General features: G+C 42.6%; 2 protein-coding genes across 2 annotated transcripts; both read left to right on the top strand.

Moving 5' to 3' along the window:
* The first annotated feature begins 9623 nt into the window (after positions 1-9623).
* Positions 9624-49095, top strand: pdgfrb (platelet-derived growth factor receptor, beta polypeptide). The gene is made up of 23 exons (XM_015944307.3): positions 9624-9818; positions 25538-25612; positions 26987-27304; positions 27382-27636; positions 27970-28100; positions 28482-28647; positions 30668-30848; positions 31573-31688; positions 31831-31954; positions 32037-32248; positions 32682-32776; positions 32869-33001; positions 34060-34164; positions 34412-34522; positions 36321-36477; positions 36700-36866; positions 37747-37859; positions 37975-38097; positions 38194-38305; positions 38881-38980; positions 39065-39170; positions 47449-47726; positions 48718-49095. Exons 2-23 carry the CDS (start codon positions 25564-25566, stop codon positions 48863-48865), a joined length of 3300 nt encoding a protein of 1099 aa, XP_015799793.3. The 5' UTR covers positions 9624-9818; positions 25538-25563; the 3' UTR covers positions 48866-49095.
* A 1378-nt stretch (positions 49096-50473) lies between these two features.
* csf1ra (colony stimulating factor 1 receptor, a) lies at positions 50474-62561 on the top strand. The gene is made up of 22 exons (XM_015944319.3): positions 50474-50606; positions 50849-50915; positions 52307-52594; positions 52676-52963; positions 53051-53187; positions 53263-53428; positions 53519-53720; positions 54240-54355; positions 54453-54564; positions 54676-54875; positions 54958-55049; positions 55140-55266; positions 55343-55447; positions 56218-56328; positions 56447-56606; positions 56697-56779; positions 56865-56968; positions 57220-57342; positions 57425-57536; positions 57617-57716; positions 61639-61750; positions 62250-62561. The coding sequence occupies exons 2-22, from the start codon at positions 50867-50869 to the stop codon at positions 62373-62375; spliced, it is 2913 nt and encodes a 970-aa protein (XP_015799805.3). The 5' UTR covers positions 50474-50606; positions 50849-50866; the 3' UTR covers positions 62376-62561.
* Positions 62562-70335: the final 7774 nt, after the last annotated feature.

Genomic DNA, 70335 nt, shown 5'->3' with positions numbered 1-70335 from the left:
CCAAATGGTGCTCATTAAACAAGCAATCCATTAGATATTAACTATTCACTAACCCATTTCACAATAATAGGAGTTATCTCTTTAATCCTAGTTTATGACCCTGACAAGCTGTCATAACAGAAAAGTTTAATAAACAGATGTGTGGTTTTGTTCTGTTAGCCAGATGTTTTCATACAACAGAAATAAAACGCTGACAGGATGTGAGTGCAGACAGAGGACATGCTAAAAGCAGCCTTTCAGGCCGTTTTCCTTTGGTAGTTTTTTTCTTTTTAACCAAATGTCAAAGTGGAAGACTGCAGTTACTACTCAACATGTACTTGTTTACTTTAGTTACAAATGAATTTCAAATCAAAGTTTTACACCAAGGATATCCCATTGTTAATGAAGATGTCACTGCTTTTCAACCCGTTGAACTTGGGTCTTCTTTCAGGAAGCAGTGTGTGATCATGTTATACATTTAAAATGTGAATGTAGATTTACAATGTTCATAAGATTTTATTAAATGTTGAGATTTTCTAATGTTTCACAATAAAAATCAAAAGAAGGCTTTTTCTCCCATTTAAACATTCTCCCTCTCCTGATAATAACATTTTACTTTCCTTGACGTTGGATGTGCTACTACTAGTTTACCCATTTAATTATAGATCCACTAGGATAAATACAATAACGTTTATCTCTCACCAAATAGAATATTTACTAATAAATCACAATGTAACCATAGAAACATTTGGTGTGTGTGTGTGTGTGTGTGTGTGTGTGTGTGTGTGTGTGTGTGTGTGTGTGTGTGTGTGTGTGCGTGCGTGTGCGCGTGTGTGTGTGTGTGTGTGTGTGTGTGTGTGTGTCTGATCTGTCTTCTCGATCCCCAGTGAGTCGTGGAGGATGGCTGCTTATACTGAGCCAGGATTCTCTGGAGGTTTCTTCCTGTTAAAAGGGAGTTTTCCTCTCCACTGTCACTGCATGCTTGCTTAGTATGAGGATTGCTGTAAAGACTCTGACACTAGTCAGTGACTCGAATGCAATTAGCTGGGTTCCTTTTGTAGGAAACTGTTTTCTGATTGGCTTAATGAACTGACCTGTATTGGAATGTTTATTATGTAAAGTGCCTTGAGACGACTCTTGTTGTGATTTGCTATATAAATAAACTTGAATTGAATTGAATTGAATTTCATGGCTGTTTGGATACCACCTACCATTGCCACCTTTATTTCTATAGCACATTTCAAAACGGCATGTGAGCTGACCAAGTGCTGCACAAAACAATCATAAATAACATCACAATACAGATTAGAACAATCAGTAAATAAGAAAATATAGAGCAAGATGCCATAATGACAACTGTATACATAAAAAATCATTTCGTTTTCATAAAGCAGGAATTAGCTCAGACACAGTAAACAACTAACTAAATGTTAATACAAACAAGGTCATTCACAAGAAACCAGACGAGAAAACAAAACTGATGCAAAACAGCTGATTCACAACGACATGTAAACAGAAAAAGTAAAGTTGAGAGAAGAAAAAGCAGATAAATTAAAACTTTTAATCTAAAATGTTGTAAAGTTTACTGTCGTTACATTAAAACTATCAAGAAGGAAGAAATAAATCGTTGCTGTTGAGGTTAGTGATGATTGTTAGTTTGCAGATGTGAAACTGAAACTGATCTGAAAAAGGTAGTGATGGTAACATGGAGAAATACTGCAGCAGAAACCAAAATCAGTAACAACCTTTGCATAACCCTAACCCAACATTGTGATATATTCATATACCACATAGGAATACTTCAGGGAGACAACTTCAGTGCATGTGTTTTGCACCTAATTAACTTGCACCCTTTTAGAAGAAGATTTTTATATTAAAAAAATAGAGCTGGGTGTCGATTCAAATTTCAGGAATCGATTTGATTCTGATTCTCAAGAATTAGAATCGATTACCGCGATTTGATTCGATTTGATCCGATATATCAGGTCAGCGCTCTTCTTTTTTTGCTGTTACCTTAATTACATGACTATGCAGTTGTGTTGTGTAGTAACAACATTAACATTCAACAACAAATTATTGAAATATTGGCTATTTTAAATGGCTGTATGGCCTAATCCTCTCAGAATTGTGCTTTTCACAAACATGTCGTCAGACAGAATTAGCAAACAGATCCAGTACAGCCAGCAGAGGAAGTAAGACGTGTCAATAACTGCATCAGTGGACTGCTGTTGGAGCACGAACCTAGGGCGTTATTAAAAATAACACATTGAGAATTCATCCAAAAGCTGTAGCTACACACACACACACACACACACACACACACTTATTTTTTTATATTTATTTTGACCTCACTCAAGACTCAAGCAGTATTGTTTTAGTATTGAAGCAGATTTTTTGAGCTTGAACATCTTCAGGGTTGACCTGCCCTTGAATTTAATGATCATTCGCTCCATGAAAAGGTCCTTGTCTGGACCACAGATGACTGGGTTATGTGGAATATTCAATTGATTATGTGGAAATCTTTCAATCAATCAGTCAATCAATCAATCAATACATGCAACTCAAAGTGCTTAAAAGATTAAAAAGGCCCCGCATACCCACATTCCCTCCCATCCCCAGAATTTTAAAAAAAAGTCTGACAATAAAAAAACCTTCACATCACTCATCCTCCGGCACACACGCACACACACACACACACACCCACACACACACACACACACACACGCACACACACATACATGCCCCCTTCCCCATGGTAAAAAAAACCCCACAATTGATTGAGATCAGATGAGCCAGACTAAGATAAGGATAAAGAAACACCAGCAGGGGAGCCATCCGCCCCAGCAGCAGCAGATCCACAGCAGCAGCCGAGGCACTGACACAGGGCGCCCAGGGCAGGGAGGGCAGAGACCCCCACCTCCACCCAGGCACACCTGGAAAGCACCCAGAACACCACAGCCGACCACCGTCGCCGGGGCAGAGGGCACCCACAGAGGAAGCACTGGAAAAAAGGTTAAATTAGGGTTAAAATATAAAATCAAAAGAGCTAAAATGAGAATTGTAATATAAAAAGTTATATAGATATTAAAATAATGTTGATCATAAATCACGGTAAAAAACTGTTTAAAAAGCAAGTATAAAGAAAGAATACATTAAATAAATAAATAACCTAAGTAATTAAATAATTTGAAAAGTGAGAGTATTCAGTTAAAAGCTAAGCTAAAAAGATGAGTCTTGAGCCTGTTTCTAAAAACATGAATGTTCTCAGCAGCCCTGAGGTCCCCTGGCAGATCGTTCCAGAGGTGAGGACCGTACTGGAAGGACGCCTCGCCGTGAATATGTGTCCTGACTTTAGGGATGACAAGGAGACGGCTGCCAGAGGAGCGCAGAGACCGCGTGGGTTCATACGGTAAAAGCAGTTCTGAAAGATAAGAAGGCCCAAGACCACTAAGACACTTAAAAACCGTTAAAAGTATTTTGAAATCGATCCTGAAACACACGGGGAGCCAATGCAGTGATTCTAAAACTGGAGTGATGTGCTCCCGCCTCCTGGTCTTAGTCAGGACACGTGCTGCTGAGTTTTGTAATAGTTGTAAACCTGAAATCCTCTTTTAAAGAAGACCAGAAAGCAGGGCATTGCAGTAGTCTATTCCACTGCGTCAGCATCTCTGTACTGGCCCGAGAGAATGGGGCGGACTCTGGCGATGTTCTTTAGATGATAAAATCCTATTTTGGTGATATTTTTAGTATGATGGATAAAAGTCAGCTCAGAGTCAAAGATGACACACAGGTTCATCACTTGTGAAGATGGCTTCCATACTTAACGGGTCTGCCATTTTTATGGCTTTTTTTCTACATTTGCATTATGTCTGTCATCATTAGTGATGATAACTATTCTTTCTATGTCCACCAAGTCCCGAACACGGTGAGAAAGCTTCAGAATCGGTGTGTGGAACGTTTATGCTTCATTAGTCTTACTTTCTTAATGTGAAGATCAGACTCTGTTGCTCCGCACAGCGGCATCACTCTTTCTGACTGGATGAGTGAATATCTTCATCAGAGAGACAATATTTTTCTTCTGAATCAGAGCCAGTCATTACCAGACAGAGAGTCAACAATGACCAGACCCGTTAGCATTTGTAAGTGTTTCCATATATTATTTGCCCTTCGCGTGCTTCATTTGTTCCTTCTCTCATCTTCTCCCGTAACCGGGAGCCTTCCAGTGGGAGGCGGTTTTCAAGCTCTAAAAACTTGAGCTCTGTAGCTCGTTAAAGTCAGCAAAGACACTTGTTGCAATTTTGCGACTTTGGTGCGTAAAGGGTTAAAACAATCTTTGGGCGTACGAATCGCTCCTCGTGAATGTTTATGAGAATCGATTCAGAATCAGAGAATCGTTTCTTTCAACAGCCCAATTAAAAAGCATTGCTTGAATGTTTAGGATCACTCTCGTTTTCCACTGAAACGTGACTAGTCTGAATAACACATGAACAGGACACACAAACCCAGTCAGAATAAAGAGTCTAGACTGTATTGAAATGTTGAAGGTGTCCTTCAAACTTTGTATTATTTATGAAGGAGAAGAAGAACAACCCGGCAGACCTTTGGCTTTCTGGTTGCCAATATTTCTCCATGCTTCCTCGACTACCTGCAACTTGATGGAGGCTTCCTTCATACTGATCCCAGAACAGCTCCATAGGATTCAGATCCAGAGACTGCTGGCCATTCCAACAGTCAGGATTCTGACAGACAATCCGCAATAGTTTTCTTGATGTTTATTTGTAAGCATATTCTTTCTTTTTTTTATTATAGAAAACAAAAAACACAACTCTTTTGTTCCTCGGAGTCTGAGGTCTTTAAGGCCTGTCCAATGGGAGGCTAACTCCTTAATTCTGACCTGTGCTCTGCCTCACGAGTCTAGTGTAGCAGCCTGTCTGCGTCATGCCCTGAGATGCTATCCTGCAAGGTTGCAGATGTTGGACTGATGGCGGCTCCATGTAAGATTGTTATCAAAACATGAACCCACAACTTTCAACTTCACACCAAGACTGATTTTTTTTTGTGTGTTCCTAAAAAGGAGATCAGGTTCAGGTGGAGTCATTTTCCTGGATAGACGAACAGAAAGCCCTTTGCCACACCCAGGCCTGATTACTAACAGACCTGCAGAGCTAAGGAATCACCTCTGAATACATGAAGTAGGCTAAAGGAACTCAGCACAACCTATTCCAAAGAAATTCAAAATAACCCAACATCTGAAATCCTGCAGACCTCATGTTCTGAATAAGGCTCCTGAGAGATTTCCGTGGCTAAAAGATTTCCTGACCAAAGCAAACATGAGGGTCTGTGTCACATTCCCCAAAACATCTTGATGGTCCTTCAAGAGTTTTGGGGAAATATTCTGTAGACTGAGACTGAAGGTGTGTGATCCCGTTACACCTGGTGGACAATGCATTTCAGAAGATATACATCATACCAACAGTTAAACATACTTATTTTGACCTTTAACCTTTAATTGGCTGTCCCTGGTTGAAAACGTGGATGAATCAAAACAATTGCATTAAGATTTGGACAAAATTCCTCCACAGAGATGTGAGAATCACTGCTGCCAAATCCAGCTTTTAATGCTGGATTTGGCAGCAGTTTAGCTTTTCTAAAGCCAACAGCAACGCAACATTACCACTGACTGTTCTGCATTATTGATGCTTTATCTCCACATTTAGCACAGCCTACAGGAGTTCTGCCATGTTCTAGAGTTGCTAATGCTAACAACTAGCTGCTACCAGCTGAGAGCTAGCTGAGACCAAGGGACAAATTGCACCTGCCAAAAGTGAAGTCAATTGAAGTAACCAAAAATGCAGTTGCCCTCTCATCCACAAGGGGCTGCCTCCAGAAAGGAGCAAGTTCCCATTGACTCCCATGATAAAAATGGCAACTTCACAGCAGAAACAAACATGTTTACAGTAGGGATGCACAATATATTGCAAATACATCGTTATCGCGATGTCAGCATGCACAATATGCATATCGCAAAGAACAGATAAATATCGTAATGAATGGTCAGCTCAGATGTTTGCTACACAAGATGCATTCTGTCAATCAAACAGAAGCATGATGTTTTTTAACAAATCAAACAGAGCTCTTCACCCATTTGGCCAATTGGGTGGGGTCTCATAGGTTAGATGCCTGTGTGACACTATAATATAAATGCCTTGGTTAAAATAATAGCCCCCCACCCCACCCCCCACCCACCCACACACACACACACACACACACACACACACACACACACACACACACACACACATTTTATTTTCATAGTTAAGTAATGTAATGTTGATAAAAACTATTAGTAGCCTAATAAAAAACTATTAGTAGCCTAATAATACAGAGTTGGCCAGCAGAGGGCGCTCGGTGCCTTCTGCTCCCGCAGAAGACGTCGGAACTAGCGAGGGAGCAGGCTCAACACCGAGTAGCTCCGATTAACTTTGTTGTACTCAGTTTCTGCAGATTCCTGCATAAATAAATGTGTTGCACCGGAGATGAGTTGGCCCATCATTTCAACAGTGTAACACCTGCCCCCGACACTTAATTTTGATGGTTAGCAAACACCTGAGTTAGCTTTGTTCTGCTCTTTCTGCTGAATCTGCGTTTCCCGGGATCCACTGATTGCCTTTTCTTGTTCGTTTTCTTTTTCTCTTTCCTCACATCTTTTGCTTTTCTTGTTTTTATGACTTTTTTATTTCTCTGTTTTTGATGACTTTTGTTCCTGAGTTAAGTTTTTATTTATCGCAAGTAATATCGTCATCGCAATATTAATCATTGTTATCAAATATCGCAGGTTTTCCTAATATTGTGCAGCCCTAGTTTACAGCCTCATTAGAAATACATTTTAGGTTAATTTGGTTACGTTTTCCTTCATGACAACTCGGGGGGGGGGGGGGGGTGACATGTCTTGTAACTCATCCATTTATGTGTAATTAAAGCTTAAAACTAGGAATACTTAGGGGTGTGTCCTTTTGGTTGGCAGGTCTCCCCTCCAGTCTAAAAGTGTTACTGCCTAGGCGGCAGAGGTTTGCTGGGTCGCTTAATCGCGGGTTTTCTGGTGACACCCCCCCCCCCCCAACCTTTGTTAGCTTTGCTTATCTGTCAGCTCGTACGTTGGCTCAGTGAATGATGGGTGTCAGTCATCTGCCTCCTGCTTCACAGCACGTAAAATGTGGTTTCTCAGTAAACATTGCCTAAAGGCATGCTAACAAACGTTTTCATATTTTTAAATCATTTTCTTCAGCCATTATGCACAAAAATGACCGTTTACATGAATGAAAGTTTCTCAGACCCCCCACGCCTCACAACAGACGAGCTACACCTGATTAGCATTTATTGTGACATGTTTATCATGGTGGAGCCTCAGAAGAAACAAAGAAAACATTTATCTGATGAAGTAAAAAAACAAAAAAAAAGTGACCACAATAGTAGTCAAACAAAAGCAAACACTGTGAGTTTTCTGAGCCACGAGAGCTCAGAGACGTGATTCCTGCATGTTTTAGCTTGTGAACACATCAGCTGGTTTGTTATATCTAGTGATGAACTGCTCCTGGAGAAAGTAATAAAGGTTGAGGCGACATTTCAGCTGTTGGAATAAGCAGTTAAAAACATAAATGCACAGCGTGGGAAGAGTTTCACTTTCATTTTTACAACAGTGGATTTAAATAAACATCAGGGGATGCTCAAAGCAAGCCAAAACTGCAAAGATTTGACTTTTTCACACAGGACCAGGTTGGTTTCTTTAGATTATTTTCCGCTAATGAACATTTGAAAACAAGCTTTTGTTTGAGCTCAGGTGGTCATTATCTACTTTTGAAGTCAGTTTATTGATCTGAAACATTCGGGTGTGGTAATTACATTTTCATAGGTCAGTGAAAAGTATTTATGTATTGTTTCTGAAATATGAAAACCAGGTGATGTTATTGTTGTCACTTCTTTTCACCTTTATCTTTGTTCAGTGACTAAATGAAATGATTTTAGGGTTAGGGTTCAACATGACCATCTCATCCATCTCCACCAATCTTCACCCATCAAGACAGAGTCGAGTTCAGCTCCAGGTCCTGGTCTCAGCTCTGCTGCCTTCCTTCTTCCCTTCCTCCCAGACAATGAAACTCTAAAGTTTTATCTGAAACCAAGAAGAAAAAACAAACCTACAGCAAGACATGAGCTGGTTCCTCTGGTGGAATTCTGTTTACAGCATCAAATCAGACCCGCAGTGAGAGGAACACTCCTAACCAGCTCAGATAGACTCTGCATTGTTGTGGCTGAATATTTGGGAGTCCGGTTTGTTAGGAGCTCTCCTCAGCACTGCTGCCAAACATAGAGCAGTAGAAACCCCTCTTTGTGGATTCTCCGTCACACTCCATGGTGACAACATGCTAAAGATGTACATGTTAATCAAATGCAAAAGTCTCCTAAGTGTCCACATCCTGTTTTGGTGTCTCTTTGTCTAACAGCAGGATGTTTCAGCGGATAATAACGTTTATTTCTTCTGCTGCATCTAACTGGTGGATTCAGACCAGATTAATCAGGACGTGTTGATAACGTTGGTAAAATTAGACGGGCATGGGGCGGGCCTATCCTGTGTGGTGTTGCTCCCCTCTTATTTAATAACCAGCACTGCACCAGCTCTCTAATTACTGCTAACGAGGCTTTCAGATTTATCCTCACAATTAGAGGAGAACATGTAACTGTCCAATTTAGGCTCTGTTCCCTCCTCCCCCCTCGCTCTGCCTGCTTGTTAGAGGAAGAAAAGGCCTTGATCAGCAGCGGGTTTGTCCCCTCCTGTCCTGGGAAACGATGGCATTAGGAAGAGAGCCAATATTCAGGAGAAGTTTTCTTCATACACAGCTTTGAACAAGAGAAGGAGACAGAAGAGGGAGGTGAGTTGTTGCATGTGGTGGAGATGAAAGAAGAAGGGAAATATGATAGAAAAGGAGGCTTCATACGGTAACTTTTACACCTCTGTGGGGTTACTCTCCTGAGAAACTGAGACTTCCATGTTTGTTTCCTGGGCACCGTGAGCTCTGCCAAACCTTTCATTTTATTTTTTTTTCTTTGCTGCCTGAACCTCCCACTCTCTTTCTTTTCATTGTGTTTGTTGTTTTTGTGGAAGGAATAGAAGCAGTCCAGATTGCTGTTGCCAGTAGAGACTGTCTCAGCTCACCTCCAGCGGCTCTCCTCTCCATTCATAAACAAATGGCTGCGGCCCGGGACCTCTGAGCTGCAGCCTACAAGAGCAACACGCAGAACCTGATCCGTGTTTTTGAAGTTCTGATCGTCTGCCTCTTCACTCATTTTCATGAGACCTGCTTGTGTTGCTTTTTGCTCCTCTGTTCTCTAACACCCCCTTCTCCTCCTCTCTTCTTCCATCCCTCCCCTCTCTCTCTCTCTCAGATTCAGCTAGGTCAAACCGCTGACTCTTTGCTCTGTGTGAGCCTGCCAGAGAAGGAGTGTGTGTCCGCATGCCTCTTTTAAACTTACACCACTCTTTCTGAGTGCCGGTAGGCTTGTTTTGTGAGTGTGAGAGAGACAGAGAGCTGAGGGAGAGAGAGAGAGAGAGACCCCCACAGCGCTGTGATTTGACTAAACAAACGGCCGGGCTCAGAGCGGTACCTCCTCCCAACGGACTCCTGGGACCAGCACAGATAAACCTCAGACTGAACATCTGAGAGAGTGGTACATATGATGCAGCAGAGCCTGTGGAGGCTGCAGCTGGAGACCTCCACTCAGATTTTTATCTTCTTTACCTTCTTGGAGAGGGAAGACTCGTCTGTGCCTGCAGGATCGTTGTGAAGGTATGGAGGTGTTAATCTTGAACTTGTTTCTGATGGTCACGGCTGTTTTGTCGCTGCTGCCAGAGGTGAGAATTTGTTTCACAATGTTGGAAAAGTTGATCCAGTTTGCACGCTGAGGCCAAACCCACAACCGTTCTGGGTTTAGTTAAAACTGGACCCTGAATTTCGTGAGTTTTATTTAAATTTAAACAAATCAGACAGGTTTTTTTACTCTCCATGTCCCCACGAGTGTGTGTGTGTGTGTGTGTCCGCTGGGTTCTTTGGTACCCGCATGTTTGAATGTGTACACACAAACAGCGAACAACCTGTTCAAACATCAACACAGCAGCGGCTCACATCCCTGACACCACTTCACACCCTACAGCTTCAACCGTGTTTGTCTTCTCGCTCAGAGATGTTTGACAGGTTGTCTCAGACAAACACACACACACATAGCTTGTTTGTATGCATGCCACTTTGCGCTTTGCTGCTAAAGAGCTCGTTTATGCCGACGCTCTTCAGTCACCCTACTTGAACCAAAGATCTTCCCTGTGAAAGGGCCTGTCAGGATCAATCTTCTCCAGAGGAGCATCAGCCCGGAGCCGTCACCTGCATCCTCTTTAGCCACAAATAGATTCCTTTATAGTGATAATAAGGCTAAAACGAGCCCAGCTCTTCTTTAGATCTTCTGGGAACCGGTGACTGGGTCAGTAAACATTGTGTTGAATCATCGTTCTTCCCTTCATGACAGAAACAAGATTTTACAGCCTGGACTGAGTTACGCTGGCGTCATGTGAGCCGTTTCATGGCTAAGATATGTGTTTGGTGAATGTCTTTTCCATCTAATCCGACACATGGTTTGCACCTGAAAGGCGGAGTAATGAGCAGCTGCGGTATCTGGACTGTTGGTCTGGTTTTATTGGGCATCCATCATCCAGATGCTGTTGCAGTTTCAGCAGATGAACGTCTGGAAAACTGCATTCATATCATCCTTCTACCATCAGCTTAGCGTCACGTTTAAAAGCACTGCTCCGCTCTGACACATTTTTAAACAAGGTTTTTCTTAACGTAACAGGGTTATATATCTTTCCTTGGCTGTGGGGGGTTTCCTGGCCGTGCGTCAGGCTGCTGGTATGCTCCTCGGCCCGGCCCTGATGTTGAGCAGCCCGGTCGGCTCCGTTCCCCCTGGCCCGGACCTAATCCTTACTCATCAGCTGTTTCCTGGCTTTTTGGGCTCGCTTGCATGCCAGCCACAGTGAGAAAATGTGCTTCGCATTAAGACCCAATACAGAACACGCCAGCACGTGCTCCACAGAGCCGACATGTCGCAGTTTGAGTTGTGAAACACGCTGATCCCAATCTGTCCTCCTGTGATTTATTCTCTGTCCCACGAGCCGAACGTGCAGCTGCTGAGCAACAAGATCACAACTGGTGTCATGCTGCTCGCTTTCTGGTTAAACACCAACTTTAGTCATCAGTTTACAGCAGATCATCGATGCACAGGTTGAAAAGTGTTTTATTCTCTGACTCATATCCTGCTGGTCAGTTATCATGTGACTCGTTCATCGTTCATGTTTTTCAGCTGAGTAGATAATAAATGTCCTTTAGTCGTTGGTCTTTAGGGTTGATTACACTATTCATGAGTCGATTAGCTGTAATGAAGAGCACTCAGAAGTGCAGGAGTAAAGCATGCCATACTGCACACACACACACACACACACACACACACACACACACACACACACACACACACACACACACTGGAGTAAAGCTGTCAGGCAGCTGCATCTCATCTTTAGGCAGGAAGTTGCAGCCAGTCCTGCTGCACAAATCTTTGAGGAAATGTCTGTTTTAGCGTCCCTTTTTCTCCTATTTAGGCATAAATGTATCTTTAGTGTTGGACTTTGAAAAGACAGATAAACATTTCATTTTTTACTCAGAGAGAAGGTTTAGAAAAGAACCAAGAGAATGTTTTTACTGAGCGTTATTTAAATGTGTTCTGTGTTGTGCTCATTATACTTTTAGACCAGCTCTGTTCTCCTCAGGCCCACAGTGCAGAACATCCACGATGCTTTCACAACACGTTGAAGCAGTTTGACAATAGAATAAGATTGAGTTATAATTTTATTATTTTGATGAGATTAAGCTGCTTTGTAATTCAGCCTACACTTATTAAACCCCACGGCTAATGTCTCACACATTTACCCGTGCTGTTCTTTGTTCTTTTCTAATTCCTTAAATGTAGAAAATGTGAGGTTACGGAATTATTTTCACTCATTTGATTCTAGTGATTGGACCGCCAAAGGCTCCACATTGCACTGGGCCTTTCATGTTCCTCCTGCAGGTGGTGGGTCCATGGGTGGATGTGGACAGCCCATGTGTCTGGGTCAGGCCATGGGCAAAAGGCCGGCGGCTGGGTGCTAGAACGCAGGCCGACCCAAAGGCCTGCTGCCATCAGATGAAGTGTGAGACAGAGTGCCGTAGGAGGTGCCAGGTCCAGGGCTGGACCCCGTGTGCCAGCAGCACCAAGCCCGTTACATCCAACACCCCTCACCTGCAGGAGGAACAGGAAGACCTAACCCATATCCTAGCCTTAACCAATGGCGTTGTATTCCTAACCCTAACCTAAACTAAATCTTTATTCACTCCATACCTCCAAAACCAAGTTTTAGGATGCTTAGCACTGTGTGGACCAGCAAATTGTCCCCACACTGCAGGCTAAAGCTAAAATTGTGTCACATTTAAAGACAAGTACACACACATGCACACATGCACCCAAACACACACACATGCACACACAACTTGTTCCCAGCCTTTTATGGTGAAATGATTAAGGTTTCATTCTAACACACAAAGAGTCATGCATCTCAACAGGAAGTTTTGGTCTCCATCTGATTCTTTTCTCTCTGGAGTTTGGGCTGTCCTCTCCAACAAAAACACGTTGGAACGGGTGATCCAGCGCAGTGGGAGGGAGGACAAAGACAAACAGCACGCTGCTTTAACCAGATAAGAATATTCCTCACGGCTGAAAACAGACCAGGCTGAACTTAGTTTTGTTTTTATCTGTGTTTGAAGTTAACATTCATATAATGTTAAAAGGCTAAACTGAAATGTTGTACCAGAACTGGACTAATAGCACAGATCACCTCTGATTCAGGGATCCTCCTGGAGATTCTTCCTTTTACGAGAACAATGGCATTTAGTCTAATTGTACTCAGCTGTTTGAGTTTTTGTTTCTCTCGTGGGCGTCTGCAGACGCCTCATTTCTCCTGAGTCGGGGCTTCCAGTCAGCCTGCAGAAAAAAGGAGCAACAAACAGGGATGTGGTTCCACTGATGCTAAGTGGGAAATATGTCTTTGTTTCCTCTTAAAACAGCTCCAGAAAAACCTGATGTAACTTTTTTTATCCTTTTTCCCTTCATTAAAGACCCCAGTTGAGCCAAGTTTGGATCATTAAGCTGATATCTAACAGCGGCCACATCAGAAGCTGCCACTCTGCAGTCAGGAGCCCTCTACACCCCCACCACCAGCACCACCACTACAAACAGCATTTACAGCTCTGTTTGAAAGGCAGCTAACCCCAATCTGCAGTTTCCCCAAACATGTGTTCCTTAGAGTCACTTTGGTTTCTGAGACAAGACCTCACATGGTCTGAATCCAAATGCAAAACCAAAAGAAGAGGAAAAAACATGATTTATGAGCAGGAATAACAGTATATCTGTTTTCTTACTGCTGATGATGCAAACTTGAGAAGGCTTCAGTGCAGCGTCAGCCTCTAAAGTTACATCGTACTAGCAGTTTTCTCCTGTGCTGAGCCTTTTAGCAGGCAGTGTCCAGCTGTGTAGCTGGAATCTGACCCAGGGTCAGCGCAACACTATTTCAGTCAGATGTTATGATAATCGATAAAGATCTCTTTACATCCTGAGTCCGGTCTGAATATGTTCCAAATTTGGCATAAAAATGCTCCGCAGTGGCCGTCTGAGCCTGAAACATGTCGGAGGAGCTTAAGCTGGAGTAAAAATGAGCGGTTTGTAATGTTTTCACCTGCATTTCCGCCATGCTGGCTTTCCTTCTGTTTGTTTTTCTTCTGCATCATTACTGTATTGGTTTGTTTTTAACCACAGCAAGCTGGTGTTTTTATTAGAAACACTTTCTAACCTTCAACAGATTTTATCAACTAACAGGTGAACGTGAAGCACGAGAATGAAAAAAGCTGAAACTGCAGAAAGGAGATTTACTATTAGACTCACAGTTGTACTGTGGATGCATTCGTTTAAGGCTCAAGTCATAATATCAGTACTTATATTAGATATGCACTAATCACTTTATCTAAATTTGTATTAAACAAATTTCCGTATTACACTGCCAGGCTAAAAAAAATGAGTTCACACATTTTAATATTTCATTGGACCACCTTTAGCTTTGATTACGACATGCCTTCACTGTGGCGTTGTTTTGATGAGCTTCTGCAACGTCACAAGATTTATTTCCACCCAGTGTTGCATTGATGAGTCACCAAGATCTTGCATTGATGATGGTAGAGTCTGACCGCTGCACAAAGCCTTCTCCAGCACATCCCAAAGATTCTCAGTGGGGTTAAGGTCTGGACTCTGTGGTGACCAATCCATGTGTGAAAATGATGTCTCATGCTCCCTGAACCAGTTTTCACTATTAGAGCCCGATGAGTCCTGGCATTGTCATCTTGGAATATGCCCGTGTCATCAGGGAAAATAAATAACATGGCCATTCAGTGTATTCAGGTAGTCAGCTGACCTCATTCTTGGAGCACAAGTTGTTGAACCTAGACCTGACCGACTGCAGCAACCCCAGATCATAGCACTGCCCCCACAGGCTTGTACAGTAGGCACCAGGCATGACAGATGCATCACTTCATCTGCCTCTCTTCTTACCCTGATGCACCATCACTCTGGAACAGGGTCCATCTGGACTTATCAGACCAGTTTTTAATAATGCGTTGGACAGTTTTTAGTCGTTTCTGCATCTGCTTAGATATTTTCTCCGCTTGATGCATGCCAATGATCTGACCCTTCTGAAACAGACTAACATCTTTTCCACGACCACCAAATGTGTCACTCCACATGCTTGTTTAAGAAATGAGAAGCAGCTCATTGCACCAGTTGGGGTTAAATAACTTGTTGCAGCGGAAAGATAATCGCCCATGCAGTAATTATCCAAAAGTAAGCTCCTACCTACTGGCTTCCAGGTGGCAACTTTATTGGGGCCGGTAGGTTTAATATGTCCCTTTGGATTTGTTAAGTTCCTTTTTTAACCCTCCCATTGTCCTAATGGGTGACCCCGTAAGGAAAGTTGACCATTGAGCAGGATTGATGGTTTATCCCTTGAGGTCCACGTGGCAGGGGTGAGGTGGTGCTCACTCCTCACCCCTGCCACGTGGACCTCAGGGGTCCTTATTTATTTATTTTTATTTTGTAATCCTTTTTAAAGTTCCAGGTTTAAACTGCTTATTACCACTGGAAGTTTACAAGTGAACAGATGAGACTATTTGCATTACAAATGGTTAGAGAATACCAGAAAACAGTGTTTTCAATCAATATGTGGAAAATTTTTGGTGTTGGTCAAACAGACCAGGATTTGTAGAAGTTAAACCAATTTTTATTCCTAACCTGTTATTACAATATCAGCAGCTCACGTCTCCATTACAAACCATTGAGTGGAGGAGACTAACTAATAATGAACCGTTGGTGAAAAGGAAAAAAGCTGCGGGATACAAAAACTGGCAAATGCCATCGAGTCATCAGCTAAGACCTGATGGGAACAAAAACACCAAGTCAACCCAAATAAAATGCAAAAGAGAGATAAATCTCTTCCAATAAACCAGGAACTTATGCAAATGTCTCAAGCATATAGACAACAAGGAGTTCAGGAAAACCAAGAATGGAGTTGACTAGAATAAACTATGGAAATCTAAAATGAAAACAAGGTCAAAAGGAAAACTAAGAAGAAAGAACACACCTTATTGGTCCTAAGTCTCCTCAGCAGCTCTGTAGCGTCTCACCTAGTTAGGGTGAAACTGTGTTCTCTCAGGGATGAATGTGAATGTTTATCAGAAGATCAATAAAACACGTATTTTGATTATATAGCTCATTTTATTATATACACACTTAAGCTTAATTTCATATGCATTTACACACAAAGGTTGGTAAGGACTAATTCATCCTCACAAATGAGAACAGAACAGTAAATACGGACATCATCCACATGTAAAATTTACAGTGAATTAGGATTATTATCCCCAACACACATTTTCTGTGAATGCACCAGGGAACTTTACTTTTGAAGATATTCAGCTCTCAGTGATGTTCTACTACAATTACTTTAGTCAGTGTTTTAAAATCTTTCCGGGTTTCCTGTAGGAAGCGTCCACTAAAGGTTTCCTGTGAAAAACAAGGTGATCTTTAGGGAACGTGTGCTGGTGGAGGAGCCAGACGGAGTTAACGACAAAAACATGGCTGCTAGAAACATTCTGGACTTGAGTTACAATGAATGCTCTAACAAAAACCGAGGTGTGCAAAGTTAGAACTTTAAAACATGTGAAAGGAGTGTAGATAACCTTGGATAAAAAGTTGGAGGGATCTGTTTTAGTCATGATAAGGTTAGAGGACGTTGTCATCTCCTGGGATGGGAACAGTACATCATGGGTCTCCCGCTGGGGGACCGGAGGTTCTCCTTTGGGGGAGGGGGTCAGTCCAAGATGAGCAATAGGAAAAGAAGAGTATTTTAACAAATCCACTCTGGATGGTTTTATCCCCACACAATTCATCAGTCCTGCTGTCCGTAGGTCCGCCCCACAAATCTGGAATCTTAGGAGAGAACACTATTTGTCTTTATGTCCAAATGCTGATAAGACAGATTAGATCCTGTCTTATTGGAGCTCTAGTTGCTTTGCTTGGACAGAAGTGAACTCCACATTGGAGATGTTTGTTTTGCAGCTTCCTGAACACTTCAGCAGAGTAAACGCGCGTCTGCTGTCAGACTGTGTGTGCACGTTTCTGTTCTTCTACTTTGCTCTGATGTGGCTCCCTCACGAAGTTTAATCCATATGTCTGCATGCTCGCTTTGCTGTTTTTGTCTTTGCCACTGTCTGGTGTTGTGAAGCATTTTGGTTTGTTTTTCATCTGATTGTGAGTTTCATTTTGTTTTTCTTCGCCTCAGATCACGAGCTGACATGATTTCTGTGCAGCTTGTTATTTAAAGATGTTATTTTCTTTTTAAAACCGTCCCGGACCGTTTTCCACTCATTGCGGCATCCTTGTTGTTTGTGGGTGTTTGGTTAGTGGACATGATTGTCTGCCGTGTCACGGCTGCATCACTCCCACACAGAGCCTGAAAGTTTCCCAAAGCAGAAAATCTGAGCTCACCAGCTGCATTTTGGAAGGGTTTTTTTGGATCATCTCCTTCATTTTTATTTGTTATTTTTTATAGATTACACTTTTATTCTTTTTTTTTTTTCAAGCTGACCCCCCTTGAGACACACTCATTCAGGCAATTGGCTGCAAATGTGGTTTAGACAGCAGTTCCCAGCTTATCGAGGACTTCTTTATCACTGCCAGATGTTTAAACTAAAACATACAGCTCTGCTATATGTAGCTAATCCCAGGAGTGGACTTAGAGGCTCCTAACTGCATCCTGAGGCTGAGCGTGGGCCGCGTGCCTCCCGCTAAGGCCGGCTTTGGCTCTCCTTCTCGATAGCTGGTGACACTTTGAGTGTAGTACGTTTGTTTATAAGAAGCAGGAAGGGTCAATCAGCCGCCAAATTCCCAGCATCTGTGGGAAAAACTCATACGACGTGATAACAATTCATCCCTCCTGGTGATTGCTGCGGCAACGCCGACTTAAACACTGTTTGTGTTTCTCAGACCTCCGGGATTACTTTGGGAATGCAGAGCTTCGTTTCAAAGACCTAAAGGACAACAATAAACATCTGGGCTGAAGAATTGTTTCTCAGATTCCTTTCAGGGTCTGCTTTTATGACCGTTTGGCTTGACCTCACTTTATTTGTGGACACTGTGAACGTTGTTTACAGTAAATGACTCTGTTGTCACTGTGGCTCAAGCAAAAAGCATCCATGAGGTTAAGAGATCAACAGCTTCTGAGTGGTTTTTATGAAAGTCACTCACATACCACTTGACTTTTTGTCTGATTTACTACCGACCTGACCTCTTTAACTACCCCTAAATGTTTGTTCTCTAAGATCAGAGCAAAGTCATCGTACCTCAGAAAACTACATTTGATGTTTACATTAATAAAATCCATGGACGTTGTTTTGGTGGAGGACAGGGGGGACATGTCCCCCCAACTTTTTCCAAAGGTAATTTTTGTCCCCTGCACTTTTTACCGTCCAAAAACAATATTACGCTTTATTACATGGACACTGGTTAAGCACTAGGACCAAGCAGAAAACAACCACTTGTGTTGAAGCCTGTTTCCCATTAGAACCATCCAGCTCATCTATTGGCTGCGCTGATACTTGCTAACGTGTGATTGGCCATTCCTGCCACCTGTGCACTTGCCAGTTCTGCATTCCTGACATTGCATAAAACAGCCTCTAGGCTCTAGTTTTGTACGTATTCTTTGTATCCTTACCGTAAAGATCCCCCCTCCACCCCCAGTCCTCATGCAGTTGGACTACAGTTACATGCAGTCATGTAAATGTTTGTTCTCTAAGATCAGAGCAAAGTCATCGTACCTCAGAAAAATGCATTTGAGGTTTACATTAATAAAAACCATGGACATAGTTTTGGGGGGGGGGGATACGGGGGGACAAATTCCTATTGACTTCCAATGAACCAGAGCTCGGAACGTTCGCCTTACCACTGGAAGGGTGTTTTAAACTTGTCAAATCTTCTGTTGAAAACATTGTAGACACAGTAAAAGTGGCAAGTGTGTTAACTATTTCTATCAATAATGTTCAACATTTTCTCAAAACAGCCATTAATCAATCAATCAAATTGTACTTGTATGGCACAGCCTTAACGGAAGTCCAAGGTGCTGAATAGTATATAAAAACATAGGAAAACATCATAGCAATTATAAAGGAAGATAAAAATAACATGGGAGCAATAAATAGATAAAAACAAGTAAGAACATTAAAAGCAAAGGAAAATAAAAAGCTGTCATGCAAAAGCCAGTGTCACCGATGTTGGGGGAAGCTAACAAGTAAAAATGGCTTTTCAAGCGAGACATAAGCATGCTTTATTTGGGCCAGCATGCACCGGGCTAGGTGGCGTCAGTCCAGGTCTCAGGTACGGGGAAATCTCCCAGCATGTGGGCGGGGCAAACGAAGTGGGGAAAAGTCTGTAGTGTCTCCCTCAAACAAAGGTGGCTGTGTGTGTGTGTGTGTGTGTGTGTGTGTGTGTGTGTGTGTGTGTGTGTGTGTGTGTGTGTGTGTGTGTGTGTGTGTGTGTGTGTGTGTGTGTGTGTGTGTGTGTGTGTGTATTGCTCCTCACAGCAGTGAGACAAAGAGACAGAGAGCTGTAGCAGCTTCAGTCGGAGTTGATGCTAACTTCTAGTAACCAGAATGATAAAGAATAGCTCATGTGGGAAGCTCCAGCTGGTTGATTATATACGCCAATGGGAGGCTCTCCCTAACGGTAGGTGGGAATTTGAGTCGGCCAATCAGTTGGCATTGCATTTTCCTTAACTTGTCAGTTTCTGCGTCCCCACCTCCTGCTCGCCGTATGGTTAGTTCTCGTTTTCTTAATGAGAGCACAGCTAGCAATTTTTCTGCTGCTTTTGATCCACCCTGTTCTTCTGATAACGACCCAGATTCCTTAACTTCTCAGTTTAACGAGCACTGCCTCTCCATTCTGGACAACATCTGTCCTGTCAGAACCAGATCAGTTCTTGCAGTGAACCCTACTCCCTGGTTTACTGACAGCCTTCGCAGCCTGAAGCACCAATGCAGAAACATTGAGTGCTTGTGGAAGAAAACCCATCTCCACAACCATCTGCTGCACCTAAAGGATCTTCTGACATCCTTTAACTCTGCAGTCAGAGACGCGAGGGTTTCCTATTTCTCCAACCTGGTGTCCCAGAGCAAAGGGAACCCCAAGGTGCTGTTTAACACCATCAGCAGCATCGTCTCTCCTGCCTCTCCTACAGCCTCCATCCACTCTGTTACAGACTGTGAGAACTTTCTGTCTTTCTTTGTGGACAAAGTCAATAAGGTCAGATCCAGCATCTCTCCTTCAGCCTTATCGCTGCCTCTCCGGACTCCAACCAGGCCCATCATCCTAGATAGCTTTGCTCCTGTTTCTTTGCCTGAGTTAACCAAACTAGTTAACTCTATGAAGACCTCTGCATGCCCCCTCGACATCTTGCCCTCATCTTTGTTTAAAAGTGCTTTTCAGTCCATCGGTCCCAGCGTGCTGTCTATAATTAATGCTTCTCTGGTTTCTGGTCAGGTCCCTGCTTACTTTAAGAATGCTGTAATCCACCCGCTTCTTAAAAAAAATGAGTCTCGACCCCTCTCTCCATAGCAGCTTCAGACCCATCTATAAACTTCTGTTCATCTCCAAGATCTTGGAAAAGGTTGTGGCTAAACAACTCACAGCTGCTCTTTTCGTAGAGCTCATTCTACTGAAACAGCTCTTCTTAGGGTCTCTAATTACCTTCTGACTCACAGTTATGCAGGGGACTGTTCTGTTCTGGTCCTGCTGGACCTGACTGCAGCCTTTGACACTGTTGACCATCACCTGCTACTGGAGAGGCTCAGAGACTGGGTAGGCCTATCAGGATCTGCTCTGGAGTGGTTCTCCTCTTATCTCTCTGAGCGCTCCTTTTCTGTGGCCGTCTCCAAGTTTAGGTCCTCCACCACCTCCCTGACCCATGGTGTCCCACAAGGTTCTGTGCTGGGGCCTCTGCTCTTCCTCCTCTATCTGCTTCCTCTTCAGCACATCCTGAGCTCCGTCAAAGGAATCTCCTACCATCTTTATGCAGATGACATCCAACTGTACATCTCCTTCAAGCCCCATGAGATGTCTAAGCAGCAGCTGTTACACACCTGCTTAGACTCTATCAAAACCTGGATGGCTGGGAGCTTTCTTCAGCTGAATTAAGATAAGACTGAGATCCTCATCTGTGCCCCAGACAAGCTGGTTCCCAAAGTCAGAGACTCTCTTGGTCAGCTTGCTTCCCACACCAAACCCTTTGTCAGGAATCTTGGTGTGACCTTTGACCCAGCTCTCACCCTGGATTGTCATTTCAGTTCTCTGCTTCACTCTTCCTTCTTCCATCTCAGGAACATTGCTAAGCTGAGTCCCGTTCTGTCCCGGGCCGACCCGGTACAGATGGGAATGGCCCATAAGACTACTGCAACTCTCTTTTCACGTGTCTGAGCAGAACTTCCCTGAACCGTCTACAGGTGGTTCAGAATGCCTGTGCTCGGCTTCTGACCAAGTCCTCCAAACACACCCACATCACCCCACTTCTCCTCCAGCTTCATTGGCTGCCAGTCAACTTCAGGGTTCATTTCAAGATCCTGGTTCTGGTCTATAGGGCCTTACATGGACAAGCACCATCTTACCTTGGTGATCTTCTTAGACCCTACACCCCCAGCAGGTCCCTGAGGTCCAGTGATCAAATCCTACTGGTTGTGCAACGCACCAGGCTAAAGACCAAAGGTGACAGATCATTTGCTACTGTGGCCTCCAGACTCTGGAACTCTCTCTCCCTGAGCCTGAGATCAGTGGACTCAGTGGTCTCCTGTAAAAAGCAGCTGAAGACACTTGTTCAAGCTGGCTTTTGTATGACCTTCTTCACCATTCTCTCTTTATTCTGCTCTCCACACCTATTCCACCTTCCTCAGGATCCACTGATTTCCATCTTTACCAATTCTCTCTCTCTTTCTTAACATTTTTTTAATCAAAATTGTCTATTTTTGCTCATTTTATATATATTTTTAAACATTTTCTAAATGCTTTTTATATTTTTACATTTTTTTGTTTTTGTGAAGCGCCTAGTGATTTTTATCTTGAGAGGTGCTATATAAATGATATTTTCTTCTTCTTCTTCTTCTTCTTCTTCGTCTTCTTCTTCTTCTTCTTCTTCTTCTTCTTCTTCGTCTTCTTCTTCTTCTTCTTCTTCTTCTTCTTCTTCTTCTTCTTCTTCTTCTTCTTCTTCTTCTTCTTCTTCTTCTTCTTCTTCTTCTTCTTCTTCTTCTTCTTCTTCTTCTTCTTCTTCAGTGGGTGTGTTGGAGCAGTTTAGCCTGAAGCAGACCAACTTGGTTTGAGAAAAAATACAAGGCTACCTAGATGTGAACATTTTATATGCTACTCAGCCTGGGCCGTGCTGGCCCAGATGTGAAACTGCCATTAAACACCTGAGAAGATGGAGCCTGCCAGAGGGAGCTCGTTCCAAAGGACTGGTGCCATCACTGAGAAGGCCTGGTCCACTCTTGATCTCGTCTTAGAGCATTAGCAAAACCATTAGCTTTGATAGTCACTGTTTGTTTAGGACTAACTTTCTTCTCTTTACCGTCTCTGTCCACCTCTAACTTTAAGGCCCTGTCCTAAAAACTACAGATACTCTTTCCTGTTTATGAAAGTATCTTCACCAACAACACTCAAGTATCCCTCCAGCTCTGGCCTTTTGTAAACAGATGATACAAACTGAGTAACTTAAAAAGTCAGTTTTTAATAATATCTGGATTAGTGTTGGGGGGTAGAGAGAGCAGGGCCCATAGGTGTGTGGTTACCATAGTAACCAAAGTGAGCCATTTTCAATGATGTTTCCTTCACACATCATATAGCATTTATACACGTCAAAACCTAATATTTTGTAATTACACCAGTAGTGTCCAATCCACCAGTCTGCGTGTTTTAAGGATTACTTCAGCACACCTAACCTAAATCCTAATCTTAATGGGTGATTAGCAGGCTTCTGCAGAACTTGATGACCACTCCCACCACTCAGTCAGGAAACAACTGAAACATGCAGGACAGTGAACTGGACACCATTGGCTTAGTTCATTAAAAAAATTAAGCTATGATACTTTAGTGATTTAGCCTAAAAGCATTATTGGTAACAATATACAATATGGGTCCATTTTTTAACATCACTTAGTGCATTATTAAGCATTAATAAACAAAAGATCCCTTCATTAACATTCCTAATATTGTTAACTATTTGCGTCCTTGAGGCTAGGACAAAGGGCCAGTGGGAGGGCTGCTCAGTAATACATTACTTCATATTTACATTAATATTAAGCAGTTGTCAGTACTTTAGTTAATAGTTTATTAATGTCTAATAATGTACTAAGTAACATTAATTAATGAAGCCCTATTGTAAAGTGTTACCACGTTGTTTTTCTAGCTGTATTTATCGTATAATTCATGAAAGCTCAAGTTTTAGGTGAAATTTATCTTCAAAGCCTTCTGCGAACCCCCCCCCCCCCACCCCCCACCCCCCCCCCCCACCACCACCACCACCACACACACTGTCCATTGGTCAACATGAACCTTCATGTTGCAGAAGCTAAACATAATTTTTCCGTTCATTTCAGAGTTTCAGAATTTTGTCAGATAAGAATTTATTTTTAACCCTTTAGTCTTAGATGTAATCCTCTTGTCAGAGCACATTCTTCATCCAAAATACAACTTAACTTATGATTGGTTAGCGTTCATGATGCCAAACAACTTTTGCCTTCAGCCCCATCGAATTCTGTTGTCCTCCTCACTGACACTGAGGATACAGTCTTTAGCTGAGCGCTGATGAATGGCTTCCTCGCTGAACGGGCCCGGGTGACTCGCTGCCGGGGCCCCCAGGGATGAGGTGACCCCTCTGCTCTGGCCGTCATCACCAGCAAAGTCCCGAGTGTATCGGCGGTCCTGGGAAAGTTTCAGATTAAAACTGTGGGAACGTGAACTGTACTCTGAGATCAGTGACAGAAAGGGAAGGAGAGGTGTGTGTGTGTGTGTGTGTGTGTGTGTGTGTGTGTGTGTGTGTGTGTGTGTGTGTGTGTGTGTGTGTGTGTGTGTGTGTGTGTGTGTGTGTGTGTGTGTGTGTGTTTGTGTCTGTGTGTGTGTTGAGAAGGGGGTATGTGGGCTGTGATGTGTGTGTGAGCAGAATGGATTATCTCTCAGTGAGAATGTTTAGGTTTGCATCAACATCGACATCGCAGTGAAAATAAAAGTTCCTGCTCAGGATTCATCTGTCTCCGCGTCACCTCTCGTTATTAGAACCAGGAGGCGGGGGAGGAAATGGACCACTCTTGTTTTTGGAGCTGCTCAGAACCTTTGAGCTCTTCGATTTGGGAGCGGAAGTGCCAAAGGCAGTTAATTTAGGGAGGTCTGGTTTGAATAACCGACTTTACTCCCAAGATGTCTTTCACAGTTTCATATCTGACGACAAAGCCATGAAATTATTTAACACCTCCTAAAAAGTGGAGCTTTAGAGACTGTTCAGCAGTCAGATCTGGGTTAAGATGCTGACCACATTTAAAACTGTCTGATTTATTACATAAATGCACTAAAATAGTCCTGAATCCTAAAATAGAAGTATGAGGTAAGAAAAAACGTGAAACGTTAAATTGGGAAATATTTCTCGAGAAACATTTCACAATTTATTTTCCACTGGCTCACGCTCTTCCTCCTCCACCCGCGCTCTTCTCAAGACTCACTCTTCCACCCTCTTTCTTTCCCACCCACTTGTGTACAGGCCTGTGATCCATCCTTAACTGTTTCCAGACGTCTGCATGTTTCAGGCCGAACCCCCCCCCCCCCCCCCCTCCAAATATAACAACAAACCCCTCCTCTTCCATCTCCTCTGGCCTCTGCACCACCATGAAGTTAGTAGTTAAAGTCAGAGATGAGATGGTGACGAACTCCACTGAATCAGGTCCTCTTAGCTTTTGTATTTGCATCAGCGCACATGAGAAGTCTTGCAAAACCCATGGCAACCTTTCAGAATTGCCCTCCTGTCAGAGTGAATGCCTTAGTTTTCACTTTTTGTTTACCCCAAAAGCCAATTAATGGCTCAGCGTGGCCGGAGAATAGCTTGGACGCAGCATTGTTGCCAGTGAGCGTGCTGTAAAGCTGCACACAGTGACCCGTTTGTTAGTGGGCAGAGTGGTGGTGAACCAGCAACACAAAGACGTGGGACATTGTTGCTGTGTCCCGGTGCAGCGAGGCATCAAATACCACCAGAGCTCAGCTGCATCTGCGCTGAGACAGAAAGCGAGCAGCTTTCTTTGGCAAATGATTTGTGATCTTAACAAAATGTCTCTTGAACCACTGGATGGATTTTAGTGAAACTATCAGAAAGTATTTGCTGATCATCCATCTACTGCTGAGAGAGGCCACCAGCGCAGCTGCACAACCATGGCTCATGCAAAAATGGCTACAACTCCATCAGCTTTGTAGTTACAGGTGTGAACTTGGTGTGGAAGTAGCTGAGAGTCATTCATAATAGACACCGACTGTGTGAGATGTAGCATGAGATTACATGTAGGATTGTTTTCAAGCTTTTACCAATTATCAATTATACCTCCTTCAAGAAACACCAGGTCTGTCATTTAGGGTGTTTTGTTTTATTTTCAGTGGGCAAAAATATGTTTCTTCTTTTGTTTTGCTCACTTTGACTGACATCTGTTACCAGTTTTGACTTAATGTCACACGACCTGCGTTTTAGCAATCATTTACAGCGTGAGGGTCAGTAATTTACCAAAATGACTCGTGGGATTTCTCTGATTTCTGTTTGCAGAACAAGGTGGTCATCAGGCAGCCACAATGAGGAGGGTGACAGCATCCGTGCTCCAGCGGACAGTTACATTCACAGGTGAGGGTTACAATCCAATCTAGCAACAAGTGAAAATGAGGGGTTTGTCTTGCAGGAGAGCAAGACCTGTTTTCAGTACTTTTAAGGCAAATTAATGCAGTTAAAGGGGACATATTATTACCTTTTTCATAAATTTTAAATAGTTCTGTGGTCAATAAAAATAAGTTTATTGAGTTTTTTTGCATAAAATCCCTCTCACATAAAGCTAACTCAGCTGTTTATTCTTGACGTTTTCAGAACCTTCCAGAATGAGCCGTTTCAGGGCGCTTTCACTTTATTTCGTAGGGGCAGCAGTAGCTCAGGAGGAAGAGCGGGTTGTCCATTAATTGGAAGGTAGCAGGTTCGATTCCGACTCTCACCAGAGATTGCTGCCGTTGTGTCCTTGGCGAAGAAGCTTAACCCGCCTTGTGTGCTGGTGGTGGTCAGAGAATAGATGGCGCCTGTGTTCGGCAGGCCTCGCCCTTGTCAGTGGTCCTCAGGGCAGCTGTGGCTACATCGTAGCTCATCCCCACCAGCGTGTGAATGGGTGTATAGCTACGTTTACGTGCTCCAAGTTTCCCCAATCCGATTCAAATCTAGGTTGATCGGAAATCTCAAATCTCTGTTCATATGGACACTAACTGAAATTATCCGATCATGCCGTGAGTATACTTACACCAAGCATTCATTCAGATTAAATAGGTTGAGCGTGTGTAGAGTTGTCTTTCCCGGAAAAAAAAACATGTAACCGCACATCTTCTCCCTCATATTTTATTTTCTTATTCTCTTTGAGCGTTGTTCGTTAACTTACGTTCCACTACTTTTGCTATTTCTGATTTCACACACAGAGACTTTTTGAAACAGCTTGATTTAGCACATAGTTGCTAAAACCAAACACTGAGAAAATGGATGAACGGGCTATTTCTACGTTTGGAGTGTTTATAGAGGTGACAGAGACCCACATGGCAGCACAAAAGTTGCATAATATGTCCCCTTTAATGTTTATTCTCAAATTAAACAGACAGTGAAACAATACATACATTTTAATCACATATTTTATAATCACAGATTATTTCCTTTAATTAATGGAAAAGTATTTAAAGTGTAATTTGATGAGCTGAATTTTGACCTCAGCACATAGACTGTAGATCAGCTGTGAGAAAACAAACGCTTTGATGTGAAGGATAAATGACGCATTCTGAATGATTTTTAATCCATCTGTCACTGAATAGCCGTCCTCATCCTCCTACTCATCTGCTCCAGACAGCTTGTATCCATCACCGGGTGGAGATAGACCAGGATCTGACTTACACTGTTGACTTGACCTCTGAACTCGTTGCACCATGTATTTGAGCCCCTCCATGCTGACCTCCTATTTTGTTGCGTAAACTGCAGCTTTGGTGCTTTTCTGCGCTGAAGTTAGCAGCCTGGAGATCAAACCTGATGGCAAAGCGTTCGTCCTGAATCGAGGCTCCACTCTCAGCCTAACCTGCTCCGGATCCAGGGAGGCAACCTGGGCGTTTAAGACAGACGATCTGAGTCAGCGTCTAAGAGAGGGAGATGAATACGGACGACAGATTTACAAAATTGCGCAGAAAAATCTGACGTCCAGTGTTCTGACTCTGCGGAGTGTGAGCTGGAGGCACACTGGTGTGTACCAGTGCACTGATGTGATCACAGGGGAAACCAAAGAGGCGGTTGTGTTTGTCCCTGGTGAGTTCTGCTTGTAATATCTTAATATTCCTAAATGCTTTCTGACAGCTAATGAGCAAACTCACGTCTCGCTGCAGATCCTGAGGTGTGGTTCATCAGTCACCACGGCGCGGTAGCAAAGACCAGTGAGGAAAGCACCATCCCCTGTGTGGTCACCAACCCAAACATCACCGTCACGCTCCACCAACAGGACAGCGGCCGGCCAATCAGAGGCCTGTATGTTCCTGGAGAGGGGTTCAAGGTGGCGCTTGAGGACAGGATGTACGTGTGTCGGGGAGAACTGAACGGGGAACTGAGAGAGTCTCAGAATTTTAACGTCTTCAGCATTACTGGTAAGTTTCCAGGTCAGACAGTTCAGATTTATTCAGTCTGAGCCCAAAAACCCAAAAGAAATAACTCATAAGAGAAGAAACGGCAAGATTTAGTACCAGAGTTATTTCCTTTGTGACAATCGCTATTTATTATGTTGTAGTACTTTTAAAGAGATTGAACCAAAGAGGTCAAAGGTCAAATGTAGCTCTGACTTGTTAGATTCAAATGTTGTTTTTAACGTTTGCTTTTGTGCAATTAGCTGATTAATGATGACTGAGGTCAGCTTGTTGCCCCTGTGATTTGTTAAATCCATGCTCTCCCCTCCTCTCCGTCACCCTCGTCTCTCCTTCCAGTCCCCAAGACCATCGACCCCTACATCAACGCCACAAAGACGGTGCTGAAGCAGGGCGAAGCGCTGACTATAAACTGCACAGTGCACGGAGTGGAGCTGGCAGATTTTTCATGGGATTTTCCCAACAGGGAGGTGAGTGGGAGCGGAGCAGAACAAGAGCTTTTGTTTCAGCTTTCTCCTTGTGTTGTTGTTTTTGTGATCCCTGTGCGGCCTCCTGACCAAACCCAAAGTGCATCAAGATGTGAAGACACACCTCGATCCTGCTGTGTAAATGCTTTCACAACATCAGGAGTGGAGAGTGACCTGTTTCTTCCGATGTCTGTTATAGGGGAACCTTGTGTTTTTTATTCACTGTTGAAATCATCTGTTAAAAGGCAAATTAAACAATTAAACTTTATTGCTAACGCAGGATTCAAACAAAGATTGCACCTAAAACTATTTTACAGATTAAAAATGACCCCACAAAGCTAACTTGTGTAAATTTGATCCTTCTGGTTTCCCTCTCTCCTTTAGCTCATGGAGGTTGAGCCTCAGATGGAGTACCTGCCCATCGCCATCATGCGCTCCTGGCTCCTCTTCCCTCAAGTCACCGTAGCTCATAGCGGCACGTACGAATGCCACGTCATTGAAAGTGTTGTAGGACACACAGCTTCTGCCAGCATCCACATCACCGTGCTCGGTTAGACACACACACACACACACACGCGCGCACACACACACACACACACACACACAAACACACACAGCTAAAACAAACTGATTCTCTGAAGATTATTATTGGGTTTGGCTGACCGACTCTTATGTTAACACTGGGATATTAAAGCAGGAGAAGGGCTGTTTAGAGGAAATGAAAACCCGTTTAATTTGTTTCTGCGGATTATGTCAAATAAACTTCGGCCCCAGCGTGAAACCCCCGAGTGATTACCTTGAAGCTCACACCTGCAAATCAGAGGGAGCAGCAGCTCTATATTTAGACTTTAGGTGAGGATGTGTTTGTGTTTCTGGGAATTTTCTTTAAACAGAAACTCATATAAATTTACAACACAGGACTTGGAGCCAATAAAAACAGGATTCCTCTGACTGAACTTGTTTTTTCTCGTGCTACGTCCACCCCTGCATGCACGTTGGGGGTGTGTTTGCTTACTCCATCTGCAGCGAGGTGTGTTATGTTTTAAAAGACCTTTAAATAACTCAAACCTCCATGTTGGATGGAAACAGGAGACCAGGGTTGTTGTTAGTTTTGTCTAATAGACAGGTCTGCCACCCAACGCGGAGGCCAGATGAGTTTGATTAATGTCAAACTTTGCATATATAAAAGCATTACACACATATTAAATGTTTTTATTAGGCATATCACATCCCGCTCGTTAAGAGAAGATTGTGGGAATAATTTTGGTCAGACTCAACAAAAAATTCTCCACTGTTTTCTTCTCACAACATTTCTGGCCAGAAGAAGTGAACAGAACCTGAGAGGATAAACACTTTCCTGGGGGCTTGGGGAATGCGGCACCTTAGCCCATCTCCTGCACACGCCTGTACACGGTGGCTCTGGATGTTTCTACTCCAGACTCAGTCCACTGCTTCCGCAGGTCCCCTAAGGTCTGGAATCGGTCCTTCTCCACAATCTTCCTCAGGGTCCGGACGGTCACCTCTTCGTGTTGTGCAGCGTTTTCTGCCACACTTTTTCCTTCCCACTGAGGTGCCTTGATACAGCACTCTGGGAACAGCCGATTCATTCAGAAAGTTCTTTCTGTGTCTTACCCTCTTGCTTGAGGGTGTCAATGATGGCCTTCTGGACAGCATTCAGGTCGGCAGTCTTACCCATGATTGCGGTTTTGAGTAATGAACCAGGCTGGGAGTTTTTAAAAGCCTCAGGAATCTTTTGCAGGTGTTTAGAGTTAATTAGTTGATTCAGATGATTAGGTTAATAGCTCGTTTAGAGAACCTTTTCATGATGTGCTAATTTTTTGAGATGGGAATTTTGGGTTTTCATGAGCTGTATGCTAAAATCATCAATATTAGAAACAATAAAAGGCTTGGACTACTTCAGTTGTGTGTAGTGAATCTAATATATATGAAAGTCTAATGTTTATCAGTACATTACAGAAAATAACGAACTTTATCACAATATGCTAATTTTTTTGAGAAGGGCCTGTGCATGCACAAAAAATACCACAACTCTAAAGGAAAGCTTATCCTGCAACTCAATATAAATATTCTGATTATCTGATTGTTGCTGATGTCAGCTAAGATATCACTCAGATAAATAAATCAACATCTTTTTCTAATTTTATTTAAAATACATTAAAATTAACTATTTGTAGGTTGTCGTGTTGTTATGCCAACTTTAAGCTCACTGGCAGGTTTAGAATTACAGTTACTGGATGAAATAAGAAAGAAAACATACTGCAAATAACAAAAGTTTCATAAAACATTTATATAAAACCAGCAAATGTAGATGATTTTGTGACTATGGAACATATTTCAGAGCTGAAACAGAAGAAATGCCCTCACTAAAGCACATTCCCAGTTTGCTAAATGTTTTAATTTAAACACAGATGCACTACACGTGAGCAGTGGTTCATTCCTGCAGACGTGCACTGTTTGCATGTTTCTGACTAGAATAGAAAAACAGACATGCAAGAAATACTTAAAAGATTAAATAGAAAATGCTTTACAAAGGCTTGTTTTCTTCTCAGAACACGGTTTTGTGGACATGAAGCCCATGCAGCATCAGAGGATCTCAGCCAAGCTCCAGGAGAACGTGGAGCTGAGGGTGGACATCGAGGCCTACCCTCCTCCTCAGATTCTCTGGACCAAAGACGGCACCGCCATCAAGGGAGACACAGCCATCCTCTCCAGACAAGAGCATGAAATAAGGTGGAACAGCTCATCTAAATGCCTCCTTATATTTAAAGAATTATCAAAAACTTTGGACAGTCCAGGAGCCTCCAGAGGCGATCTGTCCGTCACCACCAGATGAGACCTCCACAGAGAGAAATCCAATCCTCTCCAGAGGGAAGGAAGCCATCTTTCAGCGCACAGGAACCATAAACACTAAATACCTATCACAACTCCCTAATGACCCTCAAACGCTCAACAAAGCCTGGGCTCTTGCCTTTTCAACCAAAACGATCGAATTAAATGGGATTTTAAAAGTTCATTGTTGAAAAGCCTCGAATCAATCAGTAAATCAGAAAAGTTCCTGTCCAACAGTTCTGCTTTTGGCTGAAATCGTCAGAAGATCATGTTTGATTATTGAGACGTGTTTGTCCTATTAATGGTGTTTTTCTTCTTTCTTTTTTCTTTTATTTTTTCTTTTATTTTTTCTAATTTTTACAAATTATTCATGTAGGTTAATCATTCATGTTAGAAATGATTGGAAAACAACATACCATATTTCAAATTTTTATCTAAACATTCCCATAAGAGACGTTTTTCCGTAGTCCCTGAGAGCCTCTCTGATGGAGGTTCTAACAAAACGTTGAACCTGTGGACATTTAGCTCCAGACAGAAGTTAATCTAATCAAACCCAAGAAACTCCTGAAAGATCGATGATTGTTTTTATTTTCCTGACAGCTTGTTCATTTGGCTTTTGCCTCAGGTATCTCACCATTCTCACCTTGGTGAGGGTGAGGGCGGAGCAGAAAGGCCTCTACGCTGTCCTCGTTACCAACGGAGACGACACGAAGCAGGTTGTCTTTGACTTGGAGGTCCAAGGTGTGAAAAAGTTCTCACAAACTCTAGAATGTTTAAATATTTGACACATTTTTGTTGTTTTTTTTCTCCACAAACATGTTTTTAAAGTAGCGTTTGAAGGCAAACTCAGTCATGATTAAAGCCTCCGCCTCCATGTTTGCAGTTCCAGCTCAGATTAAAGACCTGACAGACCACCACCTCCCAGGGCAGGGACACTTAGTGACCTGTGTAGCAGAGGGGTTTCCAGCTCCCATCATACAGTGGTACAGCTGTGACAGCATGCTGAAGTGAGTCACACACCCCCTGAGAACACAAGAGGGCTCCACTGCTGCTGCAGCTGTTCCCATCTCACCCGGTGTCCCGCTTCAGGTGCAACAACCAGTCTGCTGTGTGGCAGCCGCTGACCCCGCGACCGGAGGAGCTGAGCATCCAGACCAACGCCAGCTACAATGAGACTCATAAAATCATCCAGGTGCGCAGCAAGATGGTCTTCCTCAAGCCTCAGCACTTCACCGTTCGCTGTGAGACCACCAACCGAGCCGGACTGGTCAGCAGGAGGGATGTCAAACTGGTGTCCAGCAGTAAGTGCCACAAGATGTCAGACCTTTTATGTGTCATTTACACTTAGATAAGGAACACCTGAAGATTAGGAAATGCATTTTTATAATACGTTTATACATGTGTTTCTAAGCTGAATATTCAGCCCCTGGTGGCATTTTTAATTGACTCTTTGATGTTGGGCTAAAACTTTCCATCTTCAGATACGTTTTTGTCAGTAAAATCTGTCTATGTACAATATATATAAAGGCTATCATGTTTGTACCACAGATATCAGATCAGCTACGTTTTAAAGAAAATGTGTAATCTTGTGTTTACATTTGGTTAATAGTTTTTGACCCCCTTAATTGGTTAATTCTCCGTAAACCACAGACAGACGGATGCAGAGCTGACTGATGCACAAACATAAAGTTTTTCAAATGTAGTGATCTTTTCTGTCTCTGGTGTCTGTGGCAGCCTTGTTCTCCCAGGTGGCAGTGTTGGCTGCTGTTTTAGCCTTAGTGGTAATCATTATCTTGTCCATCATCATCCTCGTCGCCGTGTGGAGGAAGGTAAGACACTCCTCATCACATAAAAACAAACAGATCAAAATTATTCCTTCTTCCTCATGGCTCCTTGTTGTCCTCTTCACCCGTGCTAACAGAAACCACGCTATGAGATCCGATGGAAGGTGATTGAGTCCGTGAGTGTGGACGGACATGAGTACATCTACGTGGATCCCATCCACCTGCCCTACGACCTGGCCTGGGAGATGCCCAGAGACAACCTGGTCCTGGGTGAGTGTGATGTACCAGGAGTTGGAAAGACCTGTTTGTGTTTATTTTAATGTTAAGAAAACAGAAAATAAACAAATCACAAAGGCACAAAGTTAAAGAAAATGTTTAGTTGTTTTTTTTTTACATTTTAACCAAAAATAATGCTTAAACTTTATTTCCTACATGTGAAAAACTGATTCACGCCATTTTTAATTAAAAATAACTTTGTTTTAAATGATAATAGAAAGATACGATCTTTGAAAATGTTATAAAAACAGGATCTGTTTTTGCAAATGAACTCTTCATTTTTATAAAGTGGAAGGAAAATGACCATCCTCTGAATTCTTGTTGCTTTTACCCAGCTTCCACACTTGTTACAGCTGTGGTTTATTTAAAGAAAAGGCCTATTGATGCTGACTAATCTGATCATAGCTATGGCAGTTACAGGATATTTATGACCCATGATCAGCAGAAATAATCTCTTCTTAGAAGCTGCCTTTTTTATTTTTTTTATTATTCAATACAAAATGACCTTACAATTATTATTATTATTATTATTATTATTATTATTATTATTATTATTATTATTATTATTATTATTATTATTATTATTATTATTATTATACCGCAGTGTGCTCTACCATGTTATTGGGTAAAGGGTCGATGGTTCCTATAATCGATCAGTTGTGGTTTATTTCTGAGTGTCTGACTCTGAGCAGGCTCTTATCCGTCACCCAGATGAGGACAAACTGTTTAAACTGGATCCATCCCCATGAGGCTTTTGTACTGCGAGTGGTTGGTTGTCTGCACACGGAATCCCTAATGAATACTTTTTAAACTGGACTCAGTCCCAGTTTAGCTAAAAGCTCCTTTTCATGCGTTTTGTTATTTTCTCTCATACAAACTGTCTCGAAGCTCTTGACATATTTATTTTCTGAATCTGCCAAAGCAAGTTTTTATATTAGTGTCCTTCAAAATAATAAGTCGAATCCCTCTCACTTATGTTCTAATGGGGAGAAGTGTTTGCTTCTTTCTCAGATTTCACACCGTGTCCCACTGAGGCCCTCTTTGTGTTTCAGGTCGAACTCTTGGATCAGGAGCTTTTGGCAGGGTGGTCGAGGCTACTGCATACGGTCTCACACATTCCCAGTCCAGCACAAAGGTGGCTGTGAAAATGCTGAAATGTAAGAAACACAATGTACAATAAAAGCTTCACATGCAAGATATCAGGCAACAGCAGCCTCCTGCACGCTCTCTGACACTGTCTCCCAGCAGCAGCCTGCTGAGCTTCAGCTGGTCTGACAGCCTGATTCAAGTTTCTTTTGACGTTTTCTGGCAGGAACACCGTTTTTCTCCTGCTCGCTGTACTCGTGTTGCTGTTCTCACATCACGTTCAGGTTAACACGTGTTCTTTCCTCTGCCCTCGTCCAGCTACAGCCAGGAGGAGTGAGACTCAGGCTCTGATGTCAGAGCTGAAGATCATGAGTCACCTCGGTCCTCACCTCAACATCGTCAACCTGCTGGGGGCGTGCACCAAACACGGTGGGCATCACACGAAGCTTTCCCACCAACACACACACACACACACACACACACACACACACACACACACACACACACACACACACACACACACACACACACACACGTGGTTCACGTAAAAATATATATTAAAAATTACAGCAAAGATTACTCTGTAGCAATTATTTCTGCATTTTCCTGTTTGTTCAGTAGGTTGAAATGATAAATATTTCTGTTACATTTGGATGAAAAATCCACTAAATTTGATTGATAACTGGTTAAAGATGACTTTTCCGGCACATTTTCTTCTCATCTGATTAAACCGCATTGATCGTATTTGCACTAAGTGAATAATTGTGTAAACAAGAAAGTTATGATTTCTTGTAAGAAATGGAAACAACCGTGTTACAGAGATGAAATTATAAAAATAATAGAAATGTTGATGTTTTAACACTGGACACCATGTTAACACAGCCAATGTGAACTCACTGATTTATGTTTCATTATACTAACGGTAAGCACAGCACTCCTAAGTGAAATGTTACAGCCAAATCAAATGTTTTGGCTCATTAATTTGTAGCTTAGGAAGAAAGATTGTTGGATCCGATTAGCAGGGCACATCTTGCCCTCCATAAAGTAGCTGATGGAATTACTGAACCCTTTTCATACATTAATGATCAGCTCCTGTTGAGACCCCAACCAGACTTTCCCTAATTCTATAACATCCTCACCTCTGCCAAGAAGGAACAATCATTCCTTCATAACTCATTCCATGAGACCGTTACTTGCTAACCGTTAGCATTAGCAACTCCCCAACACAGCAGAACTCCTTCAGGCTTGTGTTTTTTACGGAGATTAAACATAACTTTGCAAAGCGAGCAGAGTCAGTGGAAGAGTTGCATTGCTGTTAGCCAATCAGAGGTGAGATATTTCAATATCATGAATAATAATGAGTAAGACTCCAAATATTACTGTTTTCTGCCCCCCTTTCTTCTGGCTCTGCTTCCTGAAACAGGAGTGCCAGAACTTTTTTCCACAGATAAGAACTCACAAGGCAGTTCTCCCTGTAGGGGGTAGAGTTAATGATTTTTTGTCAGAAAACTATATTAAAAATAAAATTTCCATATGTGCATGTTATGTTTTTAAAGTGACAGTGTGTATTTCCCCTTTTGATAGAGGGCAGTACATACCTAAATTACTGCAAGCAAGCAGTATTTTTGTGTTTGAGTAAGACCTTACCAACGGATGGCCATTAGGGTCAAAAATCCCTGGGAGCTCAACCTCCAGCAAAATAACAAGAACATCAAACTCCCTTTCATCACTGGCAACAATGAAGAGTTAACCCTTTCAGGCTCAAAATACGTTTTGATAAAAGGACAAACAACTAAGTCCCTCGGGGGTACTTCTGAGTTTAAAAATGCTCATTAAATACATATGTGGAGTAACCAGGTAGGTAGGTTTTAACGTTGCAAATCTGCAACGCCTGCCTCCAGAGGGTTAAGGTGTAAAACAACAATGTTTATGAATGGTGAAAGATTTGTAACCGCTTGATACAAATCAGTAAATGCATTTTGTCCTCACAGGCTCCCGTAGAAGGAAACATGGCACCTATTATGGTGTCGCCCAGAGACTTAGACCCGCTCTCGTGTATTTTAGACCAGATTTTTATGATTATATGTTACAAAGCCGCCAATATTTTTCAACAGTCGGGCGTCATTTAATTCATTTTCAACAACATTTTGAGGGATATTTCCAGAGATTAACAGTATTTGCAACATTTAGCTTGTCTTTAAATCCTTATCCTTCATGTTTGATTTAGGCCCCCTTTACCTGATTACCGAGTACTGTCGCTATGGTGACCTGGTGGACTACCTGCACAGGAACAAGCACACCTTCTTGCAGTACTACGCTGAAAAGAACCAGGAGGATGGTTGCCTCATATCAAGAGGAAGCACCCCTCTCAGTCAGAGAAAAGGGTGAGATGAGTGAGGAAAATGCATTCAGAGCTGCACAAAGGAACATTTTATAGAAAATGGAGGACTTTTTCCGAGAAATCTTTGCCTTTGTTTTCAAAAAGTTCTGTTTAACTGATTGTTACAGATGCTTCATGTGATCAGCAACTACAAAAGGCTCGTTTGGATCTGGGTCAGTCGGGTGTTTTTTGATTATTATTTTCACACTTTAACGTATTTTTGCAGCTATGTGTCCTTTGGAAGTGAGAGTGATGGAGGATACATGGACATGAGCAAAGACGAGCCTTTGGTCTACGTGCCCATGCAGGAACAATTAGACTCCATCAAATATGCGGACATCCAGCCATCCCCGTACGAATCGCCCTACCAGCAGGACTTCTATCAGCAACAAGGTTCGACTTGACGCTGTCAGAGAAATCCGTTAGGATTATTGGCATGTGAGGATTTTGCAGATTTGCAAAATGAGGAATAATGAGAAAAACCAAACATTAGATCGAAAAGTGTGAAATGATGATGTGATTTAGCACAGTAACCATTTAGCTTTGTCTGACTAAACCTACTAATTCTGCACACTAAGAGAAAACAATTGGGAATGAAAACGGATGGTTTCAATTCAGAGATTTGCTAATAAAATATTAATAGTTTTGTTAGCTAGGACATCAAATGAGTTCCCTGAACAAAAGCAAAGTAAACCACGTGTCAGAGTCAATGAAAACCAGTGGGTTTCCAGCTGAAATGTAAGATTCAGTGTGAGCTGCTCAGATCAGGGCCCAACATCCAAATGTTTCTTTCACTTCTATGTTTTTAAGTCTGGACCTTGAGATGTCAGAGAGCTGTAGAGATCAGTGGAGTGTAAAGGGTCTGACAAGTGGAATGGTGCCGTGTGTTTACGACTATTTAAATAAACCAATAAAATCATAAATTGGAAGCTAAACTGCCACAAAAGACGAGGTCAGGTCAGGTCAGACCAAGAGCAGCACGGAGACATCTAGTAATCAAATCAGACGCATTAGTAGACCTAATTACTGTCTGAATCTGATCTAATAAACTTTAATTAGATGCCCTTTATTTGCAAAAATTAGCTAATCTAAAAATGCAGAATGGAAAATTGCACCAAGATTTCTAGCAATAGCTTTGAGAAGAAAAGAATATGAAAAATCTTCCGTATTTATTTTACTCTTGTTCACTGAACTTTTTCACAGAATGTGTTGCTTTATAATAATTTTATTTTGGAACTGTCTTTGAATTTCTCCTCTTTGGGTCCTGGTTCAGGTGGAACCAGACTGGACCTGGTGATCAGTGACTCTCCCAGCCTCTCCTATGATGACCTCCTGGGCTTCAGCTACCAGGTGGCAAAGGGAATGGAGTTCCTGGCCTCCAAGAATGTAAGAACTTTAAGACAACGCTCCAGATGTGTAGCTACCTCACACAGTATCCAGTAGGAATTATAAATCTTTCTTTTGTTTATCAGGTTTAATTAACTGGATATTTCCTTGACAGTGTGTTCATCGAGATCTGGCTGCCAGGAATGTTTTGATCTGTGAAGGAAAGCTGGTGAAGATTTGTGACTTTGGCCTGGCCAGAGACATCATGCATGACTCCAACTACATCTCCAAAGGCAGCGTGAGTAATAAATGATGTTATTCTGTATCTGGATAAAAAGACTCAGGGTCAAACAGGACCTAAAGGACTGTTTGGTGTGTTTCTCTCCTGATTCAGACCTTCCTGCCTCTGAAGTGGATGGCACCAGAGAGTATTTTCCATAATTTGTACACCACCCTCAGCGACGTGTGGTCATACGGCATTCTGCTTTGGGAAATCTTCACACTGGGTCAGTCTGAGCAGCACACCGAAGCAGAAAAGTCAGACACATCTGCAAATAAAAGGCATAAGCAGAGGTGATGTAGGTGATCTGCCCTCTCTAACCGAGTTTTACCTGCTCGTCTCCTGCACAAACACGCGTTTACGTCTATAAACAAACAAAGGTAGGGCAGCGATGAGTTTTTAACTCTACGTGTCTGACAGTAAGTCCACTCCAGTTTGTTTGGTCAACAGCCTTTTAGTCTCAGTCAAGCTTTGAAATCAGCATTTCCTTGCTCAGGGTATTGTAAGATTTTTTTATACTCTTCCCATTAATTTCCAAAGCTACCGTGAAAACAAAGAGGAGCGTTAACAGGGTGAAAAACACACTCACAATCTCCTCTCTGTGAACGACAAAGATTCTCTGTGCTCCTGCATCTGAAAGTCACTTTCATCGGACGTTCTGGGTCCGCAGTTTTTTTCCACTTTGGAAAATCCACTTTGTAGCACATGATAGCTGTTCTTATTAGGAAAACTGTTCAAAGGATATATTTAATCTTTTACTTCATCTGATGGTATTTGATCTCTGAACCTGTCTCTCATCAGGGGGAACCCCATACCCTGATTTGCCCATGAATGAGATCTTCTACAGCGCGTTGAAGAGAGGCTACCGCATGTCCAAACCTGCTCATGCCTCTGATGACGTGTGAGTGTCCTCTCACCTTGACTTTCTGTCAGCGCTGGCTAACTGACATCAAACGACTCAAGATCAACTCTTTTTGTGTCACAGCTACAACATCATGAAGAAGTGCTGGGATGAAAAGTACGAGAAGAGGCCTGAGTTCTCCCTGCTGGTCCACAATGTGGGGAACATGCTAGCAGACAGCTATAAGAAGGTATCTGACCTACGATCCCTTGAGTTTAGGGGTATGAATCGTTCAAAGGGCAGAATTAGGAGTCCTAACAAACCAGAAACAACATGTACAAGCACTAAATCAAGATTAGCCAAAAGAAAGAACCGTCTGGATCAAGAAGACTTCTGTAAATATACTAAAATAAATAATTAATACCTGTTAAATTGTTGGTTTTAATCCTAAACATCCTTAAAATACTTTTCGAGATTACATTTGTTATGGAGCAGAAATAAACACAGAGTTAACATGACTCCGTTAGTCTTAACAATGAACGCTGCTACATGATAAATGACCTGCACTTGTAAATTTCTTCCCTGAATCAGAGGACTCCAAAGCACTTTACACTTCATGGTGATGAGCTACCATGTAGCCGCAGCTGCCCTGGGGCTCAATAACAGAAGAGAGGACAGGTACCACCAGTCCCTCTGACCATCACCAACACTCCAGGAGGGTGAAGTGTCAACACTGATCCCTTTTAAATCAGATCAGGCTTTATTCAATGTCTCGTTTTACAGAAGTCCCTTATGTCACAGATGATATTTTGCTGTGCCTCATTTCTGCCGTTACACCTTTGGCAGGACTGAAGTGGTACCAGGGGGGGGGGGGGGGGGGTCTAAAAGCGGCAGGTAGCTATCTGAACAAAAGCTAGGTCTGGGGCAATTTTTCCAGTACGAGGCTTGTTTCATTTTCCCAGAGCAGAGATATCCAAACCTGATTCTCGAGGTCACCTTATTTCATATTTTAGAGATTACTTTGCTTCAACACCCCTGATTTTAACCAGTGGATGATCAGCAGGCTTCAATAGAGCATGATGACCTGCCAAACCGGTGAGTCAAGGTGATTGAATCAGGTGCTGATTTCCAGAGTTTGATACCGCTGTCTCAGAAGCAGTGTTGATTTTGACACAACATCCTTTTTAAATGTAGTCACGATTTTGTTGTCCGATTAGATTTAGTTTTAGTCTTATTTAGTGGACTAAAATATATGTATTTTTCTCTGATGCAATCATTTTCAACTTCTGTAGCGGAAATGTTAACTACACCTACATGAAAATTTCACATTTACACTTTGGATCAATAAAACTATATATTTATATGTCTTAATAACAATAATTATTAGAAAATACCTAAATTAACACTGACAGTTTGAAATTGTGCCTCTCAGTATTAATAAAGTAAATAAATCTGTATAGTGTGCAGTAATATTTGTAAACATGACAGGAAATGACATCATTCCTGCTGACAAAACCAGCATATGTTGTGTTTTGGATGCTTGTCCAGCATGGGATGATGTTACTGGATTGTGGACATGGATGCTAGACCAGTGTCCCATTCTGGACATGAAAACCATCAAAACATTAAAAGGTGTTACTCGAATAATACAAGGAGGTAAATTAAAGGTAAGAATTGGCTTCAGGTGTATTTATTAGAGTTTTCTCTTCACTATTAAACCAAGGTGGGCCACCTGAATATTTTTTCTCATAAAAACACAGCTAGAGCACCAAGCATAACATCGGCCGTAGCAATGCCACTTAAACAGTGGCGGCTGGTGAAAAATATTTTTGGTGGGGCTGTGCTATTTTTTTTTAAACAAACTTGTGCTTTCTGAGCTTTGTGCACAACTTCACTATTTCGTGAATTAAGCACAGCTCTTTAATTTCCTGTCTTACATCATTGGACAAACTGATTAATCCACGTGTGTCTGACTATTGGCACACTGCCTTGCGGACCAAGGTTGAAAAATATTGCATTAAATTGCGCATAAAATAACATGACCATAAATGGTCCACATCCACATTACTGTTTGTGAAACTGGCATACTGGAGAGTTTCATCACAATAATATTAAATAAACAAGTATGTACCTGATCTTTTGCATAATGTTGGTGAAGCTCTGGATGACCCCTGTGATGGAGACAGAGTCAATGTTCCTCTTCTGCAGCTGGTTGAACAGCATGTCCACATGTGGCATGATCTTGTGACACAATGCCAGCAGAAAGCCGAAATCTTCTTCCTCCAGCATTCTCACAAAGCCACCTGCCTCTCTCTCAGTGACTGGATCAAAGTCATCCGAGTCTCTGATCATCTGGAAAAATCTGAGGAGGTCATCCTTGTGCTCATACACTGTGTTGACATCTCTCTCTTGGACAAAATGTGCCGGTTCTGATCCACTTCTTCATTGTGTTTCTTCACTGCAAGCCTGTGTCCCTTGTCTCTAGCTGCATGGCAATGTTAGCTCTGCCTAGCATAGCTAGCTTCACCGTGTTGTAACTCGTGTTTCTTCACCTTCTCAGAAAAATGTTTCATGTCCGTAACTCCTGACTCAATCCATTCCTCATCTGTCGCAGTCGTTTTGAATAACAAACACGGAAAGCAAAATAACGCATTAGCGTGATTGCATCCAGCTAGCCAAGCCTTCCCAGAAGCCTGGTGTGTACAGTTTACCTCTCTCCTCCTCCTGCTGGCTTATCTTCACGTCGGGCTGATCTGGTCCAAGCTCTTTGACATTAAGTTTTTCCACCATAGTTCTCCTCTCGAACGGATACTGGAGAAGAGACCGAACTGAATTCAGTGGCTGCTGAGATCCGGTATCCATGCTGGTTGTATCACTGGCGTCCATCTGCGTCACGACCAAAAACATGCTGGAGTAGTCGAGACTCTCCGAGTTCTACCGAACAGCAACGAAAGCCTTTGGCGGTAGCTCTATCGCCCATCATGCTTCTGAAACAACGTCGATGCTGATTGGATACATTCCCATTCCTACCTTTTAATTTTCTTGTCAGCAATTGGCGGACTGCTTTCGTGCTGTTTGGACAATTGAAACACAGCCCACAGCCTTCCTGTCGGCTCCACAGCTCGGCAGAAAGCTTCTGACCAATATATATATATATATATATATATATATATATATATATATATATATATATATATATATATGATTTGTTTTTGTTACAAAACACACAATTAACTTAGAATATGTGATTATTGTTAATTTTATTTATTTATTTTTTTAAATAAAAATTAAAAACACTGGGGAAAACTGGGAGGGCGCCGCCCTATCGCCCTCTACTGGCCAGCCGCCACTGCACTTAAATGATTAAAGAACTACGTGTGTAGCTCAGTGAGTTTGGTTCAGCTGCAGCAATCTAGTCCCCCGTCCCATCAACACTCGGTGCCACTGTAACACTTTTAAAACTAGAGGAAACCCGGATGTGGACTCACCAAAGTAGCGTCCAAGTAAACTTGATGATGATTGACACTACATATTAATTATGACCAATAAGATGTGATTATTTCATATAAATATGAAATATCGACCTGACTGATCTATTAATGTTTAATCAGAAGATTCTAGGGCTCTTTGCTTCTTAAGGGACCATAAGCACACTTTGTATTAATTCAGACAGAGTCAGGTATATAGTTTAGAAAATGAATTTAATTATTTTCCTAAACTAATGATTATACATGACAAGATATGAATAATGAGACGTGATGTAATGGATATGTAATGCATGAGTGCAGATATTGATTAACACGTACTGATCATAAGATCTGAAATGGATCATTGTTAGAGCAATATCCATTTTAAATTCATTGATTTAAACACAGATTATTCAAACATTTGATTTAAACATCTTGTTCATTCATCACACATGATTATTTAAATTATAATAGTCCTGTAGGAGCTTCATGTAGAAAGTATGGCTTTTACACAGAGATGGCAGGAACCTTGAGGGAAACTATTACGTTTCCAATGAAAAACAATAAGTTGGCAAAGGGTTGTTTTGGGCGTCTGGGGCCCGACAGATGGTGCAGCCTTGAATGTGTATGAAAGGTTATGTTGTGTTAATTAGATGGTGAAGAACTGACCACTTTGTACGTTACACCAAGCAAATAATTTTCAAATCATCACATTTAATGCTTTTCTTCCCAGCCGTGACGGTTGCCCTTTAGACGTGAACTGTTCAACTGTTACCGGTAGCTTGTTCAAACATCAGCTGGCTCCGGACTCTGATTGGCTCTTTTCTTGTCTAATCCCACCTGTTTCATTTGCCAATTGGTTCTTTTGTCTGTGCCTCCCAACTTTCCAAATTTCTGATTTTTGTTACTCATTTTTATTGTCGTCTTTTATTAGTCAACCAAAATATTGATCGATATTTGTCATAATTTTGTTTTTATAGAAGTTTGTTTTTTTTGTTTTGTTTTTGCCTGCAAACATTTGTTTGTAAAGAAAAAAAGAACAATATTTTGTCAGTGAAATTAAAACTTCGCAGAAAAGACACAATCCATGGCAAGTGAAGCCTCACTCACCTGGAGCCTCACTCAGATCTCTCTGTGATTTCCAACATTATGCAACATAATGAAAGAGACACAGACATTCAGTGTAAACCCAGTAATGCACGAGTATTAAACACATAATGAATATTGCATTGGTGTTATTGTTTCACAGGATAATGCCAGCAAAACATAAACTGAGGAGTTATACACTTTTACTGCTGAGGGGATGAATGACCTATGGTAGCGTTCTGTTTTACATCTGGGATGTCTCGGTCTGCCTCTGAAGGAGCTGTCCATGGTCTCCACAGTGGAACACTGTGGGTGAGAGGGTTTTTTAAGATGGAGGTCATCCTCGCCAGCATCCTCCTTTCACACGTCTTCTCAACTGAATCCATTGGACATCCCAGAACCGAGCTTGCTTAGCTTGTTCAGTCTCTTCCTGTCTCAATCAGAGCTGCCTGAACCTGATCATAATTTTAAAACAGATTCAAAATTTTGTGTTATTGTCCCTTCCTTTTTGCACACAAGGCAAACCCAGAAAGGGTTGTAACACCACTCACCACGCGCGTGGAAGTGACCAAAGCAAAGCAGCATGGAGAACAAAACTCGTCTCCAACCACCTCTCAGGCTCAGCAGTGTTATTTGAGATTTTATAAGAAGAACAAAAGATCTTTTCTATAGGGCCTCTCAAGATAAAAATCACGAGGCGCTTCACAAAAACAAAAAAATGTAAAAATATAAAAAAGAATTTTGACAATTATTAAAAATATATTTAAAATGAGCAAAAAATAGACAATTGTGATTAAAAAATATAAAGAAAGAGAGAGAGTGAATAGGAAAGAGGGAAATCAGTGGATCCTGAGGAAGGTGGAATAGGTAGGGAGAGCAGAACAAGGAGAGGGTGATGAAGGTCACACCGAAGCCTGAAAAGGTGAGTTTTCAGCTGCTTTTTAAAGGAGACCACTGAGTTCACTGATCTCAGGCACAGGGGGAGAGAGTTCCAGAGTCTGGGGGCCACAGCAGCAAATGATCTGTCACCTTTGGACTTTAGCCTGGTGCTGCACAACCAGTAGGCTTTGATCACTGGACCTCAGGGACCTGCTGGGGGTGTAGGAACTAAGAAGATCACCAATGTAAGATGGTGCTTGTCCATGTAAGGCCCTAAAGACCAGAATCAGGAACTTGAAATAAACCCTGAAGTTGACTGGCAGCCAGTGAAGCTGGAGGAGAAGTGGGGTGATGTGGGTGTGTTTGGAGGACTTGGTCAGAAGCTGAGCACAGGCATTCTGAACCACCTGTAGACGGTTCAGGGAGGCTCTGCTCAGACACGTGAAAAGAGAGTTACAGTAGTCTAAGCGTGAGGAGATGAAGGTGTGGATAACTGTCTCAAGTGCAGAGCGGGACAGAATGGGACTCAGCTTAGCAATGTTCCTGAGATGGAAGAAGGAAGAGCGAACAAGTGAACTGACATGAGAATCCAGGGTGAGAGCTGGGTCAAAGGTCACACCAAGATTCCTGACAGAAGGTTTGGTGTGAGAAGCAAGCTGACCAAGAGAGTATCTGACTTTGTGAACCAGCTTGTCTGGGGCACAGATGAGGATCTCAGTCTTATCTTCATTCAGCTGTAGAAAGCTCCCAGCCATCCAGGTTTTGATAGAGTCTAAGCAGGTGTGTAACAGCTGCAGCTTAGACATCTCATGGGGATTAAAGGAGATGTACAGTTAGATGTCATCTGCATAAAGATGGTAAGAGATTCCTTTGAAGGAGCTCAGGATGTGCTGAAGAGGAAGCGGATAGAGGAGGAAGAGCAGAGGCCCCAGCACAGAACCTTGTGGGACACCATGGGTAAGAGAGGTGGTGGAAGACCTAAAGTTGGAGACGGCCACAGAAAAGAAGCGCTCAGAGAGATAAGAGGAGAACTACTCCAGAGCAGATCCTGATAGGCCTACCCAGTCTCCTTGAGATTTTATGGTTTTTATTAATCGTGCAACAGAAAAATAATCGTTTGATTGTGTAAATAAATGGACATTTGAATAGTCAACATTTCAATAAAACAATCGCTCGAATAATCATTTTTAGAATAATCATTTACCCCAGCCCTAACTCAGAGCCTCTCCAAAGATGCTCATTTGGGTTAAAGTCAGGGTTGTGGCTGGGCCATTCAAGAGCAGTCACAAGCCTATTTTAGAAAACAATGCTGCCAATTAGCTGCAATGCGGCATCACAGAGCCTTAGGTCATTTATAAGTGCACAGACTGTAGCAGAAATGTTGCACAATCGTGTCCCTTTTACAAAAGATTAGGTGATGGCGATGTAAACATGGTATGGGGGTGGTCTCTGTGCTGGAGCAAACTTCTGTTTATCTTAGACATAACTTGCTTTTTTTTATTGCGATCAAAGCCGTGCTCATTAAGTTTTTTTAACAAGCAGCCCTTAAAAGTGTCTGTCCTCCACACTCCCTGTGCAGTCTCTGGTGATCTGAGCTCCAGCTATAATGGAGAAAAGCTCTAGGAGCGCTGTATTGCTCCAGTTTGTCATCTCAGCTGATTCTGATTACAAAAGCAAAACTTAAGGCCCGTGTTTACTTTCATTTTTAATATATTGCCCTTCTGGAGCTTGGCAGCAACTTCCCACACCTCCCTCTGTTGCGCCAAGGCGTAAAATGCATTCACAAGTCCAGCATTGTGGTAATTTACTACCAAGCGTGACGGCACGAAGGCCGCAAAATTCTAGCATCGCCACGGCGCGTTCATAAGACACGCCGTGGCGGCAGTATTACGCTGATTTTTCGGCATGGTGTATCTTCTAAAAGGGGCTACAGAGATGCCATGAAGCCATTCTTTTGTTATTTTAGCTGTGTGCTTGGGGTCATTGTCATGTTGGAAATTAAACCTTTGGCTCAGTCTGAGGTCTTGTCCAGGATATCCCTATACTGGGCCACAATCATCCTTCCCTCGATTGCAACCAGCCGTCCTGTCCCTGCAGCTGAAAAACACCCCACAGCATGATGCTGCCATCACCATACTTCACTGTGGGGACTGTATTGGACAAGTGATGAGCAGTGCCTGATTTTCTCCACTCATTCTGCTTAAAATTAAGGCCGTAAAGTTCTATCTTGGTCTCATCAGACCAGAGAATCTTATTTTTCACCATCTCAGGGTCCTTCAGGTGTCTTTTAGCGAACTCCACATGGGACACTCTGCCATAAAGCCCTAACTGGTGGAGGACTACAGTGATGGTTGACTTTCAACAACTTTCTCCCATCTCCTGACTGCATCTTTGGGTTCTTCTTTACCTCTCTCATCAAGGCCCTTCTTCCACAGTAGCTAAGTTTGCTCACTGTGCTCCTAGGAACTTTAAGTGCAGCAGAGATTTTTTTATGTTTTATTTATTTATTTATTTTTATTTTATTTTTTTGTGACCTTGGCGAGATCTAGGCCTTGCTACAATTCTCTGAGCTCTTCAGGCAGTTCCTTTGACCTCATCATTCTCATTTGCTCTGACATGTGAGCTACAGGTCATATAGATAGGTGTGTGGCTTTCCTAATCAAGTCCAATCAGTATAATCAAGCACAGCTGGACTCCAATGATGGTGTAGGACCATCTCAAGGATGATCAGAAGAAATGGACAGCACCTGAGTTAAATATATGAGTGTCAAAACAAAGGGTCTGAATACTTAGGACCATGTGATATTTCCGTTTGTTTTTCTTAATAAATCTGCAAAAAGCTCTAAAATTCTGTTTTTCTGTCAATATGGGGTGCTGTGAGTACATTAATGAAGAGAAAAATTAATTTAATTGATTTTAGCAAATGGCTGCAATATAACAAAGAGTGAAAATTTGAAAGAATAACTTTTTATTAGGAAATTCAGAACTTCTTTTCAGTCTGGGTTGGTTAATTTAATAGCCAATTTACTGAATAAATAAAGGGAAAAGTCATACAAGCTCAGCATCACAACCATTTTTTTTCTCCCGTGAAAACAGAGATACTGCCAAGTCGATGAAAACTTCATGAAGAGCGACCACCCAGCAGTCACCCGCACCAAACCTCGACTTTCATCACCCTTTCCAGTCGCCAACCCTGCGTTTGACTCTCCCATCTCCCCACTGAGCCCTGCTAACCAGAGCCAGAGGTCTGGGGAGCACTGGCTAGAGGCAGACACACAGGAAGCCATAAATTCCTTCAATGAGTACATCATCCCCATCCCAGATCCAAAGCCAGAGGAAGCTTTACCTGACGCTCCATCAGAAAGCCCTGCAAGGTACGGTTGCAAAGATTGAGCCAAATGCAAAAGCTGCAGTATGATTCTGTTTAACTGGAGCGTGTGTTTTTTGTTCACCACACACCCACTCATCCAGATGTTGAACAGTGGATGTTTTATGTAGGCGGATTCAGAGATGTGTTTTTATAGCTTATACAAACATGTCGCCAAGCAACGACTTGAAAAGACAAATACATTTTTGACCACACGGATTCTAGGAAGCATGCAATTACTCCGAACAGTCGTTTTAAATTATTCATTGGGGACTGATTTTTGGATAATTTGGTTTTACTTTTGGCTCATAAATGAGGCCCGGTGCAGATTTGAGGTCTTTCACCTCTTTTTTAAAATAATACACAGGAAGTGTTGCTCCAAGGTCACATTTGGTCCAGTTGGCAAACACAATGTTTAAAGGAGCAATATGTAGGAATTATACAGGTAGAGAATAACAAAAGTCTAATGTCTCAATCATGTTGAAAGAAAGGGTACATTGAAACAGATTTCATTCTCAGCTGGCTTGGGTGTTGTCAATTTTTCTCCGTTCAAAACAAATTTTTTATAAAAACAGAGGGACTTAGTTTTTGAGGTTGCCGAGCCTGCACCATGCTAACACTGCAGCGCTGGCACTTGTTATTCAACACCAGGTGGGAAAAAGCTCCAGAGCCAAAGTCAGTAAATAGGAGCGGCCCAGAAGTTATTTCTTATACCCCTAAGATGCCACGGCATCCTTTGGTTTTACTCTAATATCGGGTGAAGCAGGCTAGCGGGCTAAGGTTGAGCTAACAACGCTAACGGTGAATTAGAACCAAATAGTGAGCTCTAAAAATGTCTCAAGCTACTTTTTTAATTAAACAACTCTATATTACAGTGAAACGTGTGTGTGAAACAATGAGCCATTGGTGGGTTTTACCATCCTAATTGAGTCATTCAGAACTGAATGCAGATGTTTCATGTGGTCCAGTAAAGTCAAACACGTCTCTCCTGCCTTCAGCTCTCTGGTTCTGGAGGAGGAGGCAGACTCCATGTCCCAGGACACGGATGAAACTCTTCCAGAGGAGGACCGGTTGGAGGACACCAGTGAGAAGGATGCTCTGCTGGCTTCTACGGGGACGCCTGAGGTAGAAGACAGCTTCCTGTAGCCACGTCCACAAGGACAACTGAGCCACTTTCTTAGGCTGAAAAGATGGAACCCAAGTAAACTTAAAGAAATGTAGCAACACTAAAAGACTGAGAAACAATCTTTGTTTTCACTAGGAGCTCCTTTTGAGTGGTTCTTAAATCATGCATATGGTACTCTACTTCTCACACCTTTATCCTGCCGTAATATGAATAAGGTGGCATTTCTGTACAATCAGCATAGAGACGCACTTACTGTAGTATTTCTGTTAAACTTATGAGGTCATCTGTATGTATTTTTTTTAGTATTTTAATACCTCTAATGTCTTGTAGGTTCTTTTAATTCAACAGAGGAATTATTTGAAAGCGGGTGATATTTTTTATTAACTCCAAATATCAACTTTTAATCTTTTTTTATTATTGCCACTCTGGATTTTACCAACAGCCTTATTCCTTGTAATAGAAAAATCTTCTTGTTTTTTTTTGTTGTTGTTGTTGTTGTTGTTGTTGTTGTTTTTTGGGGGGGGGGGGGGGGGTCCTGAAATGTGGGCAGACTCCCTATGCTCTGTTTTTAAAAAAGTACAGCTTGTTCTTGTATGTACACAATGTTTTTGCTATTTTCTTCTGAATTTTGAGTAGAATCTTTATTTTCCTTTTTGTACGCTTAACTCCTAGTTCTGTGCCAGATTTGCACTTTATATAGAAAAAATGTTAAATATCTAATACTCTGTGAATGATGGAAAGCTAGAGCCACTAGAATAGGGTGATCCTAGCATCACGTTTCTGTGAAGACAAGTGACTCCATGTAATAATCCTAGCAGCCTAACACTGCCTGAGCACAAGGTGGCACACACGAGTGCCTTTTGTGCTCCCAGACCTTTTGTCTCTGAAGGGCTTCCGTACTTTTGAATCCTAACAGCCTGACGCTTGTATTTTTCTGTTGCTTTGGATGATGCTCACTCACATCATGCTGCATCTATAAGTACACGGTTTCAAACAACACATGATTATTATTTTCTTTTGAATTTGGTGATGTAAAAAAGCACAAGATCACTGTGTCACAAGCTGCGGTACCAAAGTTCCTCTTAGCGTTTACAAATGTATTTTTTACATGTCCTTTTGTATGCTGTAAATATGTTAATAAATGGGTACTATCACAATATTTGGAGAAATATTTCTTAATTTCATCATATAACTTTCTAATTTGCCATATTTCTGGTTGAAACAGCTAAAAACTGTTAAATTTAACCAACTAAGAGTGAATTGATGGTGTCAGATACTCTAAAACACATCTATCCTTTTTATGTTGTCAAATCTTTTATTTTTATTTATGACTCCTGAGTCAGATTTTACTATTTTTTGCTCCCATTGCTGTTCCCACCTGTCCAATCCAACACTAAAACGAGTGATTGACATTACTCCCATTACATTCCCATTACAGTTCCATTATTCCCAATACAGTCTTGTGAGTCCTTGACCATGTCCTGTGCTTAATTAGCTCTGGTTCATTAATTTGTCAAGCATGATGAGCTGAACATCCTCCCCTACAAACCCACACAGCTGCCTCCACCCTCCACCACTTGTTGGCTGATGTCTGCTGTGTGACTTCTGCTGCAATGATCCAGTAAACAAGAAGATAAGAGAAGAAGGGCAGAGGCAACACATTAAGGGAAGAAAGGACTCCTGTGTCAGCTTCAGATGCTGGGAACTTCCAGTCCCAGGAAAATTTAGCAAATCCTCCTGCCAGACTGCAGATATCTGAAGGTGAGGATTTTCTAAATAAATATGTGCTTCTCATAATCTAAACAATCCAGCTGCAGACTGAGATGGATTTGGATTTTGCTCAAATCTGTGATGAAACTCTTCCTCAGATGGGTAAGAAAAGAGAAGTTAAAGGGGATGGAGTTGCAGCACAGCTTCTAAGATTTTCCATTTCTCTATCTAACAACACAATACGAATGAAGTGTTCCATGGCACACACACACATGCCGCTCTTCAACCTGCAGGTTTGGACTTGATCCAGGATGAAGTATCTAGCGCTGTTGCTCGGGGTCGTGGCTTCTGCTGCTTCAGGTAGGACCAGAGAAATGCAGTTCTCTTACTGACCCTAATTCAGTCTTGTTCTACTTTTTCATCTATTGTGGGGTTAAAAGGGAAATCCATATCCTGACACAAACAGTACTAAAGCATTTTGATTCAAAGCTTTAAACTTGCTTAGAGCTGAAATAGTTGCTCTTCATCACACTGACCCAGTTACACACATAATCCTTCTAAAATGTTCAAATTGGACCAAATTTCTGGAATGCGTTTTATCATATATTTTATTGAAAACATTTTTGTTTGCACTTCAGCTCAACTCTGATCATCCCATAATGTTATTCTAAGTTAAACTAAAGCATCATGTAATGTTTGATTTGAATGTGGCGGGTTGTCTGTCTCTGCTGGATCACTTTAGGAGGTATCATTTGGAGTTTAGGTCAATAGTTCATTCCGATATTTCCAATATGGATGAAGGTGACTGTTTAGGGAGTCTGGAAACGTTGAATCCTGAGATATAAAAGTTTGACCCAAGTTAGACAGAAAACTGCTGAACGCTGAATCTCAGTTCTCCTTTGAGGATTAGAAATGCATGGTCTTTAATCTTTGTACAAAAATACTTGAGTGTGCTGCTGAGAGACCACAAATTTCTTAGTAAATGAAAGACAACATTGTTCTTCATTACACACAACGTAGCTTTTTTCTAAGAGTTGGCGACTCTTTCTGTCACAGTGTAGTAGTTTAGGACCCAAAGTGCAGGCCAGAACTCCAGGAGGCAGGCCTGTAAAGTAAAAATAACTAATATATATACATATATATATATATATATATATATATATATATATATATATATATATATATATATATATATATATATATATATATATATAGGAACCAAAACCATTGATGGTACTTCCCTCACGGGTGACTAAAACTGCCTCTCTCGTTTCCATATAAATTCTTAAATGTGCCTCTTGTCTTGTTTAGGGTGTTAATCACAATGTTCTACATAGAATCGGAGTAGGAACACACTGGAAACGTTCCAGACTTAGCTAATTGATTCCCATCTGTGCAAAGCAGAAGAGAGAATAACAGAGATGATTCCTGATTTCAATAAATAGATTGATCAGTCACTGACTGGATGAGGTGGTTGAAAAACAACAACTTGAGTTTCTTAGGTGTGTTCTTGCTGTGTTGTATCTCTAATTCCATGCTGTAGTTCTTTTTTAAAACAGAGCAGTTTTGTTTACCTGTTTCCCCGCTACGTTTCGTGCGAAACGTAGCGGGGAAACAGGTAAACAAAACTGCTCTGTTTTAAAAAAGAACTACAGCATGGAAAAACTAGAATTAATTATGTTTTAAAAAAACTCATTTCTGGCAACTAAAGTAAAGCCAGTAAAGTCTTACTGATATGTTCTTGTTTTCAGTTGAATGGAGGCGTCCAGTGATCACGTTTAAATCTAGGGAAGTGGGGGGTTCTGAGGTGGTGGTCAGGGTTGGGAGCCCCCTGGATCTGAGTTGTGAGGGTGACGGACCTGTGAACTGGCACCCCAGACTACCCAAACACAAACGCTTTGTGTCCAAAAGCTCTGGGAACATCTGCACCCTAAAGGTACCACGTCCCACGGCGGAATTCACCGGAACATACACGTGTGTTTACGCTGCTGAGTCCAAGGACAGCAATCTGACCTCCTCAGTGCACGTGTTCGTGAAAGGTGAGCTGGACACTATGAAACCAAAAAGTCTTACTCTAGAATGATGTTTTTATTAGAGTTCGTGGCCTCGTCCTCTGTTAGATCCACAGCGTGTGTTCTGGACCAGCAGCACCTCCCTACGGGTGGTGAAGAAGGAGGGTGAAGCGTACATGCTGCCCTGCTTGCTAACCGACCCCTCAGCCACCAATCTGAGCCTCCGGATGGACAACGGGACCTCCGTCCCCGCAGGGATGAACTTCACCATCAACAGGCATCGTGGCGTCTTCATCCACAGCCTCAATCCCAGTTTTAATGCTGACTACGTCTGCACAGCCAGGGTCAATGGCGTAGAAAGGACCTCCAAGGCTTTTTCCATCAACGTCATCCAGAGTGAGAACACTCAGCTGAGAAACCCCCCATGTACCTTTCAACACTCTTTACTTGCATTTCCTCTTAAACGTTTTCTCCTTGCTCTAGAGCTTCGTAGTCCTCCCTATGTCTACTTGGAGACAGAGGAGTATGTGCGAATAGTTGGGGAAAAACTCAAGGTTGTCTGCAAAACACACAATCCCAACTTCAACTATAACGTGACTTGGAAATATTCCACCAAATCGGTCAGTGTGAGACATGCCTTGGTGTGACTGGGCAGTTTTCTGGACACGGACTCAGATGTGATCTCTTGTCCTTAGAAACCAACAATAGAGGAGATGGTTCGTTCCAGTGGAGAGAATCGCCTGGACATTCAGAGCATCTTGACCATTCCTGCTGTGGACCTCGCAGACACAGGAAACATCTCCTGCGTCGGTACCAATGAAGCCGGAGAGAACAGCACCACGACGTACCTGCTGGTTGTGGGTGAGCCATGAAACAACAGACATGCCTATGTGGTGTTTGGAATTGATCGTTATAAATCAGGATCAACTTAATTTTGTGTGTTTCAATCAGACAAGCCCTACATCAGACTGTCGCCCCAACTCTCACCCAGACTGGCACAGCAGGGTTCTTTGATCGAGGTGAATGTGGGCGAAGATCTAGAGCTGAACGTGCTGATTGAAGCCTACCCTCAAATTGTCGAGCACAGATGGTTCACACCGACATCTCCCAACACTTCCACTCAGGAGCACAAGTTCATCCGATACAACAACAGGTGCAGTAGCAACATAAAGCTCAGAGACTGAGGTAGACCGCCTTTCAGACCAGTGGTGTCCAATCCAGGTTATTGACAGCCACTATCCTGAGTGTTTTAGGTGTTTCTCTGCACTCCTGAGTTGAGCAGAAAGGTCATTTACAGGTTTCTGTAGACACTTAAAAACAACATTCAACTCCTCTACCACAATCGTGTGTGTTACTGTAGAAAAACCCAAAAGCAAGCAGGATAGCAGCCCCCAAGGAGTAGGACTGGACATTATTGTGTCCAAATGAGGAAGTTGCTGAAAAATGCTGTCAGTGCATCTTGCCAGAATTTGACCAGGAACTTCAAGGTCATCATATCTCTGTCAGGTCATAAAACTCCAACAGGGGAAGAGTTTTTTCTATTTTTACTGGCTGGTGATACATAGAAACTGTCTGAATTCTAACCACAGAATTAGTCACTTCTTCAATAAATATTCCTTTTATTCTCAAATGATTGTTGTTTTGAATTTTGGGGGGTATTTTATTTACATAGATACCGTGCAAGCCTGCAGCTGAAGAGAATGAACATTCAGGAGCAAGGCCAGTACACGTTCTACGCCAGAAGCAACTTGGTCAACGCATCCATCAAGTTTCAAGTTCAAATGTATCGTAAGTGACAGAAATCAAAGCAAGTGTTGCTAATAATATCAACGCTGTAAAACCTGAAAGAGTATGTTTGCTTCTATTTTTTATTGCTATGCAACAGAGAGACCTGTTGCAGTGGTGCGATGGGAGAATGTCACCACTCTGACTTGCACCTCATTCGGCTATCCTGCTCCGAGAATCATCTGGTATCAGTGTCTAGGAATACGGCCCACGTAAGAACCGTTTAATGTAAAATGTAATAAATTGGCCATAAAAATCACCCAAAACATCACAAATTAGGAGCAAATAAGATCTTGTTCCTGTGTTTTGGGGTGATGACACAGGTGCAATGAGAGCACCTCCGGGTTGCAGTTGGCAGTCCCCCTCCAGGCTCTTACTGTGGAGGTCCAGAGGGAGGAGAACGGAGCTGTGGAAGTGGAGAGCGTCCTCAGAGTGGGACCGTCCACCCAGAGGATGACTGTGGAGTGTGTGGCTTTCAATTTGGTTGGCATCAGCAGAGACACTTTTTCCATGGAGGTTTCTGGTGAGTGTTTGTTATTTTGATTGGTTATCATACAGTTGAAATGAGTCAAAGCACCAATGAAGGTTTTTATCTGACTGGACAGATGAACTTTTAACCACCACCCTGAGCGGAGTAGCGGCAATCATGGCAATCCTCCTGGTGCTGCTGGTTTTTCTGCTTTACAAATATAAACAGGTACATTTAAATCCTAACAGCGAATCTAGTACAGGATCACTAGTTCAGTAGCAGGTCTTTTTGATCGCTCTGTTTGATTTTGTTTTTCAGAAGCCCAGGTATGAAATCCGTTGGAAGATTATTGAAATGAGTAGTGGAAACAACTACACCTTCATTGACCCCACCCAGCTGCCCTACAACGAGAAGTGGGAGTTCCCCAGAGACAAACTCAAACTAGGTTCAAGCTGCTAAACCCTTATTACAGATCAAACTGTTTCTATGGATTCCATTTGAAATGTCTGCACTCTGAACAGGAAAGATCCTGGGTGCGGGTGCATTCGGAAAAGTGGTTGAAGCAACAGCATATGGTCTTGGGAAAGAGGACAACGCCGTGCGTGTGGCTGTGAAAATGTTAAAAGGTGAAATCTGCTATTTATTACAAATATTTTTTGCCTAAGAAAACCATTCTAAAATATTTAATACCTTAAAGGCCAAGTTCACAGGAAAACCGTTTTCTTACTTGTTGCTTCGGAAATATGATCGGTCACTCTGAGTTGAACATGAAGGTTTTACGCGAAAATAGTCTTCTACCCCTAACTCCTGCACTAGCTGCCAAGAGAAAATAGACGTGGAAATGCTTGGATCTGAAAAGCTAGAGATATTAACATGTCATGGTGTCAAATTAGCATTCATGGACTAACCCAACTTGGCTTGAAACGGTGAAAGTTGTTGTTGATTTAGCATCGAGAACAGAGCACGTCTCGATTAGTAGAAGCTAACCGATAGCATTAGCAACCCCACAGCACGGCAGAAATCCATCAGGCTTGTGTTATTTGTGGAGACAAAACATTGAAGTTGCTTTTAGTCAATAAAGATGAGATGTTCGAATTTCAGGAAATAACCCAAAACCTGTTGTCTGAAGCTCATCTCTGATCTGGCTCATTTTGACCTCCTAAAACTGGAGGTTGACTCAAGGCATCCATTTCATTACAGACCACTGCAGATGTGCTAAAAAAAAATGAGTGAATTTGGTCTTTAAAACAAAAGGCCCAACAGCGTGAGATGTTTTTATTTTTTATATTTATTTGATTTCATTTTTTTGCGTGAGATGTTTTTAAAAAGTTAGAGCTTATCTCAGTTTTTCATGTTTACTGATAGATGACAGTTTGAATGTCTTGTGTTTTTGCAGCCAGCGCCCATTCAGATGAGAGGGAGGCTCTGATGTCAGAGCTGAAGATCCTGAGCCATTTGGGGCACCACAAAAATATCGTCAACCTGCTCGGTGCTTGCACATATGGAGGTCAGACAGCAAAAACGTGTTTACTAAACTTCACTTAACCATGCTAAATCAGGCATTGGTAAGCGATTTGCGCCAAAACTCGTCTGAGGAGCTGAAACATGCTGTGTTTCCTCATCAGGACCTGTGCTCGTGATCACTGAGTACTGCAGCCTTGGTGACCTCCTGAACTTCCTTCGTCAGAAGGCAGAGACGTTCGTCAATTCTGTCATGAATCTTCCTGATGTCAGGAAGAACTCAGACTACAAGAACATCTGCAGTCAGAGGCAGTTCATCAGAAGGTATGTTACCAAACACGCTGCCAGATAATAAGTGAGAAATATTTACAGATTTTTTTATGTTTTGTTGTTGTTGTTGTTGTTGTTTAACAGTGACAGTGGGATCTCTAGTGCAGCTTCAAGCACTTACTTGGAAATGAGGCCAAGCCAGGTGCCAAATACGGAACCATTTCTTGGTAAACTCATCACCATAGATTTTACAAATATGAAATCATGTTTTCCTTCTCGACCCCTCGTCATTTTCTCTGTTTTGATCTGAAGAGTGTGACTATGAGGAAACTGGTGACTGGCTGCTGGATATTGAGGACTTGCTGAGATTCTCCCTTCAAGTAGCTCAGGGCCTTGACTTCTTGGCTGCCAGAAATGTAAGGACTTCTTTTTTCTGAGAGAACATTGAAACTCACGTTTTACTCCCAGTTCAGCACTTTTCTCAGCTCTCATGCTGTCCGAACATGTGCTATACAAGTAAAACAGAATGGAATGGAGTCTACATTACAATATACCGCTGTGGTATTAAATTAAAAGAGCTGCTTTCTTATTTCTTGAAAGTGAAAAATGATTACCAGAACACAGACATTTGTATGAAAATACACACTGTCACTGTGTCCATGTTCAGTGTATTCACAGAGATGTTGCTGCCAGAAATGTCCTGCTGACCAGCCAGCGAGAGGCGAAGATATGTGACTTTGGCTTGGCACGGGACATCATGAATGACTCCAACTATGTTGTGAAGGGCAATGTAAGAGCTCCAGCTAATCAAAGCCACATTATTCCTGTAATATGAGCCGATGGTGAAGTGAGGGCTTTGTGCTTGTTTGAAGGCCCGGTTGCCAGTGAAGTGGATGGCACCAGAGAGCATCTTTGACTGCATATACACCGTCCAGAGTGACGTCTGGTCTTATGGCATCCTCCTATGGGAGATTTTCTCTCTAGGTTAGAATAATTCCAAAGCTTTTTTTGTTATTATTTTTAGTTTATCTGCAAATTATATATATATATTTTTTTTCCACCAGGCCAGAGTCCATATCCGAGCATGGCTGTAGACACAAGGTTCTACAAGATGATAAAGCATGGCTATCAAATGTCTCAACCTGGCTTTGCTTCGCTGGAAATGTAAGCTTTACATCTTACAGTTTTTCTCAGTCGCTTTGGTGCGTTTCTCAGAACACTATTAACATTTGCACAGCAGTTAGTGCATTTCTCAAAACAATTAGTGCAAACTGCAAAACCTAGTGGATAGCCTGCAAAAGCATGTCACATGCTCAAAATTGATAATCCATTCCTCAAAAGCAAGTATTCATGTCAATGAAACTGTCAGTGCCATCAAAATGAAAAGTCTTGACACCATCTTTATGAACAAGATAGTCAAATGGCTTTGTCATGTTTTCACTATGACAGTTTATAATTTCAGTGTTTTCCATTGCAAGAATATTTGGTGACACCAGAAAATGCTCAAGACAGCACTATGCCCTACTTGTACAGCCATTTGAAATGTGCAGTAAAGTTACTGTAGATGTTATGGGAGTTTTGGGAGTAACTGAGACACTGAATACTTACGTTTTACATTTTTACTGTATAGAAGTGTTTGTAATTCTACAGCATTGTGCAAAAGAAAAATATGCTACAGTCACTTGTTTACTGTAGAATACATGTAAACAAAAAATCACCCTTTTGGTAGAGCTGTGCACAAATGTGAACAATATACAGTACATGTAACAGTACATACAGTATTGCACAGTACTGTAACATACAGGTACAGTAAATCATTCTGGCACATCCAGACGTTCCTGTCTGTCTGGCCACATATTTTCATCTACATCACAATGGATGTCGTCCCTCGCAATGCAGCGAGGAAAGTATCTCCTGGAGTGGCGAATCCATCCTCTGCAGGACTCTGCTGTGATGTTGTCACATGCTGCATCCATGGCTGCTAGCAGGGCCATTTACTCATGTGGATGTTGGTCATACAGTACTGTAAACTTTCCACCTCCAGGCAGAGAAAAACTCCTCTATTGGATTACACCTCCTCATGAGTGACAGATGAAACTCACCTGTGATCAATTGTTCAATTTAGGAGACATTTCCAGAATAAAATGATAAAGAAAGGTATAGAATTTGCTTGACAGATGGCTGATATTTGACATTTGATAACTAGTTCAACAATTTTGTGTGTATTGACTCAAGCAATGAAAGTAAGACTATTAGTTTTATTGAGAGTGACTATTCAGCATCCATAAGTATAATTCATTTTGACTGACATGACATAAGCAAATGGAAATGTCAAAAAACAGCAGAGAAATGTATGAAAGCAACTGATACATGTCCAAAATCATTTGCAGTTGGTTCAGAGAAAGGAGAAATTGCTACTATGATGTGCACAAATGACTAAATGTTGTGGAGGTTGAACTAATAGTTATGAGAATTTTAATTCTGATCTGAGAAACGCACCAAAGCGACTGAGAAAAACTGTAACAACAGAACTCTATGGTATGTGTGTGTGCACGTGTGTGTGTGTGTGTGTGTGTGTGTGTGTGTGTGTGTGTGTGTGTGTGTGTGTGTGTGTGTGTGTGTGTGTGTGTGTGTGTGTGTGTGTGTGTGTGTGTGTGTGTGTGTGCGCGATTGATAGATAGATGATAGATAGATAGATAGATAGATAGATAGATAGATAGATAGATAGATAGATAAATAGATAGATAGATAGATAGATAGATAGATAGATAGATAGATAGATAGATAGATAGATAGATAGATAGATAGATAGATAGATAGATAGATAGATAGATAGATAGATAGATAGATAGATAGATAGATAGATAGATAGATAGATAGATAGATAGATAGATAGATAGATAGATAGATAGATAGATAGATAGATAGATAGATAGATAGATAGATAGATAGATAGATAGATAGATAGATAGATAGATAGATAGATAGATAGATATAGATTTAATTCCCATCTCACCCTCCCCAGATGGTCTCATCCTTCTGAGCTCAGGTCCTCTACCAGAGGCCTAGGATCTTGAAGGTTCTGCAGTATCTTATCTGTTCCTAGAACTGCACTTTTCTGGACTGACATGTCTGATGTTCTTCCTGGGATTTGCGTTAGCTACTCCTCCAGTTTGGGGGTTACTGCCCCGATGACCACGGGCACCACACGGGATGTCTTCACTCTCCAGGCTTTCTCAAGTTCTTCTTTGAGGCCCTGGTACTTCTCTAGTTTCTCGTGTCCCTTTTTCCTCATGTTGCCATCACTTGGTATTGCCAAATTACTCACGACGGCTGTCCTCTGTTGTTTGTCCACCACCACAATGTCTAGTTCACCATCACCATTTTGTCAGTCTGGATCTGAAAGTCCCACAGGAGCTTTGCTCTCTCCAACACCTATCTCCTGCTTTAGCTTCTGATAGAAAATAGACGGTGAAACTCTGGGATTTTAAAATCCTCACAGATCTACGTCACATTGTGAATTTGCGTTCATAGACTCACCAATCTCAACTCACGATGGGGAAGGCTGTTGTTGTTGTTATTTAATTGTCTGCAGCAATGGATGTCTCGGCTAGTAGAAGCTAACTGTTAGCATTAGCAACACCACCACATGGCAGAAGATCCTCCTGGCTTGTGTCATTTGTGGAGATAAAACATGTTGCAAGTCAGTGGAATCACGTTGCTGTTATCCAATCAGGGAAGAGATTTTTAAATATCAGGAAATAAGACTCCAGAACCCGCCGTCTGAAGCTCAGCTGTGATGTGGGCAACTTTTAGGTCAGAGAAATGGTGCACCGGTATTTTCTGTCCCCCGAGAACGACTTACAAGGCATTCTTCCTACTAGAGACCACTGCAAACGTATGGATAAATAAGTGAACTACGTCTTTAAAAGATGTAAATCAGCACTGTGAAAAGTTTAATGAAACCACGCTGATGTTAGTTTAAGGTTTTAAATATGACAGATTTTCATCCTGGCTCCGCAGAGCTTTAATGTTTCACCGAGTTATGATTGTTCTAAAAGATTCAGACAGTGCTCATTATTATGCTGATGGAAATTTTGTGGATTTTTTTTTTGGCATTCTATTTTACAGTGTTTTATTGTGAAAAGGGTCACCAGGATGTTGTACTACTACTGTTGTGGTACTTTATCTTTAGGCTTCACTTTCCATAACATTATTTAAACTTCAGAAGATTTCCCATGCCATAAAAATTTGTAATTAAACATCTGGAAGAGTTAAATGTCTGCAACCCCAGCTCCAGCTATAGAAACTTGTATTGTTTGAGTTTAGCGGCTTTGTCAAGTGACTATCAGCAGGTTTGTTACAAATAGTTCATACGTAATTGTTGCCTTCAGGGACTCAGCTAATTAGCCTGTTACCAGTAGTAATAGTAGAGCTGCTTACGTTGTAGGATGCAGTGTATTTTAGATGATGACATTTAAAGCTGGTGAATAATCATTTTGTTGACTTTAACGAGAAATGAGTCAGTGTTCAAACGTTTTATGATCAAACAAAAACACCAATTTTTTCCCGCTGCCTTTGGCCATATCTGACTTCTAAAAATGACTTTTACATGAGATGATCCTGACACGCTTCCAGTTTTTCAGATTTTAATTATCTTACTTTGAGTGATTTCTCAAATCTCAAGAACAAAATTCAAATCAAAAGGTGATAAAACAAAGTGTTCTTAACGGGCCACGGCGTCTGTGAGTGCTGAAAGCGGCCGTCGCACCACCCAGAGTTGCATGTGGTGGAAATGGATGGGCCTGCGCCTGAGTCAGGGCCAAATCATCTGTCGTCCTGCTGTGAGTCAGGCCTTAGTTCTGCCTGTAAGCCACATGATCTCCAAGCAGGGCAGCCATGTAACTGCTATTTCACGCAGGCCAAAAGACACTTGAGGGCCAGCATTCCTTGTGAACCAGCATCTCTCATCTGACTGCGTCACCACCTCCAAAAAAGCCTTGTCTGATTTGGTTTTTATGAAGTTTGCTGATTATATCCTCACACAGTTCAAACTAAATGCAAAGTTCATCATTTATTGTTCCAGGTATACCATCATGAGGATGTGCTGGAATCTGGAGCCCACGAAGCGTCCCACGTTTCAAAAAATTAGTCAGATGATAGAGAAACTGCTGGGAGACCAACTTGAGGAGGAGCAGGTGGGTTAATATAACCGAGTTTTTGACTCTGGTTTCATCAAAGCTGAGCTGCTGAATAGAATGTGCTTCACTGGACAAGATATCCTGGGGAAACGGTGGTTTCTTTTGTTTAACCCTCTGGAGGCAGGTGTTGCAGATTTGCAATGTTAAAACCTACCTACCTGTTACTCCACATACGTATTTCATGAGCATGCATTACCTCAGAAGTACCCCTGAAGGACTTAGTTGTTCGTCCTTTTATCAGAACTTATTCTGAGCCTGAGAGGGTTAATCCTCCCCTAGAGACATCTAACTTAGCTGTGTGGACTAATCAATTTAACACATTTTACTATGTTTTAAAATAGTTACCAAATAGTGTCTAAGATAAAAGTTGAATTTTGTTGTTTATGAAAACTTCTCTGAACCATAAACAGAACATTAAGGCTTGTTGCACACACCAGACTACTGCATTCAGTTGAAACAAACTTCCTGTTGATATATCACCCATCTCAACCATCAGGTAGTGTACCAGAACGTGCAGCAGGAGCTAACAGAGGAAGACGTGCATGACCAATCCAAGTGCTGTGACCAGGCGGAAGAGCAGCAACTGCTGATGAAGACCAACAACAAATATCAGTTTTGCTGAAAGCCCTGAAACAACCCTTCGTTTATGAGTCAACACACAGAAATTAGGAGAGTGAGAAAAGGCTGAAGCTTGTGGTCGAAGAGCGTTGCAGAGCCCTGAGCTGAGCTGTCGCCCTGTCTGCTATTTTTCCCCGGCTGTCCAGACAGACTAGCGACGGCAGCAAAGCATGTGACTCCCTTCTGTGACTAGGACATCGCCACATCGACCCCGACTGCAGACACGAAAGAAGGAACTACACGGTCATTCTTATTTTAGACCAGATCTCTGCAGACTGATCATTAGTTCCTCTCCTAGCTCATGAGGGCCCTCTTTTCTCGTTATGTTATATAAAACATTGTATGTTTATCACAGCTTTTACTGTTATTTTTTATTGCTGCCTCATGAGGGTGTTATTTTGTGGACGTTTAAGTCAGTTTTGTCAGCAGGATCACTTCCTTTTTTAATCCTTTTATTGCATGCATAGTTAGAGGAAGCAGCTCCATAGTCAAAGAGAATTAAAACCACTTGATCCATTATTCGCCCTGTTCACGTCAGCTTTTGTTCTCTGACCTGTGAGTGAGCATCTGAAGTGCAACTGTAAGCATGTCAAAGCAAATGATGTGAGAAAGAAAAGACTGGTTGTGTTGCTCCGCTCCAGTGGAATCAGTTTTAACGTACAACACCCCACTGTGACTGGTTTTCTTTTGTTGTTGTTGTTTTTTGGTTTTGCAGCATGTGATTGTTTCGCTTCTATCTCATTAATTACTGGTGTTCAGCGTGATTTGTGGAACATGGCAAATCAGTGGATTCTAGACCGCATGAACGAACAATGTGAACGTTTTCTTTGTTTCCGAGGCACAGTTTAGTCCTCTCGTTTCCTGTAGCGTTATTTAGACGAGTGTAGCCGTCAGCCTTCACTGCCAACAGATTCTAGAGCGATGTATAAGCTATGAGAGAGATTCAGATGTCCAGCACTTCGTGTGTGTGTTGGTGTGTCTGGAGTGTACATATATACATATAATCAAGAATTATTATTTTCACTGAAAGGTTGTAGATTGTACTACATGAGTATTTACTGTGTTTTTGTTCTAAAAGCAGCAAATAAAATCGTTGAAAAAGCTTTGCCGTTAAACGTTTAGAGTTTAAACTTTTCTGCTCCACAAAATATTTGTCTTTGGTGCGTCTCTCTGACCTGACAGAAACCAAGTGGCTCTTCCCTCCCCACTTCCTGTTTTCTGTTCGATATTCATCCAATCTGCATTTTCTCTGGAACATTTCCCACATTATGTGTGAATATTGCATAACTCTTGAGATATCTGTAGGGAAGTATTCACATGGTTTTAGATTTAAATGCTTTGTTCTCTCTTCCGTTATGAAGTTTGAACTGAACTGAAATGACTTTACAGAAAAAGTGGTTATGTTATTTTCTGATGACGATATTTTAATGTTAGTTAATCAGACGGGGTTTGACTGAGATGAACCGCTTCTGTCAGCTGGCATATGAAACTGTTTTCTGACCTGACTCCAAAATAATCAAAACAGATTATAACTATAATCACCTCTGGAATCCCTCCCTGGGCTGCCACCTTGCCGTGGTGGAGGGGTTTGAGTGTCCCAATGATCGTAGCAGCTAAGTTGTCTGAGGCTTTATGCCACTGGTAGGGTCACCCATGGAAAACAGGTCCTAGGTGAGGGATCAGACAAAGAGCAGCCCGAAGACCTCTTATGATGATTTATATAAATGGAAACCGTGTTCTCTCGCCCGGACGTGGGTCACCAGGGCCCCCCCTCTGAAGCCAGGCCTGGAGATGGGGCACATTGGCGAGCGCCTGGTGGCCGGGCTTTCACCCACGGAGCCCGGCCGGGCACAGCCCGAAGAGGAAACGTGGTTCCCCCTTCCCATGGGCTCACCACTCGTGGGAGGGGCCAAAGGGGTTGGGTGCAGTGTGTGACGGGTGGTAGTCGAGGGCGGGGACCTTGGCGGTCTGATCCTCGTTTACAGAAGCTGGCTCTTTGTACAAGCAATGTCACCTCTCTGTTGGGGGAGGAGCCTGAGTTGGTGTGTGAGGTTGAGAGGTTTCGACTAGATATAGTCGGACTCACCTCAACGCATGGCTCTGGCTCTGGAACCAGTTTCCCTGAGAGGGGTTGGACTTTCTACCACTCTGGAGTTGCTCCCACTGAGAGGTGCCGAGCAGGGGTGGGCATACTGGTTGCCCCCCATCTTGGTGCCTGTACGTTGGGGTTTACCCCAGGGAATGAGAGGGTAGCCCCCCTCCGCCTACGTGTGGGGGGACAGGTTCTGACTGTGGTCTGTGTTTATTTACCAAACTGCAGTTCAGACTACCCACCCTTTTTGGAGACCTTGGAGGGGGTGCCAGAAAACGCTCCTTCCGGTGACTCCCTCGTTCTGCTGGGGGACTTTAACGCTCACGTGGGCAATGACAGTGAGGCCTGGAGAGGTGTGGTTGGGAGGAACGACCCCCTGATCTGAATCCGAGTGGTGTTTTGTTATTGGACAGTCATGGATTGTCCATAATGAACACCATGTTCAGACATAAAGGTGTCCATATGAGCTCTTGGCACCAGGATACCTTAGGTCGCAGCTAGATGATCGACTTTGTTGTTGTTTCATCTGACCTGCGGCCGCATGTCTTGGACACTCGATTGAAGAGAGGTGCGGAGCTGTTAACTGATCACTACCTGGTGGTGAGTTGGCTCAGATGGTGGGGGAGGATGTCGGTCAGACCAGGCAGGCCCAAACGTATCGCGAGGGTCTGCTGGGAATGTCTGGCAGAGTCTCCTGTCAAAAGGAGCTTCAATTCCCCTCTGTTCACCCCTCTGTTCATTGAGCTCCACTGGCTACCGCTAGCAGCATGCATCAAATTCAAATTGCTAACACTAGCATACAAAGTCCGAGACGGCACGGCTCCCATCTACCTGAATCCTCTTGCAAAGGCTTACGTCTCGGCCCGGCCGCTCCGGTCATCACAGGATTGTCGGCTGGCAGTGCCTACACCACGCTCAGGACAATCCAGACTTTTCTCATGCATCGTTCCACAAATGTGGAATGACCTTCCAAGCACTACCAGAACTGCGGCTTCCTTTTCTATTTTCAAGAAACTCCTGAAGACCCTGCTCTTCAGAGAGCATCTTCTTAACTAGCACCTTGCCTGCACCCGTTCCCCCCTCTCTACTGTCCACTCCTTGTTCCCTCCTCTCCATGACTGATGTCAATGTTGTTGCTGTTATTGTTGTTGTTAGCCTCAAGGGCAAAATGCCGATTATCACTTGTAAGTCGCTTTGGACAAAAGCGTCTGCTAAATACATAAACATAATTCCCACCTCCGACAGAACTTCCAAAATGTTCCGAGGAAGGAGGGGGACATTTAGTCTGAATGGACCCTGTTCCGTGCCTCCATTGTTGAGGCGGACAACCAGAGCTGTGGTCGCAGGATCGTTGGTGCCTGTTGTGCAACCCCCTAACCCGCTGGTGGACACCGGCGGTTAGGGATACTGTCAAGCTGGAGAAAGAGTCCTATCAGGCCTTTCTGGCCTGTGGGACTCCAGAGGCAGCTGACGGGTACCAGTAGTCCAAGCAGAATGCGGCTCAGGTGATTGCCGAGGCAAAAACACGGGCATGGGAGGAGTTGGGTGAGACCATGGAGAAGGACTTCCATACAGCTTTGAGGAGATTCTGGTCCACCATCCGGCGCCTCAGGGTGGAAAAGCAGTGTGCTACCAACACTATCTATAGTAGGACAGTGTGCTGCTGACCTCTACTCAGGACATTGTGAATCGGTGGGCAGAATACTTCAAAGACCTCCTCAATCCCACCAACACGTCTTCCATTGAGGAAGCAGAGTCTGGGGACTTTGGGTTGGCCTCTCAAATCTCTGGTGCTGAGGTCACTGAGGTGGTTAAAAAGCTCCTCTGTGGCAAGGCTCCAGGGGTGGATGAGATCCGCCCGGAGTTCCTTAAGGCTCTAGATGTTGTGGGGCTGTGTTGGCTGACGTGGCTCTGCAATATTGCGTAGACATCGGGGGCAGTCCCACTGGACTGGCAGACCTGAGTGGTGGTCCCCTTATTTAAAAAGGGGGACTACAGGGTGTGTTCCAACCACAGGGGGATCACACTCCTGAGCCTTCCTGGTAAGGTCTATTCATGGGTTCTGGAGAGGAGGGTCCGTTGGATTGTTGAACCTCAGATTCAGGAGGAGCAATGTGGTTTTCGTCCTGGCCGTGGAACACTGGACCAGCTCTATACCCTTAGGGGGATACTGGAGGGTGTGTGGGAATTTTCCCAACCAGTCTACATGTGTTTTGTGGATTTGGAGAAGGCGACCCTCGGGAAGCCCTGTGGGGGGTACTGTGGGAGTATGGGGTACCAGGCCCTCTGATACGGGCTGTTAGGTCCCTGTATGACCAGTGTCAGAGCTTGGTCCGCATTGCCAGCAGTAAGTCGGGCTTGTTCCCAGTGAGAATTGGACTCCGCCAAGGCTGGCCTTTGTCACCGATTATGTTCATTGCCTTTATGGGCAGGATTTCTAGGCGCAGCCAAGGTTTGGAGGGCATCCATTTTGGTGGCCTGAGGATCAGGTCTCTGCTTTTTGCAGATGATGTGGGTTAGGGTTAGGGCATTAATAAACCATTAAATAAAGTGTTAACAACTGCTTTTATGCATTTGTAACGTGAGGAAATATGGGTTTTCTGTCACAATGGTGGTGTTGGACTCAGCTGTGTCAAAGCTGGGTCGCTGAGAACTTTCACCCACAGATTAAGACCTGAACGCCAGCGAGTCTGGGAGGAAACCATAACATCTGCCACCTGCAGTCTACCAGAAGATGTGTTTACATGAGTTGTACCCAGACCAAGTCAAAACATAAAGTTTAAACTTCTTTTTCTTGATTTTAATGTTAAAATAACCATTATCATTTTGCTCATTATAAATGTGTTTAATCAAATGAATGACTAGTATGCTTTGGGGTAATTATAATGGATTAATGAATCCACACTTAAGTAGATAATGTTGAATGTGTGGTACTGACCTTCACACTCAAGCACACAAACATTCACACACACCCACACACATCTTGCCCACAGTAAACTCCAGACACATTTGATGACGCACATGTTTTGCTTTGAGAAGAGAAAGGTTTTTGGTAAGTTTTCAGTCTTTTGATTCAGTTCGTGTTGGACAACGAGAGAGAACAGACCTGAAAACCAAAGGGGGGGCAGAGCCTGTTGGCTCGTTCTTCCCCCCTTTCACGCTGTTTCTGCCAAGCCAGGCAGAATAGCTGAATCGCGACTTCTAACGAAGACTCATTACCGAGTCTTTTGATTTCTGAGTGAATTAACTTAAGAAAGCGCATCGATAAAACGCTCTACCATCCACGTGTACCGAGGGCAACTCTGGACCGGTTCCGTTCGACACCTATGTCTCCTGTCAGCCGCCGGTGTCATCTGGATGAACCACAACATCCTCCACGGCCCGGATCCGAAAGAGGGTCCACAAGAGTTCGGTGAGACAGAGCACGGTTTTAGCGTTTGATGCAGTTCTCTGATAAGACCTAAGTTTATCCAAACCATCACTTCACTCAGACACCTGTTTCTTCTTGAAGCAAAATCAGACTCACACACGCATTCATGTCACAACATTCTCAATCTTCATAAATTCACCAGAAGGTCTATTTGAGCAAGAACAGCATATAAACTGTTAAAAGATTGTCCCACAAAGTTGCCAATGTGATTGTTATTTCCTGTTTGTCAATTTTCAAAATCATTAGTTTAATTTGAAGAATTAAAACTTTTAATCCTTCAAACTGGTTTCCTCATTGAACTGAAACACAGACACTCAGATATTATCGGCAGTTTATGGATGAAAACAACCTTTGAGTCTTCTGAACAATATAAAATTTGGTTATTGATTTATTAAAATTAATATTCCGAATTAATACGTAGCATGGTTTCTCTTTCATAAAAGAGCATAAATCCATAACGCTACATTTAATGGCGAGCGTATCCAGTCTTCTATATCTGCGATATGTCTGATTTCTTACATCTAAAAGCTACAAACAACGCTTTTCTCTGTGTTTCACTTTGATGTCTTATTTTGAACTTAACCGGAAATTGTTCCGCTCACTAAATTCTCCGAACCTCAGAACCGAGACTAAATTCTCGGACACCTTTCGTCTCAGTGTGTTGACACTGTGGGCGAGTTATTGTGGAAAATATCTCCATTGCATGAGCGACTTATAGAAACGGAATCTGAACGGAATGCCCGTAGGCACCTACTGTTGCTTGATTGCACGGTAAACGTCGTAAGCCGGGTTATGGCCGTCACGCGTTACTGCATTCAGATTGCGTACGCTTTTTAAAGTCCGTATTACAAGCGGGGCGAGATGCCTACTTGTTAATCGGGAAAGTTTAAGTCTGGTCGCTACAGACAAAGAACGCTAGACCTGGCCGGAGAGCTAAGCTAGCACCACAGTTAGACAAAAAGGGAACGCGTCCCGTTAGATTGTCAAACCATTTCTGACACAGTCAGTCTGTGTCCTCACAAAACCCGCATTGGCGGTGGTTCTTGTAAATCGCTACGGTGTGTAGAATCTACATTTTGCTACGTTTGTCCGTCTGATAGCATCTCGGCAGCGTAGGGTTTATTATTTTTTTATTATTTTTATTTTGGACCGGTGATCGGGTCGGCTTTCACAGCCTCCATCGCTCGGATCCATGCCTTTTTCTTCCATCTTGTGAAGCTGTGTGTATTCATTTCTCTATCAACAATTCCTTGTTTTACCCTGTGTCATAAAGTTAAGTTAGGCTACGGACAGTCCTTGTTTGTGTGAGACATATTAAGGAATCTGCCCGGAGTTTTACGTCGGCTCAGAAGGTAAAAACGCGAGTTGCTCTGAACTTAATGGGAGATGGACGAGACACGACAAAATCTTTCTTGCACTGTTACACCTGGTGTAAGGTTCTCTGACGTTCTGCTTCCAGAACATGCCATGACGCAGGAGACTGTTCGCCGGCCGTGCATCGCTGGTCCCTCCGCCCGCCCGAACGGGCCCGTTTTAGGCGGGTGCCGCCGGTCGGGAGAAGCGGGGACTAGTGGCTGCGGTTCGGTGCCAGCTGCACTGGGTCGGAGGTGGTTCTGGTCTGCAATTCATGACGTGAATTCAAACAACATGCTGTTTACAGTCATAACGCTTTTTCTTTACTTTTATTTCTTCCAGGGGGTCAAAAACCCACCATCAACATCAAGGTTTGAAATGAACAACACTTTCTCTGCTACTTTTAAGCTGAATAAATCTCTTGAGCCTATGGTTAACCTCTCTGACAAACAGGTTGTGATTAACCCTTTGGTTCCTAATGCTTCTCCTCTGTCGTCCATGTTAAAGGCTGAACATCTCTCCAGCATGGGTGTGAAATCTTCAGGCTGTGACCCACCGCTTCAGTCAGAGGTCTGTTTTACTCGTCAGTCCGCCTCATGCACAAACCAGCTTCTTTATCGGGGCGTGATGGAAACGTCAGCCACCGTGAAACACTTGTGGTCTCCGGACGGAGCTACCATGCCATTTAAGGGGTTTGTGCCCGGACATCTTGACCTTTATGTGAATGACCTTGTCACTTTTCAGTTTGTGACCTCTGCTAATACGGTGGCCAATTCCTTTCTCCTTTCACAGGGGTGTGACTTAGTCTCGGGCCTCTGTGCTCTCTTTCCTGTGATTTCTCTTACAGGTGACCACGACGACGCAGAAAACCCTGCGGGTTCCAGTAGTCAAGTGGTCAGTGGCGATATTGAAGGAAGCTCGGTGGTTGCTGCGATCATCTCTCTCACGGGCCCGGGGGTGCCACCCGGCCCGGGAGGTGTAGGTGCGTGCAGTGATGCTCTGGTCGGGGCCCCTCCTGACAAAAGGGGGGTGCTGAGTGGCTCTGAGTTTTCCATTGCGGACTTCAACCGGTTCGGGGGAACGCCTCCT

Source organism: Nothobranchius furzeri, chromosome 1 (assembly GCF_043380555.1).
Source record: "Nothobranchius furzeri strain GRZ-AD chromosome 1, NfurGRZ-RIMD1, whole genome shotgun sequence".
Classification (NCBI taxonomy): Eukaryota; Metazoa; Chordata; class Actinopteri; order Cyprinodontiformes; family Nothobranchiidae; genus Nothobranchius; species Nothobranchius furzeri.
The sequence above is the reverse complement of the archived record's forward strand: the minus strand, read 5'-3'. Positions and strand labels throughout refer to the sequence as shown.

Coding starts and splice junctions, on each gene's coding strand:
- pdgfrb (XM_015944307.3), top strand. CDS start 25,564: ATGAGGAGGGTGACAGCATCCGTGCTCCAGCGGACAGTTACATTCACA. Junction 33,002..34,059: donor CAGAGACAACCTGGTCCTGG/GTGAGTGTGATG, acceptor TTTGTGTTTCAG/GTCGAACTCTTGGATCAGGA. Junction 47,727..48,717: donor CCATCAGAAAGCCCTGCAAG/GTACGGTTGCAA, acceptor TCCTGCCTTCAG/CTCTCTGGTTCTGGAGGAGG.
- csf1ra (XM_015944319.3), top strand. CDS start 50,867: ATGAAGTATCTAGCGCTGTTGCTCGGGGTCGTGGCTTCTGCTGCTTCA. Junction 55,050..55,139: donor TGCTTTACAAATATAAACAG/GTACATTTAAAT, acceptor TTTGTTTTTCAG/AAGCCCAGGTATGAAATCCG. Junction 56,329..56,446: donor CGGTGCTTGCACATATGGAG/GTCAGACAGCAA, acceptor TTTCCTCATCAG/GACCTGTGCTCGTGATCACT.